Raw genomic sequence first — 71,398 nt, forward strand, 5'->3', positions numbered from 1 at the left:
GGTGTACAAGCAGAAAATAAGAGAGGAGGGCTGGTCTCGCCTTTCATCTGCCGGGGAACATTTATTGCTGCCTGAAAGAACCTCCTGAGGGCGAGGTACATGTAAAACCAGCGGGCAGTATGCATGATAGTCCTACTGGGTCTTAGTAACATGATGTATGTCTCTAACCTTGAAATTCTTTAGAGCAAAATTCAGAAAGCTTCTTAAAAAGGTATCCTAGGGGTGCCTGGGTAGCTCAGTCGTTAAGTGTCTGCCTTCGGCTCAGGTCATGATCCCAGGGTCCTGGGATCGAACCCTGCACCAGGCTCCCTGCTCAGCAAGAAGCCTGCTTCTCCCTCTCCCACTCCCCCCGCTTGTGTTCCCTCTCTCACTGTGTCTCTGTCAGACAAATAAATAAAATCTTTAAAAAAATAAATAAATAAAAAGGTATCCTATTTTTGGCTCCAGGATAGATAGATAGATGATAGATAGCCAGATAGATAGATAGATAGATAGATAGATAGATAGATAGATAGATAGATAGATAGATATAGATACATTCTACTATCTTTAACAGAAACCACTCTATTTAGCTTAAACAATGTGCTTGGATGTTAACTTCTGGCCATTAGCAGAAGGCTGCTTCTTCCTACAAGGTGACCGGAAGGACTAAAAGAGCAGCCTCTAGTCTGACTTCCAGGTGTGACACTCAGACCACCAGCACAAAACTGGCTGTCCAGAAGAGCTCCTATCTCTGCTGACCGCACGGAAGCTGGGAAATCATGAAGACACTGCCTGGTTGTTAGTTCTGGAGACACAGCATCTTCGCCACAACCCCCACCAGCAAAACGGCTGCCCCACATCCTGCTGCACCACACCCTGGGACCTCTGCTATTGCTATTCCAGAAAAATCAAATGCTCCACAATCATTGGCAGAAATAATGGTTTCCATCTCATCTGGGTCTTCTTAATCTCAAGCGGGCACATCTGCTTGGAGGAAGCCAGGTCACATTTGGAATTCAAGCTGTAAGGGAGGTCGGGAAATGTAAAGATTTTGGTTCCCTGGACCCATCAGTGAGCCCCAGCACACCCACGTGCCACAAATGGGTTAAAAGTGTCAGGAGATCTCTACCGCCTAAGCTTTTTGGGTAGCCACAAAGGGCTGGGCAGCCAAAGCAACTTTTGGCCGGTAACCTCCTCACCTAGCGCTCCCTAGAAGGGGTAGCCTAGATAGAGTGGGGCCTGATGGCTCACCCCTTGGTTCCTACAGATAAAGAAGATGAGAAGCACTGGATTTCCCTGCTGTGCTGTGATGTGTGGTGTGAAGCCAAGAATGTGTCCCGCTACCCGGACAGCTACTTAAGAAGCCTGTTGCTGGCTGAGCTGCTGACTATCATGGACAAGGGACACTCCAGCTGCTGGACAGTTCCAATGGTGAGGTGCAGACAGTTGGCTTTGGGGGAGGCCAGCTCCTCATAAGTACAGCTCCAGGTAGATGCCCCACATCTCTTCTGTTGACTTATATCTATTTGCTTAGAGATGTCCAAACTAGTTGCAGGGTGACTGTTCTAACAACACACACACACACAATCAGAACTTCATTATTTAGAAATACTTGATATGAAAAAATTCAATTGCATTTCAAACCCATTCGTATTATCACACACAAAAAAAATCAACACTGCATTTGTCAATGACAGAACAAGAAGAGCTGTTAGGCCCTAAATAGAATTTTCAATTTTTGAATGGTTTTAAAAATGGTTTAAAATTGTTTCATCAGCTATAAGGTATTTGCGAAACAAGACACTGGATCACAGGGGAAGGGAGGAAAAAATGAAACAAGATGAAACCAGAGAGGGAGACAAACCATAAGAGACTCTTAATCTCAGGAAACAAACTGAGGGTTGCTGGAGTGGTGGGGGGTGGGAGGGATGGGGGTGGCTGGGTGATAGACATTGGGGAGGGTATGTGCTATGGGGAGCACCATGAATTGTGTAAGACTGATGAATCACAGACCTGTACCTCTGAAACAAATAATACATTATATGTTTAAAAAAAAAAAAGAAGATTGTAGGAAGGGAAAAATGAAGGGTGGGAAATTGGAGGGGGAAACGAACCATGAGAGACTATGGACTCTGAGAAACAAACTGAGGGTTTTAGAGGGGAGGGGTGTGGGAGGATGGGTCAGCCTGGAGATGGGTATTAAGGAGGGCACATATTGCATGGAACACTGGGTGTCATAAGCAAACAATGATTCATGGAACACTACATCAAAAACTAACGATGTACACTGTATGATGACTAACATAATAAAATCTTAAAAAAACAAAACAAAAACAAAAAAAATTGTTTCATCAGCTACTTATGTAAACAAAGTTTCTTGTCAATGGTGACAACCAAGAATTTGAAGACCTACTAAAATATCTTAACTGAGAACTGGATATAGCCATATCAAGCATGCAACTTGATATTTACCAGTTCTGTCTAGAAAGCAAGATCAAGTTTCTCATTAAGGTGTTTTAAAAATGTGTCTGGGAATTTTACACAAAATCAGTATTTAAAATCTTCTCTAATACTTGGGTTTTACTGATTTTCGTTATAGCATATGAAGAAAATATAATATTTTGTTCTACTGATCGCCAAATAAACACTCAAAATACTCTTCAACTTAGTGCTATGAAAACACTTCATTTTCTATGTGCACCATGATGTAAAAAAGGTCGGGCTTGGAATGGAGTAGAATGAGCCACATTATCACATAGAGAACAAGATTTCACAGTATTTATTTACTACATTAACACTCTTGGCTCCTTTCCCTTTTAAAATTTAGATTTTAATCTAAAATTTATCACATATACCACCACCACTACTGTTCCATCTCATAAAAAACCTGCAAGAAATGTTCAGATTATATATGGTCTCCCTTTGTATGTTACCAAATCTTACTCATTATCCTCTGTACAGCCAGCTCTAAAAACCCAACCCCATGACCCTTTCCCCTCAGAATTCCTCTTCCCTCTGCTTTGAGCCTTTTCACATATCAGGTTATCTTTTGACAAACAATAATGGCGTCTTATCTCATAAGCAACTTGAGAGGACCCCTGTCTTAACTTCTTCATGTCCCCCATGATTCTGAGAATACATTAAGTAAGCTCTTCATGGTTATCACTAATTACTACAATGCTGCTTGGAGAATCAAACGTTAGGAATGAATTGAGATCAACTAATGATTTGTTTTCTTTGTAATACAGATTCGTTTTTTGAAAATATGAAAAATATGGATAAAAATCACAATTCTATTCAGAAATATCCATCTTTATCCCTTTTCTTCCTGTCTTTTTCTGCACATGCATGCATTATATAAGCTGCATTTTTAAAAAATAAAATTTGAATTCGAGTATATGGAGTTGGTGTTTGCTTTTCCATTTAATATAATTGTAGGGTTTTCGCCATGCCAAGTATATTATGGCACATCCAGATATTTTACAAATAATAAAATGATGTCTTAGAACAGTGCTTCTCAAATTTTAATGAGCATATAAATCACCTGGGATTGTTACAATACAGATTCTGGTTCAATAGGTCTTGAGATGGATCCCAAGATTCTGTATTTCTAACAACCTCCCAGATGATGCCGACACTGCTGGTCTGTGGACCACACTTTGAGTAGCAAGGGCTTAGAAAATACTATATATTCCAGGGATGATGAACACACATAATTTTCAATGTCTGGCTCATATGCAGTGAAATACCGTATCAATGGAGTGATAAGAATCCTTACACACAACGCAGGAGTAATACAAATATTTATCAAGTGTGTACTATGTACGCATATAGGCACAAAGATCATTAAAAACCTAATTACTGGTCAATGTCAATAGATATCAATCCTTCCAAGACTCTGGATGCATATAGTCAAAGGACATTCCCTAGTGACAAAAAGCAGGCCAGTGGTTTCCAGGGAACAAAGGGCAAGGCAAAGAAGGAGGAAACTTTAGGGGTGGTGGGTATGTTCATTATCTTGATTGTGGGGATATTTTCATGGATATTTTATATGTAAAATCTGTTAGAATGTATCAAATTGTACACTTTAAATATATGCAGTTCACTGTCAATTACACGGTAAAGTTATTTTTTTTAAATACAGGGGGAGGGGAGGAGCCACAGAATCTGTTCCAGAAAGGTCTTTACATTCTACCAGCTGCATCTGCAAGCGCCTACCTCATCACACCTTCTTCGGCAGTACTGCAATTCTTGAAAAAACAAAACTGCTAATTTAAGAGGCAAACATATCTCATTTTTTTGAATGTGCATGGTTTTGATTAGTAGTAGACTGAAATTTTTTTGTGTTGATCAGTTCTTTGCTCATTTTTGTTACACGAGTGTTTCTGATCAACTTATAGGGGCTCTTTAGATATTTGTCAAAAATATATCATCTATTTTTCCCCCTCAGCTTGATGTTTACCTTTTTGTATACTTGGCATAACTGTAATTTATGTAGACATTTTAAAGAAGTTCAAGACTAAAAAAATAAATAACAATAATAATCTTAACACAGCTCCAAATACACACAAGACTCAAAGTTTAGAACACCGAATTAGACATAAATGAAATTAAAGTCTTTTCCAAACACCTAATTTCTTTCACAAGATGGCTGACTTATCACCACAGAAGCAAGCCATGTATATAAACACATCAACTTCTACCTTTCACATTCACTCTTTTGGTTGGTTGATACAGTAAAACAGGTTAGTTTCATCATTTCTACAGTGTGGAGACAGTGGTACCGATATAAAATATTTTGTGACTTGATTAAGAGTAGTCATAATTTGGATTTATAAACTCCCTAGTGATCCCCCCTCTCACTGTATGAGAAATGGGTCTATGAAATCAAACTGGGGCTGTGTGGTTTGGGTTTTTTTGTTTTTTGTTTTTTGAGTCAGTTGAATGAATACCAGAAAAGGAGAATATCTAAATATTCTCCTAGAGGAATAAATCTTTCTATCCTGAGACTTATATATTATTAAATTGTTTCCCTTTGCTGTACGTGGAGTCTCACAAGACTTTTTTAGACTACAAACTAATAAAGAATGCCGATACTAGTAATACTAGTATAAAAAAGGAATGCCTTTTTAATCTGCCATGACAACCAGTACAAATGCAAAGAAACTACTTCCTCAAAAGGTAGTTACAAGTATTCATAAAATTGTCCAGTCCTTTGAACATGAGCCATAATTAGCCACTAGAAGCAACAGATATACACATAACATTTAAAGAATGAATTTTAGTTTCTTTAATAAAATATTTTCAACTCTCATTCTGAAGCTTCTAAGGGTTAAATCGTTGGGCCAAGGACACAAAGCTAAGTGCTGTACAATCTGGAACCAGAATCCAGATTTCCTGAGACCCAAGCCAAAGGGCAGTAGAGGATGGAATGATGTGGGCATCAGTGACGGGGCTGAGACTCAGGAAAATCAAGTTCTTTGAGCTCTAACTTCCTCAACCATAAAATGAGGGAGGTGGGTTAAATGATTGCCAAATTTCCTTTCAGCCCTAACCTTACCCAAATGCAGGCCGGATAAGCGGATAAAATCTCTGACAGTTGAGCAGTCCTATGCTGGAGCTTTTTTATGGCCGCCCCAGGGTTCAACTCTCTTAAGCCTGGGGAGTCAGCTCAGGCTCACACTCCAGCCCTGCCCTATTACCTGCATAGTCGTGGCAAACAATTTATCTTCACATTAGAGATAAGGAAATGAGGGCCCCCAAGAGGATCCTAATAGAGCTGTACCTCTAAGAGTTAAGATAATGAAAAGAGAGCATAGGTGTGAGAAGTTAGCTGGGTCTGGCAGAGAGCAAGATGTCCAGAAATTGCAGGTCTGTGTATTTGGGGTACCTTAGTTCATCCGGGCTGATGTTAACAGAATGCCATCAACTTGGTGGCTTATCAACAACAATTTATTTCTCACAGTTCTGGAGGCTAGGAAGTCCAAGATCAAGGCTCTGGTGGACTCAGTGTCTGGTGGGGGCCTCTTCCCTGCTCACAGGGGGTCATCTCCTCACCATGCCCTCACATAGCAGAAGCAACAAGGGAGCTGTCTGGGGCCTCTTTTATAAGAGTACTAATACAGTTCATGAGGGCTCCACCTTTGTGGACTAACCACCCCTCAATGCTCTACCTCAAATACCATCACATTGGGGGTTAGGTTTCAACATAGGAATTCGGAGGGGGCAACATAAACATCCAGTCTCTTGCATGGAGGTAAAATCATTCCAACTTAACATGGCATCAAGATTCATAAGTGAAAGTCCCTGTGTCCACAGTGAGTCAAACACTAGGCAGACAGCTATACCGCAGATTTGAACAAATATTTCAATAAAAGAATGAACAAATGTAATTGAAAAGCAGTCCTCAGGTCTGACTCACAACATAGTTCAGCTACATATTTAATCTAAATGACTTCACAAAATGGTGGCAGGGAGAGAGCGAAAGGAAGGACCTCAGCAATGGCAAAAGTAACGTGAGCAGCCCACAGCCTACCAGGTTTAATAAATTTGGACTCCTTGCCATCTCTGCACGGTCTCATCTGTGCATCTTTCCATGGGACCCACGAACCACTCCCACCTCGAATGCCTGTTACGAATGCAGACGCCCCATCCGCAGCCATCCCACACCCATGCTATTTCATTATTTCTTACCCACGCTGCAATCCGAGCACCCGGCTACCATGTGGTCAAACTGAAAAACGTGGTCAATGCCTGAGTCCCGGACAGCTTACCGAGAGAGTGCAGATGCGCAGATTTTGAACACAGGGACTGCCCAAGCCACCTCAGCCGCAGCCCATCCCAACTAAGGAACCAGTGTTCAATGCATCAAAGCTAACGAGCAAAAGTAAAACCTACAGCCCATGAATCTGTCAAATATCTGGGCCCTGGAGGGAATAGGTATGGTTGGAAAAGTGACCCTTCTGGAGTCACCTTCTGAAATGCCAAAAACATTTCTTCCACTCTTAAAATTAATTTTAACAGTGAACTGAAGTGACACTTTGTTATGGTGAGCAGTAAGGTGAATTCCACTGACAACTGAATTGTAGTCTTTATTAAAGTTCTTTTACAAACTTCTGTCCGCTAATACGAAAAGGCTGCTTTGACTTTAACACGTGCTTTGCAGATTTACATCAGCAGTAAGAAAGGCTTCAGCTGAGTAGAGTTTGGTCTTCAAAAGTGTGACTACATCCTGCATCTCCAGCCTTTCCACCTCCCAATTACGGACCTTACCAAAGAAGGGGGAAAATCATCAGTTTGCAAGAAGACGATGACAGTAAAATAAAAACTAGTTTCGAGATCCAAGCATATCAAAGTAACATCAAGCCAACTGGTTTTTAAAAACAAGTGTTATCTTATAATTACTCATATTTTAAAGGTTTAGTAAGACTATGTGCTAGAGCTGAAGAAAGCTCTACCAGTGAAAATTCTAAAAACTTTAAAGGCCCTCTAAAGTGTGCAAAGACTCCCTTCTTGGGATAACCTTCCTGAGAATTCATATAATATCCATTATGGAGGGGAAAAAAGTCTTAAATAGTAGCCCATTAAGAAAAACGTGCCATCTTAACCTCAGTAATCTGCACGTAATCTGTATTTAGATATAAAAGGTACCATAATGAAGATGAGTATGTTCACACTTCACATTATGTGCAGGACCAAATGAGTGGCATTTAGATAGATCCCAACATTAACATATATAATTTCATTCATAAGGTTCTTGCTCCATACAGAGACATCTGGAGAGCCTAGCCAAGCAAAGCTGTGGAGCTTGGAATCAAAATGAGGTGTGAGAGGGAAGAACTCTCCTCTCATGCCCATCTAGCTTTTCCCGGCAACAAACATCCTACAACAGCCTCACACGAGCCCATGAAAACAAAGCTTTAATTCACATCTTTTCTTCTCTTGTTCAAGAAACTCTGGAAACTGAATATCATGTCACGGGTCTTAAATTAAATAAGAAAACTAATTATTTACATTTCTCCTCTTAACAAAAAGGAATAAAATTGACCAAACGTAGCACTTTTAAAACTCCTGGTAAATAATAGTTATCAGCTGACTAGAAACCACATCACGAACAGAAATTTTCTTTTCCAAAGAAAAAATAACTAAGGTACTTATTCCAACACTGCCGACAATTCCTCTAGAGTCCTCGTAACCAAGCTCAATCACAACATCCCCGGCAGAATGGGTATCAGTAACTGAAAAGTATTTCGTTTGCGTTTTTTTCTTACCAAGATTACGTGAAAACCCATTACTTTCAAATGTCGCATTTTCATAGCAAGGAATCCTCTGGGGTGGGCTAAATCCAAACAGTAAGCAGATCTAGGAACACACAGTACAGCTACTCTGAAAATGAAAATGCACAAAAGAAGACCCATTACTAATGAGATTACATCTACAATCGTGCTGCATTCCTGTTCTTTGGAGATTTCAAAGTCGAGTTCTCTGCTGACCACAACTGTCACCATTCCCTCCTGCCCTGACTGTCCTCCACGTTGTTAGTTGGCCTCTGCAAATACTCCAGTGTATGAAGGCTACAGACACCAAAAGCTTAAAATAACGCTTTACATCATTATCCCTCAACCATCTTTAAGGATGGCTATGTTCTTGATGAGGAAATTCATCTCCAGATAGGAAAGCATTTTAAGGCCTTCCTGTGCAGTGTTAATCTCTGATCTAAATATAATTACTTATGCTACTAGAAGTATTGATGTAGATAAACCAAATGACAAATGCTCTCGTTGTACATATTGTCTCCCAGAGAGAGAAGCATTTAAAAACCAGAACGGAGAGAGCAAATACAAAGAAGAAAACACTACGAGAAAGGCCAGACTGTTAAAAAGATAAAATCTGTATGTGTAACAAAACATGGAAGGTGTAATTTGTTTTTTCATTGTTCTTGGCCTTTTGGAAAGATTAAGTTGGTTGGGGGAAAAACAAGACCTCTGTATCCTTCCTGTCTTCTGTTATACTTTGGCTGTTATCTGAGATAACATAAGAGAAATTTTATTTTTTAAAGGAATACTCATATTCCTTACTTCTCAGTACTTTAGGCTGAGAGTTGCTATATTATGTGGAGTACCTGAAAATGAAAAATTATCTTTCACAGAGGTCAAAGAGAAAGCCTTTCTTTCAGGGGAGATGGGCAATGTGTATAGGCAAGGTCACAGTGAAAAAGATGGCCGAGGACCAAGCTAGATGGATTCAGAAAGGGGTCAAGTTTACAGAGTTGGAGGAGAATGGAAAGGCATGAGCAGACAGAGTGTGAAGCCCCACAGATTTCTGTTCTCTACTGTAATTATGTGCATGTCCTATGAAGCAACGGGGACAGAAGTTCCTTGGGGTCACAACCCGTGTCTGACTCATCTTTGTCTGCCCCGCAGGGCCTTTCCACAAAGACTGACTGAAGCAACACGACCTGAAGCATCTGCATGGATAATTTCAATTATGTCAACGTTGTTCTATTGTAGTACTCTGCTTTAAAACCTAATTTGTAAAAATTGCCTATTTCATTACATGGCTCAACTCCAGTCCATTGTCTTTAAGGAATGTCTGCATTTACACCTAAGCGGTAGATTAATGGATGATAAGTCTCTTGGTATATTACAAGCTCTGCACAAATAGGTCTTAATATTGTTACTGCTGCTTAATATGAAGTCTTTGAGAATTAAATTCAGAAAGCTCGGCAAATGAATATACGTCAGCAACCTTTGAGTATCTGCAGCGGAAGTTACCACGTCGGAAAATGGAAGCACTTGACTCCTGTTAATATCCATTCTTACTTCAAAATCTGAAAGAAAATAATTAATTTTTCAAACACTGCTCAAAGTGATACTCTGTTTCCAAATGTATACTAACCCTACCAATAATGATAATGGCATCAGAGGCAACATATGATGAGCGCACCATGTGCCAGACTCCAGTCTGGGGTTTACACGCATCACCTCATTTATTCACCACAGGAGCCCAAATGAGGCGGGCACTCCATCTACTGCCACTTTACGGGCGAGGGGACGGAGCAAGCGCCTCACGAACACAGCACCAGCACATACAGAGCAAGACTCCGAACCGGCAGTCCAGCTCCGGAGCCAACGCTCCACCAACCTGCCGTGGAAAACTCCTCATCTTCGCCCAAAATAAAGGAAAATAAATAAAATACAATAGAGGAAAACCAAAGAAAGCCCCATACCGATATGGTAATTGTGTGGCAACTGTCTGTTTTTTGAGAAGTATCCTTCTCCCAGAAGGCTACTTAGCGCATCTGCCACCTTCACATTTGGATACAACGCCGTGGACGGCAGCGGTGGTGGGGCCAAATCTACCGCGTTGTGACAAGAAATATCCAGTTTTAGGCAAGCAGCCAAAATACGAAGCTTGTGAGCATTCCTCTCGTCAGCTAAAAAAAGGAGAAAAAAAATATACAGTAGAGAAGAAGTATTAATGCCACGCTTAAGACACTGTATTAATGTACCTATATTTCTAATGATCTGTTTCTTATCAGGAGGAATCTCTCTGTGTCTCCCTAGTTTCCAGTGCCTACACTGGTGCCCGGTATTTGATTATGCTTTAAAGTTTAAAAGATCTTTCTGGGTGATTTAGTCTAAACTCTTCACTGAATGATGAGCAATGCCCAGGAAGGTTCAAATGCCTCATGATTTACCAAAGGTCAAGCTGGGACTCAAATCCATGTTTCCTGGGTTTAAGGCTGTTTCCCCCACTGTCACTGCTTAAAACAATCAGCACGTGCTGTTCCTTCTTCACAGTCTGACTTTGGAATTTCCCAACATTGTTTTTAAAAGAATTTAAACTTCTCTATTCTCAGACACATTACTGAATTTTGTACATCTAGCCGGATATTGCTTTTCTTTATTTAATATTAAAGACCAAAGTCAACAATTAATTTCATTCCAAGAGTAATTAAGTTCACTACTTTGGGAACTATCTGACTGCTTGATCTAAGAGCCTGTTCTTCATTATAGGCCAGGAGTGACAAAGTGATTCAGGCTGCAAAAGCTGACTGAACTCAGCTCCAAAGGCGACATTAAGGATTAGGAAGTACAAACACCTCTGATCAAGACACAAAGAACACTGTGAACATGCAGCCTTCATACAGGTGCAGGCGGTATAAATAAAAGGAACAATGACAGTGTGTTTCTGATCCTTGCCTTCTGTACATAAGAGTCTCTCATTAAAGGAGGCTGCATAGCTTTGCTGGCTTGAAGCACTGACCTCTGACTTCACCATTTTGGGTCCTTTCCTCAGTAGCATCTGCTCTGCACATTTTAACCAACTCTGCTCCAACGATGACCCCATTCAGTATCACAAGGTAGTTAGCTAGTGGGACTGCCTTATATCAGTCACCACTGTATGCTGACACCATACCTGACATCAGCAGTTCATTGATGATGTCCTTTTGGAGAAGTGGATTAATAAGGGCCATGGGAAAATGGTTCATCAAGCAAAATGAACACACAGCATTCAACAGATTTTCCGAAGAGATGTGGCGGAGATAACCAGTCAGAGAAGTAGCCATAACTTCTTGGAACCTTCAGGGGAACAAAGAACAGTCAGCTTTCAAATATAAATAGAAGACAAGGTCGTGGTAGGGAGAGTAGGGTGCTAGAGAACCAAAGGAGTCCAAAGAAAGGAAGTAAGAAAATCAGACTGGCATTATGTCTTTCAGGTCGGGTGGCTATCTCAAAATAAATACATATTCTCCATAAATGGTAGTTAGCTACTGCTACATGTCTCGTGCAGAGTAAATATTTCATAGGCTATGACTCATTTAATTACTATTAAAACTTTATGGAGCAGGTATTGTTCTTCTTCTCATGATAAAGATGAGTGAACAGGTTCAGAGAGGTTGAGGAACTTGTCTAAGAACAAACAGCTGGGAAGTAGCAGAGACAGTGCTGGAATTCAAGTTGTCAGGCTCCAGAGCCTTTTAACCGTTCTCCTGCATTTTTACCATGAATGTGTCTGTAAGGTCTGGAACACCACCATAGTTTCACAACCAATTAAAATTCTCTAGCTATCAATATTCTGAGTTAAAAGAACTGCAAGCCTAATCCTACCACGCAGAACTAATGTTCTACAGTATGACAAAGCAGTTAAGCATGGACGAAGAGAGCAAAGATCAAATTAGGTGGGGCCCCTTGCCCAGGGTGACATGGTAATAAATGGCACAGACAGGTTCTGAACCCAGGTCAGGCTTAGGACATAAGCTATCTATTGTTCTATAAGAAAAAAATGAATGACACGCAAAGTATGGTGACAGCGCACAGGAAAGGAAGTAGACAGAGCAGCTTTGGGGATAAGGAGAATTTCAGTAAGTGGAAAAGATGGGAAAAGGGAAGATCGTGGGGAACCGAGCAAAGAAACGGAGGCCTGCAAGCGCACACTATCTGCTTGCTGGTGAGGCGAAGGCAAGCCCACCCTGGAGCGAGCCCTCACAATGAGGCTGTCCAGGAAAAGGCCTCAGATCAGCTGGGAGGTCCCACTGGCAGCAGCAGATGGCTGAGGGATGGAGTAGGTAGCTGTGGCAGGCTAAGCAGGACTGCGGGAGTTACTATGGGGTGGGAAAGAGCAGTGAGGCCAGAAAGGGTGGGCTGCAGATGACCGCATTTGGAGCCTGGGTGGTAATCACCTACCCGATCTCGTCCGACACCTGTACCTCCTGCTTTAGTAACACCCAACTTCGTGTCCTTCCCTGCGATGCTCTGCTGTTTCTTTCCTCCCTGACTTGAACATGGTGTCCCTTCTGTTCAGAATCTTCTTTCCTGCTCATCTTCCTATGGTTACCTCCTAACTCCCCACCTTTGAAGATCTGCTTAGGTACCACCTCCTCCAGGCAGCACCGCCTGGCATTCATCCTGAAGCTCCACGTCACCAGGCTAGTGTTCTGGTGCATCCTTCCCCTACTGTCCTAAGTTCTGCATCAAATCTATCACTCCAATTTTCATGCTGTCTTTAATTGTCAAACTCTATGTGTCTACCTCACCCATTACACAGAATCCTGGCAAAAAGGATTGTGTCATGGGGGCCTGGCTGGCTCGGTTGGTGTGGCATGTGACTCTTGATCTCAGGGTTGTGAGTTCAAGTTCCATGTTGGGTGCAGAGATTACTTAATAATAAAAATCTTAAAAAAAAAAAAAAAGGATTGTGTCTTACTCATCTTTGTCCTGAGTACCCAAGTGCTTGGTACAGGTTTTCCGGCTAAATAAACAAATTTAGATGAGGAAGACACAAAGAAGAGAATGTTAGTAGAAAAAGATGAATCAAGAATAATTATGTACACCAAGGGCGCCTGGGTGGCTCAGATGGTTAAGCATCTGCCTTCGGCTCAGGTCATGATCCCAGGGTCCTGGGATCGAGTCCCGCATCGGGCTCCCTGCTCCTTGGGAGCCTGCTTCTCCCTCTCTCTCTCTCTCCTTCTCTCTCTCTCCTCCTCTGTCTCTCATGAATAAATAAATAAAATCTTTAAAAAAAAATTATGTACACCAAGTTGTGTACATTAAACATGTACAGCTTTTTACATGTTCATCATACCTCAATAAGGTGGTTTAAAAAATCATCTCACATAGGTTTCAGTAAATAACTGATGGAGGAGGAGGAGAGGAAAGAGAAGCAGCAGGAAGAGGAGGAAGAGGAGGAAGAAGATCTGTGGTGACCACAAGCAAGCCACAGATTTTCTCGAGCTCAGGAGCACACGGAGCACCAGAGATGCAAATCTGGGATCACCTAGGGGGTGGTAAGTACAGATCAAGAAGAAACCAGGGGACTGAAACGAAAGTTGAAATGCTAAATGTTTTCTTTCCTGGGTTCCAAACCCCGGAACATACTCTGGATTTAATACACCCTCTCCCCTAGAAGCCACCACATAAATAAAATGATTAACGTACCACATGTGGATATACAATGTGCTAAGCCAAATTTTCTGCCACTCTTTGCTAATCAGCTTCCCAAATACTCTGCGTTAGCCTGCTTCTATAAATCTGCCACTGCAGCTGAAGACACCATCATCCTTTCTGTCTTCCCTAAAGCGTTCATTTGTTACCTCCATTTACTGCCTTCCTCTGGAAGTCCCAGACTTGCCTCCTTAAATAGACTGGAAGAACAGGGAACACGATGTAACAGTGTGGACCAAGTTGTCTCTTGGGATGCCCACAATGAGCTGAAAAACTCCCTAACCATCCAGTGTTCGTTCTCCTAATACCATGGAATCCGTGCGGCTGTTTCTGGAGTTTGAATTACCACTCAGCTTGACAGTGTTTGTCAAGAAAGTGCTGGAGGTACATGGGAGACAGCCTCAGAAGAAAACCAATCCAGGGGAGCAGAGGAAGATGGAATTTGGGGGATACTTGTACACCTTCATTAGATGCCTATTCTGTGCCAGGTCTTGTGCTAAGTTCAGAATAACAAGAAGCTGGGTCTGACTCTGGAGAGCGTTCCAACTGAGAAGCAGACACAGGCTTACGGACATATAATTATAGCTCTGTGTCAAGGCTCGACCAGAGATTCATAGAAGATGTGACAAGCACTGGGGCTCTGACGGCAAGCCGGGGAGGCACAGGAAACGCAGCACGAATAGAGTTTTTCAGTACAGCGGAGGCTACGACAGGCAGCTGCTGTTCAGCGGGCCTAGCACCACTTCTTGGGTTACGTGCTCCAAAGGGAGGGCGTGTGACCCAAACTCAATCGGATCTCCTCTTTTGGAAATCTGAATCCTGAGGGAAACCACAAGGACAGAAAGCAGCTGAAGTCAAGTCACTCACCTGATAGCAAAGAGATGGTCTGTGACTCTTGCCACTGAGACCCTCAGAACTGGCCTAGTTTGTTCCTGCCACCCTGTGACTACACTGTAATTCTTTTACACAGCTTAACCCACTTAATCCCTGAAAGACTCAATGTGATTAGGAATAACTCTTATTTCTTCTTGTTTTAACAGATAAAGAAACTGAAGCACAGATTAGCAACTTGCCAAAAGTTAAGTAGCTGATGAATGGCAGGGCTGGGATTCAAACCTAAGCAATACGTCTCCAGAGTCTGTGCTTCTAAAAAAACGACATTTTATATACATTTTTGTTTTTAGTGAACTCAAACTGATCTAGAGAGAAAAGATGTTCTGGGTGGAAAGAGAGGTATGAAAGGGCCCAGAATGTCTGAGGAACTGCTGTATTTAATAGTAGAAATGCATGGTTGTGGTTAAAAATGACAATTATAGAAAGCAGTAATTTGGGACCAAATGAATAGGCAGGGTCAAAACTGAACTATGAACTCAGGAGCTGAGGGAATAAGCTAGGGGAGTTTGAAATGAAGACTCCTATGCTGAATTAACAAATAACATCATAAAGAACAAAGAAACAAGGAAGACAAAAAACCCCAACAAAAATAACTTCACAAATAAAGAATACTACACCTTATTTCTTGATATAGATGACGCCCATGGATGTGTTCACTTGTAATAATGCATTAAGCTTATGATAATACGTAACTTTTTCTTGAAGTATGTTATGTGGCAATAAAAAAAAAACAAGTACATACTCTGAGGTTTGGCATTTGTAGAAGTGATTGAGAGAAGAATACACATGAAGAATACGGATAATGCTTTTCATGTTTAGAGAAGCAGGATCAGCTATCACTTTCTTCATGAACAAGTCCATCAAATCAGTATGTCGAAAGCCAAGGTTTTCAAATAAAATGAGGAGAAAGAGAACCTTTAAAAAAAGAATGAATTGAGGGAAAACATTTTAATTATAGAATGCTACCAGTAATTTTTGAGATCTCAAAAAATTAAAACAGCAATAGAACTGTCCAGATGAAGAGAATATTCCCGAAAAAGAAACAATTCTCTTTCCCTCACAAAATCTGTTCCAGCAATTCCTGAATCAGATGTTAATAAACAACCTCTTTTTATAAACTGAGAACCAGAGCATACAATGGTTTCCATACTTCCATTTCATTTAAAAATAAATCCTTTCTTACATGCTTTTCATACATCAGACCTAAAAACTACCTTAAATATACCTTTTCTGAGGTTTTTCAAAATGACCGACTCAATTTTGAACTATTCCCTCTTCCAAACCTAGACACCTTCTCCATTCAAAACATCTAAGAGGTAACTCAAAAATTTCTATATTCAATACTGAGTTGTACAAATGAGAACAGAGATGAAATATACTGTGATTAAATTAAAATTTCCAGTTCACTTCTCATCTCCCTCTTGGAACTTCTCACTATTAGTATTTCTCTTTCCAAAACCAATTTCCATGGCAAACTCAATATGCACCTTACTCTCCAAAGTAAAGTGAACCTAGTGACTGAACACAATTACCGCTGCTTCATTACAAAAAGAAGTTTTTACCAGCTGCTTCATTAGATGTTTCTATTACTAATACAGCCCCCAAATTTAAAGGTTCTTATTCTGGAAGAAATAAAACAACCTTCCATAAATAGAAGATATACATGATCATTAAGTAATGACATTTTATTCTTCAAAACGCATAAGCCTGTCACATCACCTGTTTTTACTATTCTAAGTCTAAAAAAGAAAAACAGAAAGACAGAAATAATCCTAATTATCCAAAGTACCACACTATCTTTTAAAAAACAAATAGAAGAACAAACTTCGGACAACATAATTTTTCTTTGAGAAAGATGGTCAAAAGATTAAATAGTATATTAACAGGTAACTCCTAGACAGAAATGATAAAAAGCTATTTTTTTCAAAAGTCATTTCAACATTGGAATATTTTAGTCTCTTAACTACTATAAAGCTGATAGAGAAATACCCAGAATGTTAAATGAATTGAAAACTTCTGAGGCTTATTCCAAACTGTTAACAAACTTACTTGCTTTAACTTCCAGATGTCAATAGTTGTAGCCACATAATCTGCTATTCCCTTAAAAAGATCTAAATTATGGTACCGGAGGTCTCTGCAAGACTGCAATATGTTGATCAATACTTTAAAAGGACACCCATGGATATTACCTTTAAGAATGAGTTAAATAAACAAACAAAAATTACCAGATGGCTTTGAATTTAAAATCCAAGATACTCTACACTCAATATGTTTGTTTCTTTAGAAAAATACAGCACTGTATTTTGTAAAAGACAAAAACAAAAAAACTATAGGCAAAAGTAAAACTCAGGTCTAATCATATCATCAGTTATTATTTGTATAACAGTAAAGTTTTTAAAACTAACAACTATAGTCCAGAACAGTAGGTCAGATGCTAAAAATCATGATAGAAAAATTCCCCTTACCTGTGACCATCTTACTGCATTCATCCAGAAGTATAATAGAGCGGTAATTCATGGCAGCTAGTGCCTCAAACATGTGCTGGCTATTCAAATCAGAAAATCTGTCTAATTCTCTCAAGGCTTTCATCTAAAGAAAAACAAACTTTAATTTATAATTCATGGCAAAGTAAATTAAACTTTTATTTTTAAGTAAAAAGGATAAAGTTTCAGCAAAATGACTCAAACAGATATACAGGTCAAATATACAGATTTGTATGTACAGGGGCGCCTGGCTAGCTCAGTGGGTTAAGTATCCGATCTTGGTTTCAGCTCAGGTCATGATCTCATGGGTCGTGAGACTGAGCCTGGTGTCGGGGCCCCGCACTCAGTGGGGAGTGTGCTTGAAGATTCTCTCCCTCTGCCCCACCTTTCACTTGCATGTGCACGTTCTCTCTCTCCCTCTCTCTCTCTCAAATAAATAAATCTTTAAATATATATATATATTTATATACACAAATAAATATAAATCAACTTCTATTACTTCACTTTAGCAAAACTGAACCTAAAAGCACAACGATGTCCTCCTAAAAAACTGACTTTAGGAACCGATAGCAGGTCATAAGAAATTTTTTTTTTCAGGGCGCCTGGGTGGCTCAGTCGGTTAAGCGACTGACTTCGGCTCAGGTCATGATCCTGGAGTCCCGGGATCGAGTCCCGCATCGGGCTCCCTGCTCAGCGAGGAGCCTGCTTCTCCCTCTAACCCTCCCCCTCTCATGTACTCTCTCTCTCTCTCTCATTCTCACTCTCTCAAAATAAATAAATAAATTTTAAAAAAAAAGAAATTTTTTTTTCAAATCTTACCCACTAGAGAAAATTCAAAATGTGTTTACCTCCAGTTTCCTTTTAAGAGCAATCGGTGCATCTTTTCCAACACATCTTATCACAGCTTGTAATGTAAAGACACGCTCTATTTTCCAGACTTGCTGATCAACTAGTATCCTGTAATTAGACACAATAAGTACCACATTCCTAGAATCTGAAAACCAGAAGAATTATTTTAAAAGTCACTTGGTCCAGCTCCTACTTCTAGGCAAGGAAGATGAAGCCTACAGAAACAATCTATCTGCCCAAGGGAGTATAAGTAGTTAAAGATAGAGGACCAATCTAGCACTATTTCCTCTCACATTATTCTGTTACCATGAACAAACAAATCACCTCAGGAGATTACAGTAAGATATCCCAATGCATAGTCAATGAAAAAGGAAATTAAGTATTATTCTCACTGACCTATGACATTAGATCAGTTTCATCAATTTTATAAATTATAAAACTCAAGCTCTTTCTTGGGCCAGGTCAGCATCATGTGAAACTCCACACAGTGCCCAAAAAACCGTTATGAGCTGAGTACATGTCAGTTCACTCCCAGCCCACATCAGTACTAGGTTTATAAGATCAATTTAGAATTCAATGTTACCCAGACAGTTTTTATAATGGACCCTAAGAGAAGCATTATTTCTAGCTTTACTTGATCCAGAATCAGGATTTTAAGTTTAATAAGGTACTAAAGACTGTAACTACCAACAAAGTCTCTCCCCACCCAAATAAGACAAGTCAGTTTTCATTTTGGTTTTTGATTCGGGATATAAATGGAATAGAGAATGCCACATGAAGAGAGTACTTGCCGTAACCCTGCTCGAAGAACATCCACATTCTTGCATGGTTCCATTGCCTCTAAAACAGTTGACAAAACTGAAAGACATTTCTCATCGCACTCATTGATACGTTCCTATTCAAATAATTACAAAAACACTGCAGATGATAAGCCCATAGTAGACTACCTCACCTAAGCAAAAGCACTGAAGCTTTCAATTAAATGATTAAGCATCAAACCAATAATTCATAACCCACAATAAACATCTTTGAGAAATAAAATGTCACATGTAATGAATTTTCCAAATAACCAATACACACCTTTATATATCAACACTTTTTTTACATTCACCATTACCATTGAAAACACATTTGGTATTGATTGTATTCCTCTGCTTCTGAAATAACTTTTATCAAACATTATTTTTACTTCTTCTTAGGACTCAAGTTCAGCATGAAGACAAATGTAGTAATATAAGAGCTACAGAGGTATATGGGGCAGTTTGTCCATCCCTAAGGAACCTTAGACAGCTGTCCTCTTGTAATCTCTCTACATCCTTTCCTGGTATCAAACTATAACTTCAGTTGTGAGTTTTCTGATCCACATCTGCTATCCCATTTTACCACCACTATCTGGGTCTCAAAGGGAGCCCCAGGCCTCAGATCCTTCTTTCAGATCTCCCGGGTTAAGGCACTAACCTAGATTCTAGAAATGGTAGTGGGCATAATTCAGAAAGTTAAGACAAACAACACAGCTTACTTAGGGCTCTACAGTTTAATCACAACCAATTCATACACCTCACAAGAGTAGTTGTCATCACAGGTGGAAAAACTTAGGCTGAAAGAGGTATGCTTTTCTGCTAAAATGGCATGACAAACAAGGCATGAAGTCTCAGGTCAGAACACCAGGTACTAAGAAGAAATGGATAAGGCTGAAAGAAAAAGAAAGGTCTCATTCCCATGGGAGGGTTTCCATAGCGATTTACACCATTCCATCAATATCTGCTGTGAAAGGAAAGACCATTTGGCTGAAGGGCAAATTCACTAATGACATACTGACCTTTCATCTCTAGCTAAAATGTCTTTACAATTTTCCAACAGGTCAGGGAGACACAATCATACATACATAGTTTCTGACTCCAAATATCCACTGCTCATACCTCACCAACGCAGATGCCATGCTGCTGTGGATACCTGTCCAAAATCTAGTAAAAGTATTACTAACTAGGTAGTGACTTATCATAATCACTTTTAAATAACTATATAGGGAATACAGTCTACCAAATAAACATGGATATATGAGTGGCTTAAACACACATACACACAAGTAAAAATTCATTCTTAATGAAGGACATATGGAAATCACAGTAACATAAAAAGTTAAAAACTCATATGCTTAGTAAGTTAATTCTATAATAGGATTATATGTGAGATCATCCTCGAAATTTAAAAATTATTTAATTCTGATCACTGAGTTTAGAAGTCTGAGATGTCCACCCTTAAAAGGTAAATAATTACGTCAATGGGCTATCATTTCATCATATCTGGTGCTTCAGTGAGATAAAACAGGACACTGACTCCCTTGTCTTGAAACTAAAAGTGGCTCTTCTACCCAATTTCACTCTTCCTCCAGTCCATTTTCCACTCATACAGTGATCTAAAATATAAAGGTGAACATGTCGACACTTTGCTTAAACTACTTCAGTGGATCCCCAATGCCTATACGATAACTCCAAAATCCTTACAGAGGCATAAAAGGCTCTTTATAATTTAATACCCACCCTCCCACTTCCAGACTCAGATCTCGCCCCTACACCCATAACCCCTCCTCCCCGGCCACAATTACATAATTTCCTCCCTACTCCCTCAAACACACAACCCCAGCAGTCTATACTTCAGCACCACTGAACTACTTTAGCTCCCCAAACTTGCTAAACTTCTCTTCTGAACAGGCAATCCTCCTCTTCAAATACTATACCCTTCACTATTGATCTCTCACTCACAAACTACTGCTCATTCCTTGGATTCAACTTAGATATCATCCCCTACTGAGCTTGAATCCTTGTTCTACCATGAACTAGGTGTTTGTTAATTCATCCAGCAAATCAAGACCTACAGTGATGTTAACAGAAAGGTAATCTTGGGCAGGTTATTTAACCTAAGCCTGAATTTCCTAATCATTAGTAAGATGAAAGGAGTATCTGTTTTAAAAGGCTACACTGACGATTACGTGAGGCAATTCGATTTTCAAACTACATACATGTATCTCCACCTCAAACACCAATCCTGTACCCTCCTCCCCTGTCTCCTCTTCCCATGATGAAGGCCTTCTCCTAAGTTAGAAGTCTGTTATACACTCTGACAAGAACAAATTTTTCTTTCACTGCACTGAAAGCTCTCTGGGGCCATTATTTTGTTCATAATTATATTCCCTTGGGCTCAGCTCAGTGCCTATAATGTAGTAAATGTATGACTTATTAAATGAATGTTGGTTACTTTTGCAACTGCCTACAGTATCTGTCTTCCCCTTTACATTATAAGGACAAGAATCACATCTCCTAAATCTCTCTAGTGACAAGTGTAGTAACTGATACATAACTGACACTAAATAAATGTTTACAGTACGAATAAATGAACCCACTAGCTGTTTGACTTTAGCCAAGTTGTTTAACATCACTAAATCTGTTTCCTCATCTTACAGGGCTAATGAGAGGATTAAATAAGTAAAAAGTGTAGGTACTCAATAAATACTAGTTCTCCCCTCTTCCCATCTCTTACCTTCAACTAACCAACCTTTCCTTGTATATTTTATCTCTCTCCCCATTTTAGTTTATTACTCACTATTAGTCATCTCTGGCAAAGAAAAATGGTGCAAGCTTTCATAAATTCCCACAGCAAAAGGAAGGAAAGACCTGGTAAGCTTAAGGTCTCTAAATCATGTATATGCAGAAATGAATATAAACTACCTATTCCACTGATAATCTCTTCCAAGGAGGATACATCTCTATTTCCCCTCATTCTTTCAAGATGTGCCAAACTGTGTAAAATGATATTTAAGTCTCCTTTTGATTTTACCTGGACCACCCTCAGCAAAGTCTGTACCAGCAGAGTGTTCTGAGGAATTCCAAGCTTCACCATAGCATGAAGACTGAACAGCAGGTGGTCATAGTGCATGATCTTGGATTCTCTCATCACTTGTTCACACAGCTGGTTAAATGCAGGGTGGTTAAACATCAGTTGTTTTTCAACATACTTCTGGTCATCAGACATCCTTTTGGCAATTATCCACATTGCTGAAAAATAGTTACTACTGGGAAATACAGGTCCTTCTGAAAATGTATCTAACACATCACTCAGAGAACTACACTCCTGAGACAGTTTTTTATAGTTGACAGGGGTTGGTTTTGTTTCCTTGGTGAGCACATCTTCATTGGAGGCCTTCTGATGAAATGTTATCTTCTTCAATCCATCATCAGGGTCAAGAGAGTGTTTTGAATCAAAGGACAGTCTTCTAGGACAAAGCAGTCTGTCGACTGTAAGGACTGTTTCAGTGCCTATGCCCTTTGTTTGAAAATTATCTCCTGATTTAAAAATTAAGGCATCCTGAAATAGATATCTAATAGATGACTGCACTCCATTACCAAAGTCACTTAAGAGAAGGTTTCTTGGGTTCCAGTTTGAATAAACAATTTTCAGTCTGGAAAATCCCAAAGGATACAGCCTCATAGTTCTGCTTGTTGGAACTAAAGTACTGAATTGTCTGAAGTTCCATAAAAACAAACCGGCTCTGCTATTCATTGTGCTATCCACTCAAACGCTTTCAAATCGCTTTAAATTAGTCTACATAATACAATGCCACTTCAGGGAGTGAAAGAGAAGACAAGCCGTTGTTTAAAGAGAAGACATGCCGTTGGTTTCCTGTAGGGGAAGGAATTATAAAAGAAATAAAAATTAAAGCAAAACTTTTATTTAAATAAAGGAAATGAATTTAATAGACACCAAAGTGGGAACCTATGGAGACATTAAAGATGAAAACGGTAAAACTACTTTACCAAATGGGCTTCCTCCACTTCTTCCACAATGTGTAAACTGTCTTACAGAAGCCAGGTTACTTTGGAAGTAGTCGTTGTATAAATGAGTTTAAAAAATAAATAAATAAAGTGAAATTTCAGGTGAAAAGTGTTCCCACAAAGTATCCTCTTAAGAAAGGGATTTTATGTTACCATTGCTTTGGAGAGGTCTTCAATGAAAAAACTTTAACGTTGACGGATACTTTTTTAACATGAAGATTTAGCAACGGCCGAACCCAGACTTTAAGCATAGGGACTGGGACAAGTAGAACCGCTGAGGAGAGGAAGCAACAAACCAAAGTGACGCTTGCATGCGGCCTGAGCTTGGGAGGGTGATAAATCAGCCAGTATCACCAGATCTCATCAAGTGTTATGAGCTCATCTTTCCCAAGCTGGGCCACCCAGTATTAACCTACCTCCCTAAAGGTAAGGCCCAAGCAACTCCTAAGACCTTCCTCCAAAAGACAAGAAGTCTACGGTGTAGCACTGCCAAATGCTCCGCCTATATTCGTTGGCCACTCACCTGAGGTCAGAACCCCGTGGTTCTATACAGGCGCAGCCATGACAGCTTTCCCGCGAGCTGGCAGTATCGCGAGATTTTACGGATCCTTCATAGGTCAAAAAGCTTACGTTCGCGGTAGTCGGAGAAGTTTGCTCAGTGAAAAGGCAACTTACCGAAGAGAACGACTAGTTTCCTTAGGTTCAGGGATAGGGACAGAGGAAAGCACAAAGCTTTTAAAGACAGTGTATGATCGTCTGCCCCAACACCTAACCCCTCTGGCAGGGCCCCAGACCCCGCGCTCAACTTCAGAGTGCGCCTGCTCCTGCGCCAAGCCGTGGTTGCCAGGAGACCGCCGAGCCGCGGTTCCTGCCCCTGGGTCGAGGCTTTTAACATGGCCAAATTCGTGCTTGCGGGTGAGTGATCCCCACGTCCGCCCGTAGATCGCTCAAAACACCGACAACTACTCACTCCCTCTGGTCGCTGAGCAGTGATTTTCTTAACTGCTTTTTGTTCTAGCAATTCCGACCTCTATACGGACCACCCCAGGCTTCTTATGCATTCATTCAAAGATGTTTATTGGGCAGGGTCCTCTGCAAAGCACTCCCGGACACTGGGGACACGGTGGGGGAAAAGATATACCTGGGCCTTCGAGGAACTTTCAGTCTCACGGAGTACAGAAGCATGTAAACAAGTAATTTTGATCCACTGTAATTAATGAAATGAGGGAAATGTGCACAGGGCTCTGGGAGGTGTTGCAGCAGCTGATTTTGTGAAGGTTTGGAATAGGGAGGCCATTCCAGATAAAGGCGCACAGCTAGAAGTCTCATGGCCTAATGGAGAAACTAGATATGGAGGAAGTGACTGGACCTGGGGCTAGAATGGAAGCCGCAGCCGGATCCTGGCACCTAAAGTGCCCCAAACAAAGGTGTTTGAACTGTATCTTGAAAGCAATGAGTCTTAAAAATTTTTTAAGCAGGAGTATCCTCAGTGGGTTTGCATTTTAGGGAGCCCACCTTTGTCAGCAAATGGAGGAAAAGGATGGAAAATGTCACTGGCATCCGGAAAACCACTAAAGGGTCTTAGTAAAAACAACAGGCGATTATACCTGCCTCCCTCCCTTCTCAGCAAGTTTCCTGAAAAAGTAGACTGCTTTTGTATCTTCAGCTACTTCTTCCATTCAGTCTGGCTTCTACTTCTGCCTCCTTTCAGAAATGGCCTTCATCAGTCACCAGTGACTTTTACAGAAGCTGTCCAGTCTTTATTGGAACTTTCTGATGCATTAACACAATTGACATCTCCCATCTGCCTGGAAATCTATTTCCTTTGCTTCTTTATTCATTCAGAAGAACATTTTTGAGCACTGACTGACTATATGCTGGGAAGGCAGTGATAGAGACACTTACAAAGAATGTTACATGTGGGCTAGTGACAGGGCCAGTTCTATAGGAGCAGTGGCAGGAGCCTTTAGTCAGGCAAAGGCTTCCCAGAGGGAGTGGTTTTTCAAGCAGAGATCCTTAAGCAGAGTTACCTAGCAGAAGGAGGTAGGGAAGAAGAGAGTGATTAACGCACCCGTGGCAGGTGCTGGGGTTGGAATGAGGAAAGCTAGAAAATGGAAATAGATTTAGTAGGATTGTAGCAAAGGGTACAAGAAAGAGAGTGTCGTAGGCTGAGGCCAGAATTAGATATAGATTCTTGTGAGCCATGTTCAGTATTTCAAACGTTATCTAAAGTATACAGAAGGCTTTTGGAAGAAGAGGACATAATCAAATTTGCATTTTATTTGAATGGTATTCTCTATGGTAAGAGAAAGATTAGATGCCAAGACCCCAGTTAGTTGCAATAGTCCAGGAGGAAGATAGTGGTGGCCTGGCCTAGTATGGTGGGCAGTGGAAATGGAAGGAATTGAATGGACTAGAGCGATATGAGGGAGGCAGAATTCATAGAACTAAATGTCTCATTGGGTGGAGGAAGGCAAGGGAGAAGAAAGAGTTAAAATTATTTCCAACCAGTGGTTTGGAAAAATGGGTAGATGAGTCATGGAAAAAAAAAAAGTGGAAAAGTAGGCTTAATACTCTGGATACTCTTAATTCTCTTAAATAACTGAACATAAGAGAAGAGCAAATTCGGTGGGGGAGTTTTGGCAAAATCTGTACTAGACATGCTGAGGGCCTATGAGACATTCAGAGGGAAATGGAAAAATACAGGAAAGTATAAACATCTAGATAAGGTGATAGTTCTGAACTGGAAGTGCAGATTGCTGCTTGAACCCAGGGAGTGGAGGAGATCCACCAGAAAGAATGCATAGAGTGTGAAGATGCCTTGAAGAATGCTAACCTTTTAATGGATCAATAAAGGAATAAGAACCTACAACGTATAGTGAGAATGACCAGAGAAGTAGGATGAAAACCTGAAGAATGACCACCACCATAGTGGGTGTTTCAGAAGGATAGAAGAAGGCAAATGCCAACAAGAAAATGATCAAAATGTATCCATTGGATGTAGTGACATGGAGGTCCTTGATACCCCTCTAGAGAACTGTGGTTAAAGCCAGATTGCAAGGGGATGGGAAGCAAATGGAAGTGAAGAACTGGGGATGGTTAAGTGTAGAGAACTCTCTCAAGAAGTTTTAATAGAAGAAGACAGGTAGAACGCAATAGCTAGAGTGGGACATAGGCTTTTTGTTTCTTAAGACAGGAGAAACTTAAATGTAACCTGACTGTATTTAAATAGGATGGAAAAGGACCATTAAGAATAGGGATAAGATGCTAAAAGAGAGGTTAACCAATTAAGCAGAGTTGGTGGCAGTTCCGAAGGAGGAAGAGGGTGGTGTTCAGAGCCTAAGTAGTGAGGTTAGAGCTGAACAGGAGGTAGGAGCCATCTTCCATGAATAGGAGAAAGAAGGAAAGGATGAGTCCAGATGCAGACAGGCTTGTAGGTATGATGGCAGGAGGTTAGGGGATTTCCCAAATGACAACATTTTTGTATGATTTGGTTTTGTTTTTAGATCACTCTTTTTTTTCTTAAAGATTTTTATTTATTTATTATGTCAGAGAGAGAGGGAGGGAGAGAGCACAAGCAGGGAGAGTGGCAGGCAGAGGGAGAAGCAGGCTCCCCACTGAGCAAGGAGCCCAATACAGGGCTTGATCCCAGGACCCTGGGATCAAGACCTGAGCTGAAGGCAGACACTTAATCAACTGAGCCACCCAGGTGCCCTTGATTTGGTTTTGGTTTTGTAAAGTAGAAAGGCAAGGTTATCTCTTCTGACAGTGTGGGAAAATGGAGAGAAGGAAGAAGTTTGCAAGAAGTGGGCCACGTTTGGAAGGGAAATTGTGAAGAACAGAAGAGAGTGCTGATAAGGAAAATAGAAGAATCTCCAGGCAGGGTTGAAGGCCAGTTGAGGCCAGCGACCATGAATTTATAATGGCGCCTCTCTGCTTGCTTCTCCCATGTTTCTCCAGGGGTGCCTAGCAGCAGATGGAACCCAGAAACAGAAAAGGCAGGTAACTGCGTTCATCCAGGGTGAAAGGCTTTTACCAGGCTGATTTGCCAGAAACATAGTGGGGCAAGATAATTTAAAACATGAGCTAGAGTGTGGTTTGAATTCATGAACCATGGATTTGAACTAAACAGGGAGGCTAACAGGGAGTGGTTGAGAGGGTTGATGATTTAGAAGTCACCATGAAGTGGAGGAAGTCATGATGGGGAGTAACTGGGGAAGATTGTTGCAGAGGGGGTTCTGCACTGGGCCCCTGCCCCTCCAACTCCCATCAGACACCCACCCAATCCATCTACTCTGGTGGCTCTAACTTCCTGTGTGTTGATGGCTGCAAAATCTGTCTCTTAAGCCCTTACATGGGGCCTGCACTTCAGACTTACAGGTACAGCTACCTCCTGGGCTTATCCACTTAGATAAACTGCACATACCTCCAACTGCATTTATCTACAATTAAACGTCTTACCTGTGGTTTCTGTTCAGTAAGTACAGGATCATCTACCCAAGCCAGAAACTAGGAGTTATCCCAGACTTTTCTCTGCTTCTCCTCCCCGCCTAGTGCCACTCCCTGCAACACATATTAAATCTACCTGTGATTTTACCACCACTCCTCACTTTACACTTTGCCTTTTGGAGGCTACTAATGACTAGCTCATTATTGATAGTTCATGCTTAGTAGCATGGCAACCCCTTTGAGAATGTGAAGTCTGGCACACTCCTGGAGGAGAGTAAATAGCCAATCGCCTTTTCTTCTTCCCACGTTTTATTACTTAAGATTCTGACCTCCTGTGAGATAATTTTATTTTTACTACTGTTATAAAAATCAGAAGTTTATATGGTGGCAGTTTAATACTATAATTCTATGTTATAAAATATATCGTAACTATATGATTAATTCTGTAATTATATGCCAAATACAACTACATGATAGTTTCTGTGTGATATAAGAAAATGTTGAAAATTTGAACTCTTTTAGGTAGAGCAGATTGCCCATATTATGCTAAAGCAGAACTCCTAGCAGACTACTTACAAAAGAATCTTCCTGATTTTCGGGTACATAAAATTACACAACATCCTCATGTTTGGGAGGTAAGAAACCTTTATTGTTTGTTAAACTCACACACTCACAGAAATGTGTTCTGATTTAATGAAATATTAGCCAGTGTTATCAGATGGGCTTCCAATAATGAATGTTCATGTACTACTGATATATTAACACCAATAGAATTAATTCCTACTTAGCAGTCTCAGAACATTATATGCTTTCTCCTTTGTACCTAGTAAAACAAATGAGGCCCTAACCAATCAGTAGAATAAATTTAGCTGTTTTTTTCTCCCAAGAATCCAGGTAACCTGTATTAACCTTTTTAACTTTTCATTCTCCTTCATTTGATTTCTAACGACAGAGGCACTTGCTTATTTGAAATACCCTTCTTTGGGACTGTGTTTCCCCACAAACAGAGATTTGGGGGAAGGAGTTTCCTCTACCAGGGGGCGCTCTTGCGAATAATGCTCTGGGAAGGAATGAGGACAGCAGTGTTGTGCAACAGGAGAGGTTGAACCACCGTGCCGCTGCAACAGAGGGCTCAGCCAGCCCTGACCTCTGAAGCTGGGGTGGCCCTTCAGAGATACCCCAAATACAGGTCAGGGGGCTGGGCTTTTGTACTGACACAACTAACAGTCCTTGGATGCAGGCTGCTCTTGGGCGGGGACTTAACTCTAGGCAAGGGAACCTCTCTGAGGTCAGTTCCTAGAGAGAGACTCAGCACTGAGCCATCAGCAGTAAGTACACCTGGTGACCCAGGGAATGAGTGTCTTGGTCGTGAAGGGGGAATCTGGATGACATAGGACAGAATCTGCTACAGCTCACCAGTTGTTGTGCCTTTCGGATCTACATGCTCCATATAATAAATTCATACCATCTGCGAGCAGCTCTTCTGGGGTTCTGGTTGGCATCTTTCCCTGGGGAAACTTGACAAGAGGATGGTCAGTGAAAGGAACCACGGTCTCCACTGCATATCATTTTAGGGCTGTAACTGACACTCATCACCGTTCTTGTCTATGATCCAATGTCAGTCCCCCTCACCCTCTGCTGGTCTAGTTGACTTCTGAGGTGTGATGACCTAGACCTGTATTCTCGGAGGTCTGAGTCCTGGTCTCCCGGGATGTAACTGGATGTGAGTGCGGCACACGTATGCTTGCTGGCAAAATTGAGCAAGGCAGTACCAAGGATGCCCTAGCGGGTCACCTAGATGCCAGATACTCTTTCCTGCCCACATGCCCCTGATCAGCAGGGCCAGGTACTGCTTCCAGGATGGTAACTCCTTTCCTTGACTGCTGTCTTGGCACAGGAGCTCAAAGTGACCAAGCAGCAACCATAGCTTAACGTTTAATGGAATGCTTCCTGATAGAAACACCCTGGCACCTCTGGAATTTAGAACCTCCAGACCCATAGAATCTAGAGTTAAGTGGGCTTGGGGAAGCACGAATTCTCCAAGTGGGTCACTGGGTCACTCTTAATTCCATCCCTCGGTTCCTGGATTCATGTATTTCACCTAATGGGGAAAGCACTATATTGATTCATGGTGTATTTGCATCCTGAAAGACAGTGCTTTATCCTTACAAGGTAGCAACCTCTAAGCACCTTCAGTGAACTGTTCTATCCCTCTATCAGATGATGTGATACATAATAGGGCCAGTGCATCCCATGGTTACGTGCCCAATCCCACCAAAGTGGTACAAAGTGATGTTATGCAGAATCCCATGTTGCTAGGTTGAACATTTTCTAAGCTCTTGGGCAGGGTGCTGGCCAAAGCCCTATGAGCAGAAAAGGCAGCTCTTTGCCCAGAATATATGTTGATTCCAGTCAAGATGAATCACTGCCCTTTCTAGGGTAGAAGGGGTAAAATGTAATCAACTTGCCACCGAGAGGCTGGTTAGGATCTTTGAGGGATAATGCCATTATCAGGGGGTCAGTGTTGGTCTCTGTTGCCAGCACATTGGACATTTAGCAGCAACAATGGCTCGATCAACTTTGGTGAGTGGTGGCTTGTTCCCTAGGGCTGTAGCATAACCTCTGTCTCTTTTGTGAGCCCATTGTGCCTTCAGCTAAGTGACCTTATCTGCTGGGCTGTTCCATGCTTTTATCACAGTCGATGTTCTCTGGTGGGCACTGCCCCTGGCCTCTTTTTATTTCAGGACTCTATCAGGGAGTCCAGCTCTATAACAGCATGCCCTTTGATAGCCCTGGCCTAGGATGGACAGCCACACCAGGCTTCTCCATGATGCTGAGAACCTATCACCAGTACAGTTGTTATCATTTTGATGAATGTAGTGTCCTCCAGGCCCTTCTGGAGAGCATAATGGACGAGTAGGTTTCCCGCCTTCCATAGTAGCATATCCACTCCAGCATGCCTATTTTTCTAAGCTTTTTGATTCCTTCTTCCATTGTCTTCTGTGGATGTTCTGGCATTTCTGTTTCATTTCACGTGAACCATCACTTTCTCCAAGCTTTGGAGAGCCATCCTAGCAACGTGTTGCCACTGTCTTCTGAGGTGCTTGCCAGGATATGTACCCTTGAGTTGCAGAAGAGTGATTTATATTGATAAATTCTCCCTTGCCCAACTTTATATTCCACTCTTGATCCTGCACCCTCAGGGTCCAGTCCTATACATATTCCCCCAGTCCTACCAAGACATCAACATGCCCCCCTTAGTGCTGAAGGTCCTTTGGGGCAGAGTCCCTTTCCTTCAGAGGCCCGGCACTTAACTGGCTAGGCTATGCAATGACTAGGGGAACCATGATGGAATCTTCACAGCAGCATTGTTTGCTTTAAGGGAAGATAGAGAGATCTTCAACATCATCGAGAGAAATTAGTTTCTAAGATTTTATGTGTAAGGTAGCCTCATTACACATGCCTCCAATGGCAAGAATGTTGTCATGTACTTTACTCACAAGAATGTTGCTCTCTGTCTCTACTCAGCTCTTGTCATTAGAAGGCCTGGTCTACACAAACCAGATGATGATGATTTAAACTTTCTCTAATGATTACTATTAGAAATCCACAGATAACTTTTAGCTCATTAATTCGGTCCGGATGACAAATTATACCCACATATTTGGACAGCAATATCAAATTTAGGTGGCCCTAAGACTGGAAGTATCTCACATAGAAGAGCAAGGTAAGAACCAGTTGAATTTTTTTGAAATCAGCTAAGTTGGAAGACTTGGCTTCTCTTTTAAGCTAACCACTTGCATTCTCCGTCTCCTCGACAAAGAGAGCAACTTTCGGTACCTTTATTTGGTCAGCAAATTTGAAGAATAGTCTTTCGTATTTGATTAATTTGTTACTTCACTCACCACTATTTTCTCTATTTACATTTTACAATGTAAAGATATCTAAATTTTATTATGTATACTCAGTGGTAGTAAAAAAAAAAAAAAACAAGCTAGTTCGTGTTTGAATTCTGAAGTATGGAACTGAATTCTGAGACAGATTCAATGGATGACTTCTCTTGGAGTATCATTCAATAGGAGTGGTTAAAAGACCTGTGTGAGAAGAATAAGTGGAGTCACAAAAAGTCCCCCATCATATGGAGAGAGCTGTTGGATCGTGGAGGAGAGGGCTTGCTTTTGGGAGGATATAACGAGTTCCTGGAATACGCCCAGGTATATGGATTAAGTTGGTTTGTCTGCTCAAAACATTTCCATTCTCTCACGTTGTTCTCCAAATGTCTTGCTTTCCAAAGTATTATCTCCGCTTTCTTTATTCTATTCTGGCTTTAAAAACAGGAACTTTCCATTATAATCATTGTCAGTGTTGACTTTTTCTTCCTAATATTTAGCTTTACTACGGTGTCACCTCTAGCATGACTACTGAGCTGATGAAGATAATTGCTCAAGAGAACCTGGAGACACATATAGAAAAAGAACTGGAGGAAGAAACCAAGAAAGATCTCATCCACCCTTTGCAGGTCTGGATCACCAGGTGGGACAGTCAAACTCCACGATTCATGAGATTGGGTGTTATATTTAGAAAGGACGATAAGGTGGGATTAAGTCCATGATGGAAGAACCTCTGAATGTCAAGTTTGAGATTCGTATGTATAGATATGTACATGTACAGATATGTGAATATATATATACCTATGTATCCCCCAATATAGCTCCGTATTTAAGTTTTAGATTATAGGTGTATGTATGCACACACACGTATGAAATCTAAGAGCAAATGTATAGCAAAGATCGTTAGTTTGACAACCCTATCTCCAGCTCTTGTCTCCTTACTCTGTGTCTCTCATGCTGTCTGCTGCTTGCCTTCTTGCTCTTTGCCTTGCTGCCCTTCCTTCCCATTCCCTTGCTTTCCTTCTCCTCTCCCCACTCCAGTCTCACTGCCTGCTGCCCTGCCTTTCTTTCCCACTTGCTAGTGCTGACCTCGTGTTGTGTGCCCGCCTCAGTAACCAATATTGTGGCTGGACCAGCCTGTGGTTCTTACTACATTGGCAAGACCCCCTCAGCAATAACCATCAGGAAACGTGGGGAGAAGGGGTTTTGTTACTTACACATCCTGGAAATGACATGGCACCCCTGGAGCCACACAGTGAAGTCACCGGTGGGGAGAGAGAGAGAGAGAGAGAGAACGTGTGAGCACACAAGGCCCTGGGGCTCTGCTTTTATTGCGGTTGAGAGTGGGGGACTTAGGTTTTGTGGGCTCACTCTGTACTGCCGAATTTAAAACCTAGGAGTAGAAATTTAAAGCTTGGGAAGAGAAAAAACAAGCGGCCCGGCTGGCCGGTTATTGACATCAGAGATCTCTAAAACCGAGCCGCCCCTGGCTCCTTAGCGGTGTGGCTGGCAGCGTGTTTGCTGCAGACAGCCATCTTTAAAGTGGATACCTCCTCGGCAACCAAAACCTATAAAAAGCAGAAAACAAACCTGCCAGGGTTTATACTACACCTGAGTTTTGTTCCTTCTTCCTTTTTTTCCTCTCTTGCTCCTCACCGCGTTCAGTCGTGGGTACAAGCAGTCTTCACTAGCACCTTTTGTCTCTGCACTCCATCTCTCTCTCGGTGTCTCTTGCTGTCCTTGCTCTCCCTCTCCCTCCCCACCCCTCACTCTGTCTCTCACGCTGTCCTTCTTTCTTACTACACCTGCATGTATCCTAACAGTCATGTTCCTTTGGAAAATTATTCGTTATGAAATAGTTCAATACAGGAAAGAATTAAGAATGATGTAATAAGCATAAACATGAACCTCACACCCAGATTTAATAAATACTACAAAGCCTTTAGATATTTTTAAAGGATTAAAATGGTACAGATACTGTTGAAACCTTCATTGAACCCCTCCCTAAACCCATTGTGAAAATCAAAAATGCCCAGGTGCATTTCCAAACCCCTGTCAGGGTCATTATACCTGTCGATTGGTAGCCAAGCTATTGAGTACCCAGATCCTTGCCGGATTGTGGGTACAGATACATGATGCCTAGCCTATGCTGATCCGAGGCTTCTTTGCAAGGATTTAGAAAAGATAGTCCTTTCCAAAAAAAAAAAAAAAAAAAAAAAGTCATTACTTTGTAGACGAGGGTATAAAGTAGAAAAGAGCCATGGTTAAATAAAACTTGTTATTTCTTTTCCTTTTTGAAAGAAAATGTCAACATGTAATTAGAGTACTATGACACCATTCTTTTTAAATTTTGCTTTCTGCATATTCTATTTTATTTGACAATCTCTTAAACAGGTACATTTCTCATTTGGGGTTTGTTTTCAGATGGCCAGAGCAAGGGATTAGTGGTAAGAATATTTTTGCTCAACTTTTGCTTCCTCACCTTAAAAAGTCTTATGTGGTTGTGTACACCTATTTAAGATATTAAACCACCCTATTAATGCACCTGCAGAAATATCTATTAAGAGTAAAAGCTTAACAGGAGCAAAAGATTTAACCATTCATAATCCGGCTTTGCATTTTTATTAGCGCATCTGTCCCTGCCTGCTACAACCTAATTCCCATCTTGACAAGTGGCGAAGTGTTTGGAATGCACACGGAAATTAGCCTGAATCTATTTGACAATAAGCAGGCAGAAGAAAATCTCCATGTTATCGTGGCCGAAACTCGGGACCTGGTGGCCCCCTTGCTCCGAAGCATCTCCATCTGTACCCGAGTGGAGGACGCCTTCCTCCAGGCCCATGTGATCATCATCCTGGATGAGAACACTGACCAGGAGGTATACACTCTAGAAGACTACATCCGAAGCAGGCTTCCTCTGTGTAGGCTCTATGGATACCTGATCGAGAAAAATGCTCACGATTCTGTCAGAGTTATTGTGGGAGGAAAAACATTTGTGAATCTTAAAACCGTTTTGCTTATGAGATACGCCCCAAACGTGGCCCACAACATCATTGCCGTGGCACTGGGTGTGGAAGGCCAAGCTAGAGCTGCGCTGGCCAGAAAACTGAGAACAACCTCCTCATGTGAGTGAGCTTCTGTGTCTGTTTCTGTTTTTCAACAATGTGATTTGAAAGCCACTAGGAAGAACACCGTACCCCTTTAGGATTATTCTGGATGTCTGGAATAGAAAGTAGGAAGCAGATAAAAAGAACTCCCTACTGTGTGATTTGACTACGGTGTGAACGTTTTTTTCTTACTATTTTTCATGACAGGCTGTCTTTGTCCATCATTTAAAAAGTTAAACCAATGTTTAATATAAGATTTCTGTTTTTCTAGTTATAATTTGAAACCTAATATTTCAATTTTCCATAATAGTCAACCAAGGTAATCAGTGTTTTTTATTTTTTTTTAAAGATTTTTATTTATTTATTTGACAGAGAGAGACACAGTGAAAGAGGGAACACAAGCAGGGGGAGTGGGAGAGGAGAAGCAGGCTTCCCACCGAGCAGGGAGCCCAATGCGGGGCACGATCCCAAGACCCTGAGATCATGACCTGAGCCAAAGGCAGACGCTTAACAACTGAGCCACCCAGCTGCCCCTAATCAGTGTTCTTAAAAAAAAAATCATCAGGGATGTGTGTAAGTGGCTCCACCCCACTTCCCACTGATGTGATGGTAAACATGTGCAAGGGCATTAAACTTGTCCGCAGGATTCTGCTGTCTAATCGGTTTCTGCCCCCAATTAGTCTTGGAACTGGTAGACATCAGAACCACGAGAGGATGAGACTGGATCAGAAAATGGATTGTTGTATTTAAAAGGGGAGTGCTGTATTTGAGAACATTGATCATCTTTAACAAATTTTAGATGTCCGTGCCTTTAGTTGGAGCAGGCGCAACAAAGCCCATGAAAATGCAGGGAGGTGCGAGGCGTTCCCTCAAGACAATAGGGAGATGATGAAATGTGAGCCCCACGTGCTCTAAATCGGGGCCATAAAGGGCTTCAGGAAGCCCCTACATTATAGCAAGAGCTGTATCACCCACTGCTTTACAGGGAGGCCCTAGAACCATCACTTCTGGTATTCTCACACACAGATCTTCAGTGCCTCACCCCCAGGTTCAGTGATTACCTTAGCCAAATTGCTATAAAATTATTCAGTAGGAAAGAAAAACATTTTCTAATCACTTTATCTCTGTGCCAACCTTATATACAGATATGTAGACACTGCTTTATCACAAAAGATTTTTTTTAAGATTTTATTTATTTGAGAGAGAGAGAAAGCACATGAGATGGGGGGAGGGTCAGAGGGAGAAGCAGACTCCCTGCCGAGCAGGGAGCCCGATGCGGGACTCAATCCAGGGACTCCAGGATCATGACCTGAGCCGCAGGCAGTCACTTAACCAACTGAGCCACCCAGGTGCCCTCACAAAAGATTTCTGATAACGCTGATCAAAGTGCTAAGATGAGGCAGTGTTATAAAATTTAAAACAAGGTGGGGGCTTTCAACCAGAAAGCTGCTCTCCTGTGGGTCTGGTGGTGCCATAAATTGTAAGCTCTCCTGGACCCAAAGCCAATAAGCATATGAGAAGCAGAAGAAAGAGAAATGGAGAAACATTGGGTAAAGGAAAGAGAGACTTTGGAGGGACAGAGGTCAATGGGAATGGTCCGCAAAGCAGCAACGAGAGACTCTGCACCAACAAAGCCAGTTTCCTGAAATCAGAAAACCATCAAGGAGAGTCATTCAGTGAAGAGTCCAGATGCCAAGAGGGTGGCAGATCTTTCCAGGATGTCCCTTGAGTTCAGTTCACACATAACCCTGTTTCTCAGGCCATGTGCATTGGCTTGGTTGGAACTCTTGCTGCTGCAAGTGACAGCAAGTCCACTCAAAGCGACGGTAGACTGTAGACAGAGAGAGCTTTTTTTCAGACATAAATGGATGCTGGGGCTCCAACAATGATGTCAGGACTGGCTTGCACTCTCTCTTGACCTATCGCTCGGCCCCGCTTTCCTCAGCATTGGTTTGCTTCCCATGCAGGCTCTCTGTACAGAGTGGCGAAGTGACCACTGGTGTCTCCAGGCTCATACATTCATAACTTAGCTCACCCCAGGAGAAAGAGGGCTTGCTCTCTCAAATGTACAAAATGAGCAGGATAATATCTCATTGGCCAGGCTTGGGCCATTTGCCCATCTCCAAATCAATCGTCATCGCCAGGAGTCTGGAATCTGGGACTCCTGCCTATTGATAGACCTGAGGGGTGAGGACAGCCCCACCCAAACCATATGGACTGAAATTGAGAAAAGGTAATTATTTAAAGGAAAACCGGGATGCTGTTAAAGAAAAACAGTAGGAAGAAATGTTAGGAGGAAAAACAGCAGATGTCCACTATGGTTTTCTCTGGCAGAGTTATATGGAGCCCTACGTCTGATAAGAAAAATTCTCCTCCCTACTGCCTGCCTTTGAACACAACCATGTGAGAGTGTGATACTTAAAGCTGCTACAGCCGTTTTAGGACCATGACAGGCAGGCCAAAAGAATAGCATCTTTGAGCTGCTGAGCAACACCAGTGTTACTGCCTACCTCAACTTGTTATTGCCTGAGAAAAGTGAGCTCCTCCTAGTTAAGCCAAGTCAGAAGGATATTCTGTTACTTGAAACCTACACATCAAACTTAACTCATGCACAACAGTAGAGAATTTAATCACAGTAGGAAGTGGTATGACTTTGAAAGATAATTAACTCTTTAAACAAATAAGTTAATAAATCAATAAAATTACTTATTTTCACTTCAGATACAACATTCCTAGAAGAGCCACAGTTTTAGAATCATATTAAATTTTAACCCCTATTTCTCTCTAACCACTGTCCTCTTATTTTCCTTCACAGGGCGAATCACTTTGTATAGTAGTTGCTTTCTTACCCACTCCCCTCCACCCCCAGAATGTTGCAAGGATTTGGGCTGATGTGTTTCCTCCTAAACCTTCCACCTAAAAGTACCTTACACATAGAAGCAAATTCAATTACTTGTTGATTAGGTTGTTCCTGAGGTCCTCTTATTATAACACCCTCCTTCTGCAGGAAATGAAACCCATCCGGGGGTTAAGTGATTAGCCCAAATTTCTATTCCAGTCTAGAATCAAGAACCTTTGTCAGAACCAAAGCAGATAAAAAGTTCTCCTAATGGCAAGCAGAGTGGTTAAGTTAGGACCACACCAGTGGTATAATTTTCAGTAGCAAGGTCTTTCAGGGAGCACTTCAGTATTTCTTGAATTCACTCATACGGCCTATGTATGAACATGATTAGGAATTGCTGAACCCTGATGATTCAGTAAGTCATCCATGTCATTTGTACATTCGGGGGAAGCATAAACTTAGATCCTTTTATAGCAAAAAGATCAATCCTAAAACAACACACAGACAAAAAATAGACTACAGGCAATTTTTTGTATTAATGCTCATTCTTATGTTAATTTTAAATTTCTTTCTCTTCATAGGTATCAAAAATGTGATAGTTTGGGGTAATATTAGTGGAAATAACTACATTGATCTGAGAAAAGCCAAGGTTTACAGATATGAGAGTGCTATTTGGGGACCTCCTAACTACTCACGGCCTGTTTTGAGCTTGATTTTTGATAGGTATGGTATATTTTTAAGTCAAGTATACTAGCAATGTTGGATACATGTATAATAGTTGTTATAATCCTTTAAATCATCTTAGAAATCTTTGAACCAAAATGACTTGGCATTGGCATTGTTCACACTTACCTTTGTTTATGCACTCTATTGAAAATACAGAAAATCCCGCAGAATCCCAACTGGTCAATCCCCACGCCCAATTTATTTGACTTTGCAGTTATGAATTTTTTTTATTTTTTATTGTTATGTTAATCACCATACATTACATCATTCATTTTTGATGGAGTGTTCCGTGAAGAAGATAGCAGGAGTCGATTGACTTTTTGCAGGATTCAAGAAGCTTGAAGAAGGAAGGTACACAGGAAGGCATATTTCTCTTTTATGGAGATGATTTCTTATACTGAGATCCATTGACCCAAAGAACATTCTTTTATTCCCATTCTTCCCTCCATTGTAAAATCGTTTCTTTCTCTCCTTATAGTGACTGGGTAAACAGACAATATGTGGAAACTCTTAAAAAGCTGACGGCCACAGGAAAACAATTTGGAGCCATCTTATCTGCACACAGTATAGCCACTACATTGAAATACTGGTACCATGGCTCACCGCCTGGGGAGATCGTGTCTTTAGGAGTACTAAGTGAAGGTCAATCTGGGTTTTTTGTTTTTTGGGGGTTTTTTTGTATTACTTTCAAACCTGCCTGTATGCCTCATACCCCTGCTTCTGTGTCCCTGCCTTCTGCCTTACCTGGTCTGTAAGCTGTCTGGACTTCCACAGTTCCATACTCACTTATCATTCATGCACTCACTCAGCCATTCAGAAATTCTGCAATGTTTTGTGTGAATGTGCAGGGAACACACACACAGCTGCTGCCTTCAGACCTAGGGCAGAGGGAAGAAGAGCCAGCTACAAAAACTCCAGAGTTCCACTAAGCTGTTCTCACTGTATCCCAGGTGAGGAAGGGAAGGCAAGGTTGGTTTTAGGCAGATGGCCGGAAGAATCAGGATGGACTTCAATAAGGAGGTGACCCCCCAGGAAGCCTTCAAGTCTGAGTAGTGTTTACCTGGCAGACTAGTGTGGATAGAACATCCCCCAGGAGCCACGGTGGCGAAGATCCAGGGTCAGGATATGAAGGATACATCAGGATGCAGATCTTCGGGCACCCGTGGGAATGTGGAAAGCTTGCTCTCCCGCTGCAAATACCGTATATGCATTTTTACAACCTTACCGCTGTCATCTGCTAAAAACTACTTCAGAGGACTTCTACATTTTTGAAGAGTAGGAAAGAGAGAAGAGTTGTTCTGTGTTGTCTGGGTTCTATCTAAAGCATCTCTTCCCTTTGTGTTTTACTTTCTCCCTGTGCAAACTCATTCGCTGCTAAAGCTTCCCGCCTCCGCCTCTCTGCTGAGCAGTAGCCTATGAAACACTGTCCCCTGGACCATGCTGTCACCTCAGGCTGACATACACCAAACTGAACTCATGGTCATCCTCTCCAATTTGATCTACCTCTTGTGTTCCTTATGTTATTAGTGGAACCACCATCCTCCCTGTTATTCCAGTGACCATCGTGCAGCTCAAGGAAATCTCCCAAATCCCCCAAGTCAGAAATCATCTGTCTCTCCTCTGTATGTGAACAGCATTTTGGCCCTCTGTCAGGGAGTGCATTCCAGCCTGTCCTTGTTGGTGGCGTGGTTAATTTCGTTAAGTCCCCTGTGTCCGAGCGCATATACCCTGAGGGCAGGGCTTTGGCTGAGTCTTCCTGCTTCTACTTCAGGGTTAGACACTCAGGGAATCTTGTTTCAATCGCAGTAAGGCGCGTGAGCACGCTTTTAATGCATACGGTGAATCAAATCAGTATGTTACCTTTTTAGTGTAATAGGCACTTAAAACCTTATCTTTATTTGTTAACAGTTTAATCTCTGTAGGAGTTCACCAATAAACAATGCAATATTGGAGGTGAAGAGCAGGTCATCACTGTCTTCCTGAAACCATGTAGGTAGACTCTTGTATGTTGTCCACCCATCAGGCTGGCTCTTTGCAGATTAAAAAAAAAAGAGAGTGAACAGAGAACCTCAGATGCCCTCTAAGGAAAGGCCTTTTAGATCCTGGTTTCTTGACTATCCTCACATTTTTGTTCTACTGACAGCATTTTTGATGACTAGAATGGCAAGAATTATTTTCTCATTTGATTGAGGCACAAAAGGCAGGGGGACAATTCTATCTGAATATTGCATAGTTAGTAGTAGTAAGTGTTGTCCATCTTTTAATTTGGAACACATCCAAACTGGGCCCTGGGAGCTGCCGGGAAATCATCAACTTCCCCAGCCCCTCCCTCTCCCACCCCAGGCCTCACACCGCAGCTATGGGACCACCACAGCAGGCTAGAAGAGGGTAGGCCAGGTGAACAAATGTCTTGAGGTCTTGGGCCAGTGAGGGGGAAGGAAAGGCCACAGGGGGCAGAAAAAAGGAGTCTAGACAAAATGGAGGAGAAAGACATGAGCCCCCGAGGCTCAGGCACGGGGTCTGAACCAAGCCTGAGCAGACAGGAGGGGTAACAGGAGGGAGTAGTGGTTCTTCTTTCAGAGAGAAACACAGAAGAGAGAGTTGTCAGAACTTGGAGAGATGCTAAGTCAATACTTCTAGAGTAGGTGTTTCAATCCTCCCAGGAGGGGAATTCTCAGAAATTTAGTTCACTGTTACCATTAAAAATCACATACGATCTCTGTCCTTTTCTACAATGCTTTATATGAAGGGTGTATTGTTCTGAGTGCTTTTGTTTTGCTTTGCTTTCTATTTGCTCACTACAGGCCAGTTTGGTATTCCTGAAGGGATCGTCTTTTCTATGCCTGTAAAATTTGAGAATGGAACTTGGGTAGTTCTTACAGATCTCAAAGATACTGAAATCAGTGAACAAATAATGACCAGAATGACAAGTGATCTCATTCAGGTAATGTCTGAATAGATATAAGAACACTGACTTTGATAATGACTATAAACTGATTCCTCTGGGCCAAGGAACCCACACCGATTTTCTGTGGGTTCAATTTGCATCCGCTTCCTAAAAACAATCAGGAGGCAATAAGACTTTGAAGAAATCAACAGAAGAACACTACTCATTACGTTACATAATATCTGGCATGTTAAAAATATTTGTTGTTAATCAAGACCCGAAGTGTTTTTCTATTGAAGATTGATTGATTAAGCTAGCAACTGTGGTCACTTACTTCTCTGATTATGAAATTTTTCAACAGGAGAAACTTGTTGCACTTGGAGATTTGATCAGTTTTCAGCCCTATCAATCAGGTAATCTTTTCAATGTGATGTTTTATTGAGCTGCTACTAAAAGACTATTAAAATATTTGGTGGGGCACCTGGGTGGCTCAGTCATTTAAGCATCTGCCTTCGGCTCAGGTCATGACCCCGGGGTCGTGAGATGGAGTCCCTATCAGGCTCCCTGCTCAGCAGGAAGCCTGCTTCTCACTCTCCCTCTGCCCTTCCCCCTACTCGTGCTCTCAATCTCTCTCTCATGCTCTCTGTCTCTCTCAAATAAGTAAATAAAATCTTGAAAAAAAATTGTAAAATATTTGTTAAAACTGAATCGCTATTGAATATTGATAACTATAATCCACACTTTATCACTTTTAAATGAAATTATCGACAAAAGAAACTGCCAAGTTCAGTGTGTCTTTCGAAATAAAACATCTCATAAGAATGCTAAAGAAATCACATCTTAAAAACACAATGACCTTATAAATGTTGTGTGTAACATATGTATTCATGTCCCAGGCCTGCCGTAATGAATGACCACAAACTGGGTGGCTTCAACAACAGAAACTTACTCTCTAGTGAATAAGTGAGACCAGCAGATCTAAATCAAAGTGTTGGTAGGGCCATGGTCCTTCGGAAAGCTCTAGGGACACACCCTTCTCTGCCTCTTCTGGGCTACAGCTGCATCACTCCAATCTCTGCCTCTGTCTTCATGTGCCGGTCTTCTCTCCGTGTGTGTCTTGTTTCTTCTCCTTAAAAGGACACCAGTCATTGCAACCCAGTACGACCCCGTCTTAACTTGATTAAATCTGCTAAAACCCTATTTCCAAATAAGGTCACATTCACAGGTATCAGGGATTGGGACTCCAATGTGGGAACACAATCCAACCCACAACATTCCATTTACTTTTAGATCGCTAAAAAAAAAAAAAAACAATACATTTAACAAGCCTATTTTTCTCACTGGCAGTTTCTCTAATACTAAACTCACAAGGAAGTGCTATCAAATTTTTTGATCTCTAAATATTGAAAATATTTAACAACTAGTATGGTACAGATTCCACCCAATCAAAACAGTTGCTGCCTCTTACAATGAATTAACTGGTAAAAAAGAACCTGGCAGGGACAGAAGACTGTCCTTGGTCCAGACCAGACAGGGTTTAGTGAGGTCAAAGTATGGCAGTGTGGAAAGGGCAGAGAGACCAGGCCTCGAGGAAAAGAGGTTCTGGGCAGAAGTTGGGCTTTGGGAATTCAGATCTGGTTCCAGGAATGGGCAAAAGCAAATAAAGTCCAAAGGCAGCATGGATTCCAAGGGCATAGACACAGAAGTCCGAAGAGCAGTTGGTTTTCACTGGAACAGTTTTATTCCCAGAGTTTAGAAGTTCTCTGTGTGGCTTTCTGCTTTTGCAGAGTAGAGCTGCAAATTCCTTTTCTGAGAATGGGCTATAAAGAAGTCATTCTAAATTTGGCTCCTTTGGTAGTTAGTCCTAAATTTTCCGTAATACTTGCATTATAGCGGGTTTGGTGAAAGAGAATAACCTAATTTTATGCTGTTTTCATTAACAAAGGTCAAGGCATAGATAGATGATAGAGAGATAGATAGATAGATAGATAGATAGATAGATTAGATAGATATATAGATATAGATCTTGATTCTGTCAACTTCAGACCTTGCCCAAAACACTGTTCCAGAGATTCCAAGATCAGGGCATTGAAAATAATCAGAATTTTGCACAGTTTGGAGGTCTCTGCTTATTAGCATATCAATGAGGTGATTCATGCATGAGGTTTGTTTAATCTTTTTGATTAATTTAATACTTAATTCCCTGACTTTTAGAGACTGACATAGCCAAAAGCGATGAAAAGACCAGCTTACCTACCACATACAACAACCAGGAAAATCAAAGAGTCTCAGATGGTAGGTATATCAATTGAAAAAAAAAATGTCCTTTTTATCTAAGACTTAACACTAAATTTTGAAGGAAGGAATTTGATCATCTGTTAGCCACAAGGTGAAAATTAAATCTTTTATCACCTTCATCCTATATTCAAAAATCAGATCATATTTAAAATCTATTAAAATTTTGAAGGAAATTAACAGATATTCATTGAGCACCTTCTGTATACTGGTCACTGTGAGAGACACTGGAGACACAGTGACAGAGTTATAGCCACACAGATATGTCTGGGGAAAGGAGCCCTGAGAATATGAAGAAGTAAATGCCAAGACGCACAATGAGTTAAAAATCTCAATAAAACAAAGCAATACAGGTCAAAAGGAAAGAGAGTATATAATAAATAATCTAGAAAAGAGAATTCCTTGTAATATATGAAGAAGACTTTGTCGTATCTTCAAATCTAGTTGGGACTTAAGATGGCTAAAGATAATGAAATGATCATTTATTCAGAAACTCTGCTGGTTCTGTCACACAAGGTGAAAATATTCGAGATCTATTGTACAATAATGTATACATAGTTAATACTGTACTGTACACTGAAAAACATGTTTAAAAGGTAGATTTCATGTTATATGTTTTTAGCGCAATAAAAGAAGAAAGAAAGAAACCACACTAGGTCCTAGGGACATGAACATAAATCAAATATTGTTCTTGCTCTCAAAGTGCTCACCGTCTAGCATGGGAAACAGCAAAGCCAATCAAAAACTACCCTGTTGAGGGGGGCCTGGTGGCTCGGGGTCAGTTAAGTGTCTGCCTTTGGCTCAGGTCATGATCCTGAGGTCCTGGGATCGAGCCTCATGTCCTCCCTGCTCAGCGGGGAGTCTGCTTCTTCCTCTGCCCCTCCCCCTCCCCCTGCTTGTGTATTCTCTCTCTCTCTCTCTCTCTCAAATAAATAAATACAATCTTAAAAAAAAAAAACAACCTACCCTGTTGAGAAGTAAGTGGTATGTAGAGAGAGGCCAGGTATAATGGAACCACACTGGGGGTCTCCTGATAGGGACAGCAATGTTAGGAAAGGTTTTCAAGTAGAAGTGACATGGGACCTGAGTCTGGAAGGATGAGTAGAAATTTCTCATGTCACGTAGTGAAAAAGAAGCCTGCAGGTGGAGGAGTCAGAGAAGCTGTGAAAGGTGTCCCACCAGAAGAAGACACATGGGCAGAGGAAGCATTTCAGGTGGCCAAGGCGTGACCAGAAGTGTGAACCCAAGGCAGTCTAAAGTTGTATTCAGAAGACAATAAACAGAGTAGCTGGGCTAGAGCAGAGGATCCCAAAATGATGAGTAGAACTGGAAGAGGCGCATGGAGGTCATCTCTAGTTTGGTTGGTTGAGAGCTCAGCCAAATGGCTGGTGGGTGGCGAGACAAGCATGAAATGGCTGCTATTAGGCTTAAGGAACTAACCTGGCTTTCTCGTTGGCCCCCTAGAAGATGATGGAGCCACCCAAATCACTGTCCAGAGGACTGTGGTGAGCTCAGTCTCAGACAGAATAGATATTTATATAGTATCTCTAGGATGGGTGCAGCACTGTTGTTCCAGTTGGCCCAGCTGGTATTGAGCAATACTCAAGAAAATGACCGAGGGCTCCAAGGCCCTTGTGAGAGAACTGAGAAAAAACTGTCAGATCTGTCATGAGCAAGGTGACTGGCAGCTTTCCAGCATGATTGAAAAAAAGTCAAGTTGTAGAGAATGTATTCCAGAGTTTAGGCATCAGAACGATCCAAGTTGTTAATTAAACTGTTAGATTCTTAGACCCTCTACTAAGTCATAATCTTACACGGACTAAAGAAGGTTAGTGGTGATAAAGTAGAGAAAATGGGGCTGATTTCAGGTTGTTTGAGGGGCTATGTGTTGAATGAGCTTTAGAATCAAGTATCACTTGATAGTGCTTTCCACAGTGTGGGCTCAGTGGGTCGTAAAAAAATTTTGTGGGGGGTGGCTGGTGGCTCAGTCAGTTAAGTGTCTGACTCTTGATCTCAGCTCAGGTCTTGATCTCAGGGTCATGAATTCAAGCCCCATTTGGGCTCTATGCTGGGTGTGAAGCCTACTAAAAAAAGAAAAAAAATCGTGGGTGATGAAATCAATTTAAGAACTGGCATTTTTTTCCTTAAACTGGAATAAAAATGATAAGAAAAGAGTAAGTGAGAAGAACAGATTTCTTTCCCAATGCACTAGAATAGAAAAGAAAAACAAAGATGAGTAAAAAAGATAAGAAAAGGGTAAGTCCTATTTCATGTAACTTTTTTCTGTTTTATTGTAAGCACACAAGTACACATACTAAACTATAATGTAAAATGCATTTTTTACTGTGAGTCATGGTCAACCAACTTTGAAAAACACTGACCTAGACCATTTCATAGTTGTTAGTTATATTCTAAATCCAATATGTTTTATCTAATTTTGGTTTCAGAATATAAAGATAGAATGTGTTCTGATCTAATCCAAGATGAGGAAAAAAACCTGGTTATGTCAGACACTAAGTCCACTGAGTCACATACCATCTCTGCTAATGGTCATGACTCACGTTGTCGGGTCTTAGGGAATGACGCTGTGGTCAGGAGAATGTAGTCCAGTTCTCAAGACTCCATATAAAAGTGATCGGGCATCTTGCAGCTTCCCAAGAACAAGGCATTCAGAGAAACTTGGAGTGGAAGCAACAGGGCGGGAGAAAATTAGACTAACTTCAAAAATCCGTGTGCTTTAGATACTAAAATCTCTGTTCTGCCCATTCTCTGTTTACACCAGTGGATCTTTTAGATCTGATTCCTCAACCCATCTCTGAAAAGCCATACAGTCAAGAAGCCATAAATGGTAGGTGGGGAAACAAAACATTAACTAGTCTTTTCTTATTCAATTAATAGAATTGGGTAGAAGAGATCAAGTGTCCCCCAGATATAATTCTTTTCAAACCCTCCCCCCGTCACATCCCCAGCTTTGTTTGCTGACACTTTTGGAACCTCCCTTCCTACATTTATAACCAGGGCTATGTCAATGGCAACTGAATCCTTCCTTCAGAATGAATAAGTAAGGAAATGGACACAGATATATCGGCAAGTCCAGATTTTCAAAGTCTATAGCATAGTTGTCATGGTATTTTTTAAAAACCAGGCTGATAGAGACTTCTTCGGGGTTGACCAGTCAGGATATTCACCCACGCCTCCACATTCTTATTTGAATGTCCAATAAAATGAACAAATCCATGGTACCTTCCATTCTGAAAATGTATAGGATGGTGGGCTTTGTAGTGGGGCTAACTAGGGGGAATTAGAATTGGTACATAGACGAGAAGCAGGGCCAAGAGAAGAAATGGAACTGACCATGTAGCAGCAAAATTCAGAATGGGAAGTAAAGGAACCAAGCAACACTGCGAGTAGAAATAGATTAAGGTCAGGAGGGAGGCCAGAGTTTAGTTTTGCTGTATGTAAAAGATCTAATGATGGTCTTGTGGTTTGATGTCCCTCATAGATAGAATCCCTCTCACACATACTCCCTCAGTTGAATCAGATTGAATACAGGAATCCAGGAAACAGAAGAAAGAGGAGAGCAGACAAAAAGCTAATAAAAACATAGGTTACTAATGGATTTTTAAATAGTTACACCTTTTCATTCTCCCCCTTTTACAGATTCTGAAGACAAAAGTGTGGAAGAGCAACAGATAAATTAGACCAACTATAAAGATATTTGGTGGTGTAATAAATATGAAAAGACCCATGAATGCGTGTATTTAGGGAAGACACCCCTCCACCTGGTCTGGGGGCAAGCATGGGACCCAGTTTTGTACAGTGATACATAAGAAGATTTCTGGAGATGTATGGGGGGCAGATGGGGTTGGAGATAGTTTGCAAGATTGACTTCCATCTTAGATAACATTATGCTAGACAATAACGTGACTGCACACACACAAAAAGATTGAGTTCAATCATTTTGTGTTACCTGAATTCACTCATAGGTTTGCTTATTGTCCCATTTTCTCATATAGTTTGGTGTCAATTGCTGTTTTTTTTAAACTACATTAAAATACAATGGTCAGTCATTGCATCCTTGCCTGTACATGCTTCTAAGAGGGACTGCTTCCCCCCACAGGCCATACCTAAGGCATGGACATGAGTGGCCATGTTTGCTCGGCTGTTCTTACCTCCTTGGCTTCAACTGATTGGACTAAAATAAACACACCTTACTCAAGGGGAACCAATTAGATTTTCTCTCACAGTGTCAAAAAACTTGCACTGAGAAAAATGGCTGAGTAAGTTGGTGTCTGGATCATGGTAAAGGCAGTGACTTAGAGAGAGCCACACAGTTCTGCTGTGAGGTCTTCAGAGCGAGTCAGGTTCACCAGCTTCATAAGATCTGGCTGTATATTCTTTCTCCTTGCATTTGCTTGGGATAATTATCTTTACAATAAATCACACTTTTACTTTAGCTCAGATGGAATAGGTTTCTGTTTCTTGACACCAGATATGGCCTGAATAAATGGAATTTTGAAAGGAAAGCATAATATTTTTACCATATACTTACATGGTTTAAGTAAAAATTACAGTCTTTATTAAAGCAGTAGTAGTCAAACCAATATGCTCATATATTTTCAAGCTAATAGAACCCTTTACAAATGCCAATTAAGAACTTTTGAGAGCCCAGGAGTCACTTTAAAAACTGCTGATCTCTGTGCTTTCTCTGTAGTTTAAATAGCTTTTACAGTACAAATTACTTTCTGGGAAAATTCAAGAAAATTTCAGGTGCTCCTTCATTGCTTCTGCACCATTATGATTCAAAACTGTGACTAACTTTTGCTTGTTTCCAAAGTCATCACCTCATTTGATGTTATTGTAAAGAAAACTTAATGTCTGTCAGTGTTAAGGACTTTGGGTAAGGTTTGGTGCCCTAATTCTACCATTTCCCCTGCCTCGGCTTGTGGTATCCTCAAGGGAGTATGACCACAAAGAACACTAACTGGGTGGGAAGTCATATGGTGCTCCCCACATCACTGGGCAGGTGGCGGGCATTCATCCACGTACAGGGCTTCTTCCTGGTAAAACTGAGCTAGATTGGAAAATGTGACTCGGGCCAAGAAACTCAAGCAAAGCTTCCTGTTCCTTCCCCCTTGAATTGGGCATGCCGGTCACGTATCAGCAGAAACCAGATGGCAAAGCTGGAATAGAGACTATAACTATGAAGATCCATCACCTTTCGAGGCAGGGCCCTGCCCCTTAGTGATATACTTTCCAGTGGGTGAAGCCCTAACCATTCAGATAGTCAGCAGCTTCTTTAGGTGGACATCTAGAAGCGGCTGGAAAAAGACAGGGGCAGAGTTTCTCCTTTGTAGAGACACTGTAGGAAACATTCAGCCCCATCTCCAGCAGGCTGTTCTTTCCAGCATGAATATGAGCTATTGTATGTTTGAACCACTATAGGGTGACCAGGATACTCTAGGATAGACTCCCATAGGAGCACACAACAAATTGATATTAATCATTATACATAGTATCACGCATTTGTCCCAAATCAATATAAAATATAGAATTACATCAAAGAAAAGTATTAGTGTTTGCTATTTGCTTAAGAATAATGCTGGTACCATTTCAAAAACATCTCTCAGAGAGTTTTGTTTCAGCTAATGCACTAGCTGTCATGGTAGCCTGATGTGAATAATAGGCCAACTTGGGAAATCTCAAGTCTGGTCTTCCCATTAGAAATAACTTTAATATGAGATTATTAAAAATAATTTCTCTCTATTATTAAAACTGTCATGATAAAGACATGAGGGAGAAATATTCAGTAGTTAGATTACTCAGACAGAGGCAGTATGTGAAAAAAGTAATTACCGGTCACAGAAATATAGGTTAAGTGTATATGTCCTTATAACTATAGCAAGCACTGTTACTTGCTCTCCCTACAGCCCTGCCCCATTACCTTGACTAAGAGAACTCTGATTTTATTAGGATGTACAATAGGCCCAAACCCAGGGCATGGATCTTGCTGTATCTAATCTAGTCCCATGTGCCAGTGACTGGTCTGGGGGCAAGCTTGGGATCCAGTTTTGTACAGTGATACATAAGAAGTCTTCTGGAGGTGTATGGGGGGGGCAGATGGGGTTGGAGATGAATGAATGGCATAGGAAAAGATAGCACTCTGGCTTCCACCAACTTCCTTCCTGTGTAAAATGCTCTTCTACCAGAATATAATGCTTGCAGCTTGGGCAGCCATTTTGTGGCTATGAGGAGACACATCAACAGTACAGTGCTACCAGGAGGGTGGCAGTGTGGAAAGAGGAAAAGCCTGGCATCTGGGACTGAGACCTTGATGAATTAAAAGAGCCTCTCGACCGACTTCAGAATTTCTGTCAAATAAACAATAAACAACTTATGGTTTAGACCCCTGTTAGTTGTCAGCCAGTGGAGATATATATACATATATATGTATGACTGTATACACTTACAGCCAACAGCTATATAACTTGAAAGAGAAATATTTTTCAATTTGTTACTATTATTTGTTTCAGAGGAACGAATAAGAAATATATTTAGAAAATCTGAACAATTGACTTCACCCACTCAGCCAGGCTCAAAACCTTTATTGACTTCTATATTTATAATATTTATAATATTCTCCCCAATTCCAGTTAGTAAATGCCAGTTCAGTCCTAGACCAGTGTTTTTCAACATTAGCATGAATCAGAATCACCTGTTAAAACAGATTGCTGGGCCCACCTCCAGAATTTCTAGCTCAGTAGGTCTCAGGTAAAGCCTGAGAATTTGCATTTTTAACAGTTCTCAGCTGATGGTGATGCTGCTGATCTGGGGACCATACTTTGACCAGCACTGCCTAACCTATGGCAGTCACACCCTAAGTCAGCCACACCCCCTTTGTCTTCTACTCAAACCTACACCCCAGATAATTTAGTCTGAATTTCACTTTCTGACCACAGGATTCCTCTTCATACTTACCAGTAAATTGTTTTAGGCCTCCTTAATGTTACCCAAACTGGTCTACCACAAACCTAAAGCCTTAGGTTTGCAGCCTGCCTTGCTTTTACACACACCATCTGCCCTGCCTAGTGTGTCCCCAAACCTTATCTCATTGAAGCCCCTTTAGGTCTGACACAGTGGGTGGCCTTCTCTTGATCAAATCATTATTTCTTTTTATCTCAGAGAAATGAAAATCATGGGACCCAACATATAGAAATAGGTTAATGAGCCTTTTTCCTCCCTCTACTCCCTACCAGGTACAAGTGGGGGATGATGTCCTATATAATTGTCATTTGCTCCTTTGCTGGCCTTAACATAAATATCTTTAACTCTAAAAACAAAACATCTTTAACTCTAAAATTGCCTTGTACCACAGCTGAATGCTCACTCATTCTGCAGAGGACACAGAAAGGTTACCCAAGCTTATAGCTGAGCTGCTAGAAGCAAAACTAATAACCCTCCCAAGAGTGAGCAGCTGCTCCGTCCTTCACATTAATTTCTTTTGGGCAGAAATTATGAGCCCACAGAGACATCTAATCACAACTTTCTCACTTCATTGGTACAAAGAAGGATGATTTCTATACAAAGGGGCCAGAAGCAGAGGTTTTGCAGAATACACAGGCTCCTCCCTTTTCATAGGTATGTTACTTGTCTCTGGGACAGTGGTCACAAACTGGAATGTGTCTTGCTCAAGAACAACATGCAATGGTCACACTCAAGTAAGGCCACCAAGCAAGCTTTCATCTTCATTCCCCAAGAACTACCTCAGTGTTTGAAAAATCCCAGTATGAGCTCTCTGTCCCCATGCTAACTTGACCTCCCATCAGTGTTTGACATGATTGATCATTTACTCTCTCTGATACACTTCACTTGCCTTCCAGGGCATGACACTCTCATGCTTTTCTTCCTATTAAATGTGCATGAAGTGCCCCCATTCCTTCTCAGTATCCCTTGCTAGTTCTTCCTCTTCTCCCCCTCATAATGTTGGCGAGACCCCAAGGGTCTGTCCTTGGTTATCTTCTCTATTTACACTCAACTATTCACGATCCCAACTTGTCCCATGACTTTACATGCCATCTATATGTAAGTAACTCCCAAATTTGTATCATCAGGCAGTCATCTATTCCAAACCTCAGACTCATCTATGCTGCTTAATATTTCCAGTCAAATGGCTAATAGGCAAAGAAATTAACAAATCCCAAATTTGTCTTTTAACTCCAACATCTCCCACCCCAAACCTGCTCTCCCCACAGAATCCCATTAAAGGGAAACTTTATCCTTGCACTTGCTCAAACCAAACCCCTTGGAATCATCCTTGACTTCTCTTTCTCTCACATTCTTCACTGAGTCTCTTAGAAAATTCTGTCAGCTCTACCTTCAAAATATCCTGGATTTGCTAGAAGCCAATCTCCATCATTACCACCCCTTCTATCTTTGACCTCCTACAAACTGTTCTCAGGATGGGAGCCAAAGTGATGCTTTCTTTTAAAATGTGAATCATATTGTACCTCCTCTGTGTTAAAAGCCTGTTGAGGCTCTCCATCTACTTTAGAGTAAAAGCCAAAGTCCTTACAATGGCCCCAAAGGCCCTATGAAATGTTTCCACCCCCACCTTTGCGTCTCTCTACTATAGCTCTCCCCCAATCTCATCCCACTCTGCTCTGGCCCCATTAGCCTCTTGGCCGTATCTTACATCTGCCAGACACCCCTCCACCTGGGAGCCTCTACTTGGAACCCTATTTCCCCAAGTGTTATTTAACCAGCACCTTCACTTCTTTCAAGGCTTTGCTCAAATTATGCTTTCTTAATGAAGCCTACATGTACCATGCTATTTAACACTGTAATCAGCCCTTCTTAGCAATCTCAAGCTTATATTTGTTTTATTCCATAGCACTTAGTCTAAAATTATATTGTTTGTTCATATGTTATACTTATATTGTCCATTTCTCACACTAGAATGAAGGAATCTTCATCTGTTCTGATGTTTTCTAAGCACCTACAACAATGCTGGACACACAACTCTGATCAATATATGTTTTTATCCCTCTCTTCTAAATTCTGACAATATCCATTATTATTTTTTGAAGTATAAAAGAAAAGGAAAACCAGTGAGTCTCTCAAGGAAGTGGAAAGGTTACTACTAGGGTGACACTACTTGGTAGAATCCACCACCAAAGCCTGTTCTTCATCCTTGCAGGATTAGGAGTATAGTTTGCAGGCACCATTAGTGATCTTCACACAGCCAAGACAACAACAAGACTAATGATGGAACAATGCCATTTTATAAATCCGAGATTTAAAATAGAACTACTGAGGATACCAGATGTCCACAGAACTAACAGTGAATTCACTTCCTGTGCAAGCTAGATGGAGACAAAATTATCATCAGAAGTCTTAGAGTCAGAACAAGGAAAAGTATTTAGATGATTTGGGAATCTGATGGCCTCAGACTCTAATTTTCATCTCCATAATAAAGCCATATACAATATAGACTGGTTGAGATGGGCAGGGCACTCTCTTCCTGCCAATCAGTCTCTCTTGATTCATTTTTTTCAACATATTTCTTGAGTGCTTATGACAGGTCATGTAGTGTGGAAAATAAGCATAATTCTGCTCCCAATTCTGAGATGTGGGGTTTCCTCACCACCAAGCAAGACTCCAATACCATCTGGGTGTACTATAGTTCAACTCAATTCTGACACTATCTACCCATAAATAAGATCAGATCCCACAGGTTAACAGCTCAGTCCTACAAGACTGCCCCCCACCACCCCACTTTAGATACCAGTCAAAAGTCCAAGTTGTCACCTGTGCTTCGGACCCACCCGCTTACAGATCAAAGGTCACAACAACTCTTTCCTTGGATTCAATTAATTTGCTAGAGGGGCTCACAGAATTCAGAGAAACATTTTACCTACTAGATTACCAGTTTATTACAAGTGGATATAACTCAGGAGCCAGGTGCATGAGGTAGGGTATGGGGAAAGGGCACAAAGCTTCTATACCCTCTCCAGAGCACCACTCAACCCAAATCTCCACATGTTCACCAATCCAGAAACTCTCTGAACCCCACCATTCTCGGTTGTTATGGAAGCTCCATTGCATAGGAATGAATGATTAAGTCACTGGCCATTGATGATTGATTTAACCTCTAGCTCCTCTCTCCTCCCTGGAAATCAGGGGTAAGACTTAAAAGTTTCAATCTTCTAATCATGGGGTTGGTTCCCCTGACAATCAGCCCCATTCCTCAGATGGGGCCAAAAGTTGCCTCGTTTGCATAACAAAAGATATGTTAACCCTCCCATCACTTAGGAAATTCCAAGGGTTATTTATTTATTTGAGGGAGAGAGAGTGCAAGCAGGGGGAGAGGCAGAGGGAGAAGGAGAGGGAGAATCTCAAGCAGACTCCATACTAAGGGCAGAGCCCAATGTGGGGCTCAATCTCATGACCCTGAGATCATGACCTGAGCCAAAATCACGAGTTGGGCACTTAACTGACTGAGCCACCCAGGTGCCCCAGGAAATTCCAAGGGTTTTAAGAGCTCTGTGCCAGAAAGACAAAGACCAAATATATATTACTTATTATAAATCACAATGTCACACAGGGACAAACAAGAGAAAAGAGCTCTTGTTCCTGCCTTTGAGGAGCTTGCTTTCTAGTAGAGAAGAAAAATAATAAACAAATTAACATAAAAAAAACAAGATGACCACAGTTTGTGCTTACAGCTGTGAATAAAGTAATGTATTGAAGCTACTTCAGATAGGGTGGTCCGTGGAAGACCTCAGTGAAGCCTAAAGGATGAGTTTGTACCCTTTGATCAGTATCTCTCCCATTCCACCCTCTCCCCATCTCTGGTAAACACCATTCTGCTCTCTGTTACTATGAAGTCAACATTTCTTCTTTTTAAAAAAAGTCCATGTATAAGTGAGATTGTGTGATATTTGCCTCTGTGTCTGGCTTATTTCACTTAGCACAATATCCTCCAGGTTCATCCATATCATTGCAAATGGCAGGATTTCCTTCTTTTTTAAGGCTAAATAATACTCCATTGTATATACATACCACATATTCTTTTTTTTTTTAAGATTTTATTTATTTATTTGACAGAGAGAGACACAGCGAGAGAAGAAACACAAGCAGAGGGAGTGGGAGAGGGAGAAGCAGGCTTCTTGCTAAGCAGGGAGCCCAATGGAGGGCTCGATGCCAAGACCCTGAGATCATGACCTGAGCTGAAGGCAGACGCTAAACGACTGAGCCACCCAGGTGCCCCTATACCATGTATTCTTTATCCATTTACCCACTGATGAACACTTAGGTTGTTTCTATATTTTGGCTACTGTGAATAACGCTGCAGTGAACATACGAGTGCAGAGAGCTCTTTGAGTACTGATTTTGTTTCCATCGGATATACACCCAGAAGTAGAATTGCTGGATCATATAGTAGATCTATTTTTAATTTTTTGAGGGATCTCCACATTATTTTCCATAATGGCTGTACCAATTCACATTCCTACCAATGGTACACAAAAGTTCCCTTTCCTCTATTTTATCTTGAGTCAATTTTAGTAACTTAATTTTTCCTTGAAATTGTTCATACATATGTAAATATGTATATAAAATTATCCTGTAATTTATATAAGAGACTACCTACACATTTTAGGGTGCAATGTGTCAAGGCTCTTCTTTCTCTCTTGGGAGGTTGAGTCTTCAAAGGCATATGTAAAGAACTATCAGATAGAGGGCGAATAGAACACTGGCTTCCTCGAAAAACAGTACCCACGCACAGTAAGCAATGGTCACCCAGTTTCTGGTTGGTGTGGAGCCTGTTATGTCGAAATCAGGGCACATTGTGTAGGAAGTTTGAACCCTCTTCCTACCTGCTTCCTCAGGGCGGGGCCGCTCTGATTCAGAAGGTAAAGAGTGTCAATCACAAATCATGACTTATAGAACTTACTGCCATGTCAGCAAAAAAATGCCCCCCAGTTGGTTATCTACGATGTAGTAAAATTGCAGTTAACTGGTTTTGATTTATAACCCAAAACATTCTATGAAAGAGAAAAGTCTTAACGTGGCTAAGTCTACCTGAGCTTGAACCAGGAGGTACAACGGTAACTAATACTTTCCAGTTAACAGAAGTATGTGAAACCAAAGCAGTCATGGGAGATTTTATCTCAGCCTGTCTAAAAACAGCCAGACTGAGAGCTCAGACTATCAATTGCCCATTTGCTTAAATTACTTTCCAACAAACCTTAGTTCATTTGTATGTACTTAAATATTTGTCTAATTATGTCATTTTGGCTGGAACTTCAGACTTTTTTTTTTTTTTTTTTTTTGGTGCTAAGGTTCTTGAGCCACATAATTAATCAGCACCAGAGGGTTGCTCAGAACTCAACAAGGCAGCATTCAGTAAAACATCCCAACGCCCTCTATTGCCAAGATATAATAGAACATAAAACTTGTAAATATGATTTCAACTTTGAGTCTCCAGCACTCAAAAGACATAAATTTCATGTGAGATAAACTTACTCTCTTCCCACATGGTCTTATCTGTTCCCAGAAAATCAATATAATTTATATAGGAAAAGGTCAATGATGGGTTTTTTTCTCCCCTCCTCTTGCTGCTTTCTAACCCCATTATTAATCCATTTTTCATTCTTTAAAATGTCCCAAGTTTGTTTTTAAGAAACCAATAGTGTGATACTAATACTTCTCAAAAAGAAAGGAATACATTGGCTATCTTGGATATCATACTTACTTTTGAAAACTGATTTTTATTATGAAACATTCTGGAGTGGATTAGTGACCATCATAATTGTTTGAAGTGTTTCAGTTGGGACCATGGATTCCCAGACATTCTGACTCTCCAGGACACAGAGAAGTAATATACTCATGAAGTAATATACCCATGCTTTGGGTTCTAACCCTTTTGAAAGATGTTAAAATCAGCTCCTTATTTCCCCAGCAGTCTGAAAACACCAGTGGTAAAGTTCTAATACATTTGGTTCATGAGACATCTTTTTTTTATTGATAAAAACTTATTAGCATTCCAACTGGTTTATTTTTAATCTGAATTTCTCAAAAAATAAAGACATTTTCAGATGATACTAAAAACCTCAGAGGAAATGTGCACTTGTAACAAATTCTTACCATTTTGAACACTTGCCTTATATTTGGTGCCCTTTAAAAATGTGTAGCAGTACCTCTGAATTAATCAAATGAATTAGATTCCATTTCTAGGTCACTCTTAATCTGGGATGGTTAGTAAGGTGGCCATCACCTGGGATATGGAGCCCTTCTTATCGTATCCTAATCTCTATGGCAACCCCTGCTCTCCACAATACCCAGAAGATGCTTTACTTGCCTCTCCGACACGGGAAAGTAATACAGAAATAGCCCGTTGAAACAGAGATGTAGGAAGGGCTTTAAATTATTCAAGATCTTTATTACTAATGAATGCACTTTTGTGAGGCCTGAATGTCACTGCTTTGCATGAAATTGCTGGGCAGTCAGAATAAGACATCAACTCTCCATAGGAACACCACATCTGGAAATTTGTTATTACTCAGCTTTTCCCTCTTCCAAAACTGCTGAGTAACCTATACAGGCTGTTGGGCTAAGCTGCTTCCCAATAAAGTAAGAAAGGTAAGGAGCTGGCGAGGAGGCAGGTCGATTTCATCTCTAGCTGCACTGTTGATGGAGCGAGAGGCTGGACTCTTCTGCACCTACCTGGGGGCTTTAGGAAGAGCTCAGGGGAGCATTTCTGCACCAAAAAGAGTTCTGATCTGATTGCCCTTGCTATAACTTTTCAAAACAAATCTTACTTGAATATATTTGGAACCTTCCTAGTTTGAGGCAAGTCTGGGATTATCACTATTGCTATCATATTTTTAAATAACTAATGTAGTCAGTTTTTGTTTGTAAAACTGTTTGCCATTAATTCATTCCTTCATTAGAAGAGGAGGAAAGTATTATTGAAATTTAATTATCATGTGACTTTTAAAAACAGTTTTCAACTGCTTATGTTAAAATTTTTTTCTTAGAACTGTATAAGATTTCTTATAGCATAACCCATTAACCCATTCTTTTTGTCGTCAGTGAATGTGTGTGTGTGTGTGTGTGTGTGTAGTTTGAACCATAGTTGCAACGTGAAACAACAGTTGCCTAATTGACTACGTTTTTTTTAAAAAATTATTTATTTATTTATTTATTTGAGAGACAACAAGAACAGGGGGAGAGGGAGGGGCAGAGGGAGAGGGAGAAGCGGACTCCCCGCTGAGCAGGGAGCCCAACACAGGGCTGGCTGTATCCCAGGACCCCGGGATCATGACCTAAGCTGAAGACAGACATTTAACCGACTGAGCCACCCAGGCGCCCTTGACTACTCTTCTTAAAATAAAACACTGATTGAATTATATGTATACACACACATATATACATATATGTGATAAGGTGTTCAAAAGGATAGTATTTGTCAGAAATTTAATGCATAGATTATTTAGCATAGTACTGTTAGAAATTTGAGCATTGAGAGCTTCAAATTTTGTCCTTAAAAATTCAAGTTAGTTTACATTTTCTTGAAGTGAGATTAAAATTACAATGCCTCAAAAGTTCCAAGTATTTACCATATTAGTTTCAGGAGCTGTTCTCTGTTTCGGAGATACAGCTCCAAATCCCCACAAGGGTCTAAGTATAAAAAGCGCCTAGCCCAACATTCCTGATTTTTATCCTCCCAAGAGATTACACAGGCTCCCTGAACACTTTTCTTCATCATCTCACAGGTGAAATGACTTTGCCTAGTTGTCTTTTTGTTTTCCCATCCTTCCTCTTCCACTGCAAAACCTTCTGCTTAAAATATTGGTTTATTTCCAGTTACAGGGACCCCCCTACCATCTGCCATTCTAAGAAATTCCTGAAATGGACCCAGGTAAACAAGGTGAGTATTATTCTCAAGTTTCTGAGCACCGTTTGTAAACAAAAAAATGAGGCACAGATGTTGTATTTTCAGACTTCTGAGTTGCAGAAGAGTAGACATTTGACATCTGGCAGGAAAAGAAACTAGTGGGTGATTGAAAAGATTTTCTTTTTTTTCTAAACAGAAATTCACAATGTATGGAAGAGTGTTTGGTCTATTGTCCCCAAAGCACCAACAGTAATTTAACAAAAGACTTGTTTTCAATATAATTACACTTTAAATTGTTATTCAAATATACAAAAAGTGGCTTATTTTATTTTTGTATATTTTCATGGTTTACTATTAAAATGACATCACTGTAGATATTTTCATGTCGAGGGTAAGTTCACAGTACTATGTGGGCCCAAAGTTGGGCGAAAGTTCTCACAGCTAACACTGTATAAATATTTCATAAATGGGTATGAAGACACTAATTCCCCTTTCTACCAATACCTCTGAATGCCGGGGTAACCCCAGGAGTGTCTTGTGACTTTTTTTTTTAAAGATTTTATCTTTATCGCGCATTTGCGCGAGAGAGAACATGAACAGGGGGATGGAGAGGGAGAAGCAGACTCCCCTGCTGAGCAGGAAGCCCAACACGGGGCAGGTGGCAGAGGGTGCTCGAGCCCAGGACACTGGGATCATGGCCTGAGCCGAAGGCAGACCCTTAACTGAGCCACCGAGGTGCCCGAGAACATGCATTTTTAACAAGTTCCCAGGTGATGCTGACGCTGCTCACCTAGAACCACACTTTGAGGACCACCAGCCAAAAATATCTATTTCTGGATCATCCCCACTAGAGATGATGGACAGTTTATTACATTCTCAGAATCTGTAGGAAGTGACAAAATAAGAATCATTTAAAGCAAAACATGTTTCCCAAATTGCTTCCACGAACAAGACCATATGTAGCTTGTATTATTATTTCTTTAAGCATCTAAAACTACTTTCTTCATAGCTTTGGGCCTCATATATCAAACGACTTCTTCCTTTCTTGAGTTTTCTCCCACCAGCAGGAAAGGGAAAAAAAAAAAAGCCTTTAGGAAGCAGAGCTGGTAGTGAATCACCTAGGATGTTCATCCATTTTCCATGTTGTACTCTATCACAGCTTGCCATGTTATGCTGCATAACTTCATCAGATGACACTGCAAAACATAATTTGACAGGAGTGCCATGGGTCAGATGGTAGAGCAGCTACCGAATGGCTCTTCCACCAATGGCAACATCTGGGAAAACCTGCAGAGCCCCGAGTTTGCTGATTCTCTGGATTCATTTGGTGCATCTGAGAGGAACCAGGGCACAAAAACTGGCCAATTTCCGGAAGGAAAGAAAATGTTGGGCATTACAGCTTTGTAAACTATTTTCACACTATTCTGGCTACTCTCAATTTGTTTTCCTTCTCCAGATAGAGGGCAGAGGTGCTTCTGACTTCTCCATACTCTAATGCTGGACTCAGCTGAAAACTGAAAAAATTCTCAAAACATAGGGAAATATTAAATAACAAAAGATTTAGAGCAAATTGTAACTTCTTTGATATGGTTGCACCTGTTCAAAAAAAGGGAGGGGGATGTGGAGGGTTCTTAAGATCGCTTGTTTAATGATATTTTTAGGCACATTCACCTGAGGTAAGTGTCTTCCACTCATGATCATATATCAATCATTGAATTAGGGTATGTTCCAGGAGAAGCTTTTGGTGTGCTCTAACTCCCCAGGGGTGGATCTGACCTGGTTTGGCACCATAAGCCCCTCAGTGGGTTAGCACAGTGCCTGGCACTCAATACCCATGTGTGTAACAGCTAGGAATTTCCCCACAATACTCCAGGGCAAGAAATATTATTTTCTAAACCAAAACCAAGTCATTGTGGCTTGGTATGGAATTCTGACTCAGTTAAGCTTGGGAAGGAGCCATTCCTTAAAGACACGATATAAACCTTGAAGGTCCTTAGGGTGAACATCTGATCTGAAGTATTCAGGACTTCCTGTCCAGGCATCAACCCCCCTTCCCATTCAGGCAAGAGACAGCCATAGCTAGAGCAACCCTGAAGTCAAGATCGGTTCTCAAGGCAAGGGGAGTCCAGAATGTGTACACAAGGAGGTGGAGCTAGGAGAGGATTCGGAAAGTGGGGAATCCTGGTGGTATTTGAGGTAACGAACCTCTTCCTCTGGTCACCCAGCACCCATTTGGCTTTCTTCTGGTGGACCCGTGCCCCTGTTCTGCTTTGGAAGAACAACTTGCCCTTGATCTTGGTCCTTGAAATTCTATTAGTATTGAGTCAAACTCTCCCATTTCCATGAGTGGCTGGAGTTCTTTGATGGGCCTTTCATAAGAAGGCCTGGGTGGGCTGACTTCAAGGAGGCCCCCTAAACACAGAGAAGCTATTCAAACTTCAAAAGGAGTAAAAAGAGTTTAGACCTTGGAACACATACAGGAATGGACATGGAAAAATTGCCTCTTCATCCTCTAAATTCTCCCACTTCTGCAAGAATAAGAAAGAAACTAATGTCACCATAAAATCCTGCCACATAGGTTTGAATGGATGAAATCCACTGAGCAACCCCTGTTTTGTTTTGCTGTAGGGCCTGCTTAGCAGCAACTAAAGGGCTGCCTGTATTTCTAGTCACAAACATGTCTCCAGGACACATACCTATTTATCTGATGAAGAAAATGAAGATCAAATAGTAAACTAATTTCCCCAAAAGAAAAAGGAACTAGTTATGGCTCCAGAGCTTTCTCTTCTCCACCACACTGTGAAAGGGGCAAATGAGCACTCGGGGCCTGGTAAGGGCTCAGAAATGTTAGCCATTGTTGTAGTGTTGGTGGTGGTAACTCTCAAGAGAAGGGATACTAATAATTCTTTTCTGATTATAAAAATAACATATGCTCTCTAGAAACACATTGAGGTGATATCAACAAGTAGAATGAAAATAACTATACTAAGAATTCAAGCAACCAGAGATAGCCTCTATTAACAATTTGACAAATGCCCCTAGAAATTAAGCTCCACGTGGCAGGGATTTGTATCTGTTTTGTTAACTGCTATATTTCAAGGGCCTAGAATCATGCTGGGGCCATATAGCAAGTAACCATTTGCTGAAGGAATGAATGGATGGAGAGCTTTTGTGTCATTTTCATATATGCATAAATACATGTGGGTACCTCTGACTGGAATATATTAACAAAATTGAGTTTATATTCTACACAGAGCTTTTTTTAATCCTATTCGTTTCATAAGGCTGTTTCCTTTTCTAAAATATTTTATTTATTTATTTGAGAGAGAGAGCACACACACACGAGTGGGGAAGGGGAGGAAGGGGCAGAGGGAGAGAGAGAAACAGACTCCCCACTGAGCAGGGAGCCCTGACGCAGGGCCAGTCCCAGGACCCTGATATCATGACCAAAGCTGAAGGGAGATGTTTAACCAACTGAGCCACCCAGGCACCTCTAGGCTGTTTCCTTTTTATATAAAAAGTTTAGTAGACTCAGAGGATGTCCTATAGGGTCACTTGCAGCCTAGGACACTGAAACCATTATTTTTTTGTTCCCAGGTAGGAAAGAGAGCTCTAGGCTTTGATTTCCTCACCTGCAAAATAACTACAGGGCTACATGATCTCTAGGATTCCCTTCTCGGATGTGGGATTTATCTAATGAGACCGTCCTTTATCCATGATATTTCATTTTTCTTTCCAGATGCCCTTAACAGTATTGAGAATTCCATTTACAGAACAGCCTTCAAATTACGATCAGTGCAAACTCTGTGCCAGTGTAAGTACAGAATCTCTTTAAAAACTTGAAACAATCTGATACTGATGTGTGATGTAAAATTCACAGAGAAAACAAGAACTCCCCCATGGGAGTGACTGCTAGCTCCAGAAGGTTGGATCTACGCATTTACCCCATTAGTAACAGAGAAGATGGAGTAGGGAGGGTACACCCTGTTTGTGCTGCCCATGTGGAGCTTCGCAGCCTGACAAGAGAAAATAACTTGTGAACGAGGGTTTAAATTTTTTTTTTCATTTTTCCTACTTGGTTTCTGGATATTTTTTGTTTGTTTCCTTTTTAGGATACCAATGTGGACACAAAATAGAACTTTAAAATAAGTTAGTTTAGAATCTACACTTGTAGATTTAATCATGAAAATTAAAAAATCCTTTACCACATAAGATTTGCATTTTGAAATCGTACCCCTCTCTCTGAACATGCAAAAGTACGTTCAGATGAATCATCCTTGGGCCACAAATCTTAAAACTATCTCAAGAATTCTCTGAGAACTGCTTTTTTGGGGGATTAAATTTATATCTGATTGAATGCCATGATTTTCTTTTCCTATATTGTTATCATGGGTAAAATAAGTCCAAATATGGTAAAAATGTTTATTTAGTAAAAATCTTCCAAAATGAAATAAATTGGGTTCTATGTATGAAAAACAACAGGGATTCAACCTAGCTAAAGTTATTGATTTCTAATAAGTTCTAATAAGCATTTCACGTGAAGTGATTTATGACATTTATCAGATCAGACCTTAAAAAAGCTGTGTTATACATATGACATTTCTCCTGAAGTTTGGAATTTTTTTCATAGTTTGCCTTCTGCCTAATAAGTTATTTAGAGCAGTGGTTTTCAAATTGTGCTTCACAAAGTGTCTGGGGGTAGAAGTAGGGCAGGAAAGGAAGTAGAGGCAAGTGAGGGAAACCCAAAAGACCATTTCTTCAACCAATTCAACTCGTTTTCTCTATTTTCCCTACTGCATTCTGTAAAAGGGTCTTTGAAGAAGGGATTCTCAGCTTTAAAAAAAGATTTTTGACAAATTCACTTATAACTATTACTTATTATTCCGGGGATCAACAAAAGGCAGAGTATGTTCACCAAAAATTTACCCTAAGTTTTGCTATTTTCCGGGGGAATTTCTCCCATTAAAGAAAGTTAGCAGCAAACTTTCGTGTAAGCCTCCTTCATTAATGCCTGGGTGTGGACCAACGGTAGAATTTGAGGATGTACCTTTTTGAACGTGTTTCTCCCACCCCCCTGCATTAGAACCTGAATAATACTCATGGGGAATATTAACCATACACAAAACCAGTAGTTCAAAGTTCTCTCTAGAAAAGATAGCCAAACAATAATCTGAAAACAAAAAAGTCCCAAAGCCTGAGATAAAGCACACTGTGAGCTCAAGGCGGCAGGATCTCAGAGTACGACATAAATCTTGTGCAGGGACGCTCGCACACCACCATCATCTGTTTTGCTGTAATACAGAACTCGCCGCAGAAGACAAGAACGCCCTGTCTACAGCGTGCGGGCCAAGGTGATGAGTTTTGCGATTGAATCACGATAAAACAGTTTGCACCTTCCACCACCTGCAGCCAGGTTGTTATTAAAGTCACATGCGAAATCTACTCCTCACTTTTGTAGATTCTCCCCTTGAAAGCAAGATCAGAGAACACATAAAAAATTTTATTATACTTGCTAGATTTCTTATCTGTAAGGCTGATTTACGAAGTAGAGAAAAGCGCTGGGTTTTATCATTCCACAGACTGAAGCATTTTCAATACCAGCAGCTCTGGGCGCCCCCTGACATCCTCATCTCTCAGATGGTGCAAGTGGGTGTTTATTAATTTTGTCTGTTATCCTCTGTCTGCAAGAAACCATAAGGTTAGCTCTATTTCATTCTTCCTTGTACTCATTGCCTTGTAAAATTTTTAGGAGGTGGTAAAAAAAAACGTAAGAAATAAACCATTATTTTTTGTAAGCAACTTTGGCTTTAAGTGCCTCCCTTAGATAGTAATACCGATGGAACCAAGATCAACAGAAAGAAATATTGAGGCAAGGGCAGGACCTGAAGAGTCTGATAATCCAGCAACCACTCTTTTATAAAGATCACTGGGTTTTTTAACTTAGGCAAATGCATTTAACACAATATTCCTTCTGAAGCAAAGCTGCAGACAGGGGAAACTATATTTGAACACGAAAGGTAGATTTGCTCAATTCACTTAATAAGGAGCCTAAAAAATGTTTTCACCACTTCTCGGCACAGTGCCTTAACTTCCTTGGAAGGCTGTTTTTCAACTTTCTCACTTTCTTTCCCTTTCAACTTCATTCTATAAAGCAACATCCTAGAGGTTCCACTGGGAATAATGTTATAACTAGGCTTTACTAACAGATGCGCTTTTCCAAAATCAAATCTGCTGTTCGACTAATAAGGCCTGAATTCTACACAAGAGCTATGCATCCAAATAGTGGTCATATTCTAATTCCCTTTAAAGAAAATGGCTGCCATTAAAGAAGGCTTAATTAAACACTAGATGACATTTGCTTTATTTGAAGCCTTTGTTCCCATCAGAAAATAAGACAATTTCTACATCAAAAACTAATGATGTATTGTATGGTGACTAACATAACATAATAAAATAAAGTTTAAAAAAATAAGACAATTTCTTGTTTTCTTTCCACAGTGGACTTGATGGACAGCTCCCTGATTCAGCACGTCCTCCTACGTCACAGCCTCTGGGAAGCAAGAGAGAACCCCCTCCCTGTGCAGCAGCTCTTTCGGGCTCTTCAGGGGCTGTTTCAGAGAGTCAGGGTAGAAAAACCAGGACGGGTGCATCCCAGAGCTTCAGAACTCACTCTGAGCCTTCTCACAACGATGTATGACAGGTGAGGGTGTGAAGGTCATGCTGTGGTCTCAAGGACAGTGTTTAGTCAACATTGGTCATTGGCCACCTGGTGGTGTCTAAGGTTTGCTTTAAGTTTGTTACATAAGAAGGCTTCTTTGTTTTCCACAAGTGTAGTATTCATTCAGGAGGGGGACGAAGAAGTACATGTTTATCAGCCTCACTAATATAAATTACCTGTGTATTCACAGGTAAAGGGAAAATTCACAGCAAAAAGGGAAAAACAAATCCACATTACTTTTGTCTCATGCAAACTCATTTCCACTCTGGACGCACGCACACCTTTTGCTAGGGTGGTTCTCTAGCTATAGATACAAAAAACTACACTTTTATTTCTTTGCTCATTTCTTATTACCAATTATCAGTTTTTGTTTTGTTTCTCAGGTGTAGTAGTAAGGTTGATTAACCTATGCGTGAGTGGCTAACCTATTGTCTTAGTCTGTTTGGGATGCTACAACAAAAATACTGTAGACCAGGTGGCTTGAACAACAAACATTTATTTCTCACAGTTCCTGAGGCTAGGAAGTCCAAGGTCAAGGTGCCGGCCATTTCAGTGTTTGGTGAGGACCAGGATTCAGAGAGAACTATCTTCTTGCTGTGTCCTCATGTGGTAGAAGGGGTAAAGGAGTTCTCTGAGTTCTCTTTTATTTTATTTTTTAATTTTTATTCTCTGAGTTCTCTTTTACAAGAAGAGCACGAATCCAGTTCATGAGGGTTCCACTCTCATGACCTAATCATCCCCCAAAGTCCCACCTCCAAACTTCATCACATTGGAGGTGAGAATTTCGACATAGGAATTTCAGGGGAATTCAAACATTCAGTCCACTGCACCTGTAAGCCAATTTAGAGCATGTCAAAGGCTTGATTATGCATGCCACGGAGTAAATGATGTGTGTGTGTGTGTGTGTGTGTGTGCACGTGTGTGTGTGTTCCACTGGCTCTGGGGTCTACCATTCTTCTGTCCCACTTCATTCTGTTTACCTTATGTTGTCTTGACCAAGTAGGCCCCATCTTTTAGAATGGACTTTTAAAAATCATAGTAAATATAAAACATTTGGAAAGTGCGGAAAAGAGTACAGAAGAAATGTCACCCCAATCCTGGCTCTCAGAGGCAAGCACAGTTTAGCCATCTGGAAGATTCCTACAGTGTTTCCTTTTCTAGTTTATTATTTTTTATTGCACAAATAATACATAAACATGTTCTCAAGTTATTTTTTCATTATTTCAGACTCCTTAAGCCTTAAGCTTTTTTTTTTTAAGATTTTATTTATTTATTTATTTGTCAGAGAGAGAGAGAGAGAGAGAGCACAAGCAGGGGGAGTGGCAGGCAGAGGGAGAAGCAGGCTCCCTGTTGAGCAGGGAGCCCAACACAGGGCTGGCTGTATCCCAGGACGCTGAGATCATGACCTGAGCCTAAGGCAGACGCTTAGCTGACTGAGCCACCCAGGAGTCCCTAAGCATTAAGCTTTTGAGGGGGCACCTGGATGACTCAGTCAGTTAAGCGTCTGACTCTTGATTTCAGCTCAGGTCATGATCTCAGGATAGTAAGATCAAGCCCCACTTTGGGCTACACGCTGGGCTTGGAGCCTCTTAAGATTCTCTCTCTCGGGATGCCTGGGTGGCTCAGTCGTTAAGCGTCCTCCTTTGGCTCAGGTCATGATCCCAGGGTCCTGGGATGGAGCCCCGCATCGGGCTTCCTGCTCCGCGGGAAGCCTGCTTCTCCCTCTCCCACTCCCCCTGCTTGTGTTCCCTCTCTCGCTGTGTCTCTCTCTGTCAATAAATAAATAAAATCTTTAAAAAAAAAAAAAGATTCCCTCTCTCACTCTCCCTCTGCCCCTCCCCCATCAAAAAACTTTTTTTTTTGCAAAAAAAAGATCCTCCAACATTAAGCTTTTGACTATCATTTCTAATATCAATGCCTGCCTCTAACAATCCTCTTGCCTTTGAGACATTGTTTTGCAGGCTTGGATCTGCACAGCCAATGAGCAAAGGATGAGTAGGCTCTATGAGAGGGCCTGTGAGCTGGTGGATCTTTTATATACATGTCTGCTCCTTTTGCCTTCCTTTTGTGCTCGTATCTTTGTTTGGTTTCCAGGCATGTGCATCCTAAGGAACTGACACTGTCTGCTCTGTGAAGATAGGGTGCGTCCCTGTTTCCCCAGTACCCAGAGCAGTGCTTAGCACAGAGGAAGCACCCAATAAATATTTGGTGGGCACATGAATGAATGAATGAATGAATGATGAAATATTTTAATTCAATTTTTAACCTGTCAAAATCTAGATATAGAAAAACAGACCATGAAACAAACTTAAAGAAAATAAAGAAAAGAGAAGAAAAGCATGAACTTGGAAAACGATGTCAGAAGTCTCCATTAATAGTTATAGTTTTTATAAAGCATCCTTCACCCAGAATCACCTTGCCTTTCCCATTCTTGTCTCTGTGTTTTGTTGCCCTGTAGCACAGGAACGGGTTTGCTCAAGCTTGTACCTGCAGCTGCTGCCCTGATTGCTCTGTCCGGGGACAGCCCTCTTACAAAATACAGAGGTAACATACGTAGGAGTTTAAGTTTATCAAGTGCAGTGACCTCCAAACCTCCAACACACTAGCTTCTTCACTCATTCCTATTCCCCTGCCACATGGCTCCTGTTGAATATGTACTCAGCCTGATGGAAGTTTTCAAGATGTCGATCCATGCTTTCTAATTATTCATAATTTGGTTGTCCTTGCTATTTATTTGTGTGGGGATTTTTCAGACACACAAGTAGTTATTATTCCTTTCAAGACTGGGACTCTCCTCACAATGCCATTTACCAGCCTCGTGGTCTTCATCACTGATGTGCTGAATTATCAGGTTGAAATGTGAATTGGTTTTCATTAGTTATCATATTACCTCATTTGGGAAGCCTTCAAACTAGCAAGCAAAAAATCAAGAAATATAACTTTCCCTTCCTTTTCCCTTCATACCTACCAATAAACTGTTTAGAATTCAAGGCATATGTTCTTCCAAGACGTATTGCAAGTATTCCATTTAAAGATTTCTTTCCCCCTTTGTATGTCTAGCTCTTTTTCAGCTCTATGCAGAAAATACCAGGGGAGGTTATGATTCTGGGGCACGCATGACTCGAAGCATTTTGAGAAACCTATTAACAGATCTACAGCAGGTAAATCTCTAATACTTAAGAATTCTAAATTCATTCCAGTTATATTAGCCACCTTTGTTATTAAAGAATCTGATTTTTACAGTGTCAGTTCTCCCTTAATACAATTCTCCATGCCATTCCTCCCCTCTTCAGCCACTGCTGTTACCTGAGCATAGGTGTGATCTATTACAATCACTTCCTAACTCAAGCTTCTCCTCCCTCCAACACTGCCCCCACACTGCAGTCAGTGACTTTTCCAAAATGCAAATGTCACCCTCATGCCTATAATTCTTCACTGGCCATGCATGTCTATAGAACAAAGCCTAAATTCCTTAGCATCATATGAAAAGCTTTCATGATTTGACCCAATCCTTCTCTTTTCAAAAAGAGGTAAAATCATGATTTTTTTAAGGAATATAAAATGAACATGAGTCCAAAAATGTATTTAATTTATGAATTAAAAGAGAGTTTCAGTAAGATGTTACAACTAGTTGAAAGAAATAACCAAAGAATGGGCAAACTAGTAGATAAGGAATATTAAAATGAACTTGCAGGTGGTTGCAAGATTGACTTTTGGGGGAAGTTGGGGGTGGGTCCCCAACCAGGCTGGAATTTATTTGCATGTCTATAGATGAGAATTATTTGCATTTCAATCCATTTTCTGCAAGTTAACTTTCATTCTCTTGCAGAGTTGTAAAATAGCCTAGCCAAAGGCAATGATGCGTATCTCTATACTTCAGGTACCGCCATTGAAAAGATCACCAGTGGTTTCTGTTGCTTATTCCATAGTGTTTGATATTTCCTTGCATTTTGTATGCCTATTTCACTCCTATACATCAAAATCCTTACTCTGCCCAACATGCGCCAAGTTCTCCACGCCTGACTTGTGCAGCTCCATCTATCTGCAGCATCGCTGCCTATCACTTAGCAAATACTGTTCATCTTTCAAGTCACTCAGATTATTAGTCACCTCCTCACTAAAAGCTCTTTCACTCCCTGTGCATAACTTTGTTATAGCTCTTGTCAAATTTTGTTGCCATTATTACAGGATATATGCCTTCTACACTAGACTGCTTCTCAAGGGGAAGGATTGTATTGCATTCATGTTTATGTCTCCAATGGCTTAAAAAGTGCCTGGTAGTAAGGCCTTCGACCAAAGATTAATGAAAGCATAAATGAAATGCTGTGCTGAAGACTCAAATAGTTAAGATTTCCATCGTTTCCTGTGCTTTAAGAATGTAGAGATTTAATATTGTTTTTATTATTGCTAGTCAAGGGAATTTAATCCCCCTTAAAGTAAATACATTACTTAACTTTTAAAATGATATTAAATGATGCATCCAAGCAAAAACTTCTACAAACGGTGAAGCAGCCTCCAGATTGTCTTGTGCAGAGAGGTTACTGTCCCAGTGTACCTTTTATCCCTTCTTCAAGATGTCTCTGCTGTTCTTCCAGCTCTTGTAAAATCCCTACACTAGGTTTTCTGCACTGTGAAGCTATAAATAACTTCTGTCATTTTTCTCCTGGGTCTAGGTTATAAGAGAGGAAAAGAATAATCTTTGTAAGGGCTGGGGCCCTGTCAGTTAGACTGACAAAAGACAGATTAACAAAAGGAGAACAAATAGAAGTTTATTAACATGTATATGGCGCATACACATGGGAGTGCCCAGTGATGAGTAACTCTAAGGGATGACTAGAACTCAGGCTTACATACAATCTTAAGCTAAAAAAGGGAAAGGGGTTCTGGGCTTCCTGGTGGGGAAGGAAAGTGATGAGAAGGTGACCAGGAAAAGTATGGTGAACAAGGGTTGTTTAGTAAAGTTTGTTGGGAGGATTTAAGTTGGTACCTTCTCCACTGATAAGAGTTATTAAGAGCCCTCTTCGTCCTGGTAGGGAGAGGGAGACACCTTTGGCAAATGAAAATTTCCCTCATAAGTGTACATTTTCCTGACAAAGGAAAACTCGTGTTCTGCTTTTAAAGCCTTTCCTGCATCTGTTGGTTTTCATTGGCCTTCAGTTCAAAATAATCCATATGCCAAAGAGACACATTTGGGGGTGGCATATTCTGGTACTCTTCAGGACCAAGAATTCTTAACTGGGGATAGTCATGAAGGGGGTGGGTAAAGAGGAAGAATATCAGAACCTAGGACTGGGAGTATGGGTTAGAAAAACCTATCCAGGGGCATCTGGGTGGCTCAGTCTAAGCATTTGACTCTTAATTTCAGCTCAGGTCATCATCTCAGGGTTGTAAAATCGAGCCCCACATCAGGCTCTGTGCTCAGGGAAGAGTCTACTTGAGATTCTCTCTCTCTCCTTCTCCCTCTGTTCCTTCCCCCTGCACTTGCTCTCTCTCTCTCTCTCCAAATAAACAAATAAATAAGTCTTTAAAAAGAGAGAGAGAGAGAAAGAAAAACCTATCCAAAATTACCTGTGCTTTGATCTGGTCTTAATATCTTATGTTCATATTGATCATAATAGTTAATATTTAATTTATTCTAGAAATTCCCAATAATATTCAATATGTTTATATTTTTTAAATGGAGTGATGATTTTTTGAAAATTCAGAAAGTTAAACATCAGACATAGTTATTTCAGAGCTGTTCTGGTGGTGGTGGTGGTGGCACATAGATCCCATCGCCAGCTTTCTGCTGACACTCAGGCATATATGCCAGAGCAGAGGTACTACCCCAACAATCCTCACATTTCAGGACTCAAGCTTGTAGAGAGCCAGAGAGAGTGAAAAAGTCTGTCCATCCGTTTATGCAGTCAGACTTCAAAGACTAGAGGGCTTAAGTGAATATCATGAAAGTAGGTGTTCTGAGGGGCATTTTCCTTCTCCTGTAGAAATCCTTGTGCTCACTTTCTAACTACTGTAACCCCAGACTAGCACCCCATTCAACAAGCCCTAAAAATGTGCCCTTTTTCCAGGCTCAACTGAGGTCAATGCGCTGCTGAAATGGCAGGCCTAGCAGTGCTCTGTCTCCCACCCGTGTATTAGTACGCTCCTGAGAAAACTCTTAGGAAGGTGGAAATTTGCCTAGCAAATTATCCTCCCATTGACTTCCATTAAGAACTCCTAGATGGATTCCCATAGAAAATTCCAGGCCCCACTGTGTGATTCAAACCACTCCCCCAAGAATCCTAATTATCATTTCAGGTGGCATTCTGCCTGTGCTAGCGTGCCATCTAGCCACATGCAATCTTCCATAGCACACCTGTAAGAAATTAGTCAAATGGGCAATTAATCCACAGAATCTTCGTGCACGTACTTAAAGCCAAAACTGGAGGTTAAAACCCACTCCAGAAGTGAGCTTTCTTTTGACTGATGTCAGCATCACTGAGCTGGCAAGTCAACCCCATCTGATACCCTTCCCTTATTTGACATGAGGTTAACCCCCCTTCCCAAGGGCTCAGAAACACCCTCTAACTAAGTGTCCAGTTAGTTCATCAGCACTCACACGC

The 71,398-nt window shown here is 41.0% G+C and overlaps 3 protein-coding genes across 9 annotated transcripts in view; 2 read left to right on the plus strand and 1 right to left on the minus strand.

Annotated features, from left to right (window-relative positions):
* Positions 1-7,053: 7,053 nt before the first annotated feature.
* On the minus strand, positions 7,054-23,680 carry FASTKD2 (FAST kinase domains 2). 3 transcript variants are annotated; one of them, XM_073879502.1, is made up of 12 exons: positions 23,659-23,680; positions 21,989-22,831; positions 18,946-19,049; positions 18,154-18,262; positions 17,288-17,411; positions 16,872-17,011; positions 15,565-15,737; positions 11,404-11,567; positions 10,211-10,417; positions 9,730-9,811; positions 8,253-8,367; positions 7,054-7,249 (listed from the first exon to the last, which is right to left on the minus strand). In XM_073879502.1, the coding sequence occupies exons 2-12, from the start codon at positions 22,709-22,711 to the stop codon at positions 7,130-7,132; spliced, it is 2,061 nt and encodes a 686-aa protein (XP_073735603.1). In that variant the 5' UTR covers positions 22,712-22,831; positions 23,659-23,680; the 3' UTR covers positions 7,054-7,129. The 3 variants fall into 3 exon arrangements, with proteins under 3 accessions (XP_073735603.1, XP_025748460.1, XP_025748483.1); XM_025892675.2 differs by lacking the exon at positions 23,659-23,680 and adding an exon at positions 23,507-23,639; XM_025892698.2 differs by lacking the exon at positions 23,659-23,680 and adding an exon at positions 23,400-23,477.
* On the plus strand, positions 23,655-47,413 carry MDH1B (malate dehydrogenase 1B). 5 transcript variants are annotated; one of them, XM_025892706.2, is made up of 12 exons: positions 23,655-23,898; positions 27,955-28,067; positions 31,512-31,646; positions 31,823-31,965; positions 33,951-34,447; positions 37,853-37,994; positions 38,476-38,639; positions 40,802-40,941; positions 41,246-41,297; positions 43,099-43,179; positions 45,962-46,027; positions 46,840-47,412. In XM_025892706.2, exons 1-12 carry the CDS (start codon positions 23,877-23,879, stop codon positions 46,878-46,880), a joined length of 1,596 nt encoding a protein of 531 aa, XP_025748491.1. In that variant the 5' UTR covers positions 23,655-23,876; the 3' UTR covers positions 46,881-47,412. The 5 variants fall into 5 exon arrangements, with proteins under 5 accessions (XP_025748491.1, XP_025748500.1, XP_073735621.1 ...); XM_025892715.2 differs by lacking the exon at positions 45,962-46,027; XM_073879520.1 differs by lacking the exon at positions 27,955-28,067.
* A 10,679-nt stretch (positions 47,414-58,092) lies between these two features.
* The window catches only part of DYTN (dystrotelin), a 47,976-nt gene continuing 34,670 nt past the window's right edge, over positions 58,093-71,398 (plus strand). Inside the window, exons 1-5 of the mRNA XM_025887199.1 lie at positions 58,093-58,111; positions 61,818-61,892; positions 64,577-64,778; positions 67,255-67,340; positions 67,857-67,957. Of these exons, the coding sequence (XP_025742984.1) occupies positions 58,093-58,111; positions 61,818-61,892; positions 64,577-64,778; positions 67,255-67,340; positions 67,857-67,957 (483 nt within the window). The remainder of the gene's footprint in view (positions 58,112-61,817; positions 61,893-64,576; positions 64,779-67,254; positions 67,341-67,856; positions 67,958-71,398) is intronic.

Source organism: Callorhinus ursinus, unplaced genomic scaffold (genome assembly GCF_003265705.2).
Source record: "Callorhinus ursinus isolate GAN/ISIS: 27379988/994484 unplaced genomic scaffold, GSC_fseal_2.0 scaffold2, whole genome shotgun sequence".
Classification (NCBI taxonomy): domain Eukaryota; kingdom Metazoa; phylum Chordata; class Mammalia; order Carnivora; family Otariidae; genus Callorhinus; species Callorhinus ursinus.

What these genes read in the sequence shown, in the direction of transcription:
- FASTKD2 (XM_073879502.1), bottom strand. Translation starts at nt 22,711, where the DNA reads ATGAATAGCAGAGCCGGTTTGTTTTTATGGAACTTCAGACAATTCAGT. An exon ending in ACATCTGGAAGTTAAAGCAA is followed by an intron (nt 15,738 to 16,871) that starts GTAAGTTTGTTA and finishes CTTTTTTTAAAG; the next exon opens with GTTCTCTTTCTCCTCATTTT. An exon ending in TCCGCTGCAGATACTCAAAG is followed by an intron (nt 8,368 to 9,729) that starts GTTGCTGACGTA and finishes TTTCATTTTCAG; the next exon opens with AGTAGCTGTACTGTGTGTTC.
- MDH1B (XM_025892706.2), top strand. Translation starts at nt 23,877, where the DNA reads ATGGCCAAATTCGTGCTTGCGG. An exon ending in TTGCAGGTCTGGATCACCAG is followed by an intron (nt 31,966 to 33,950) that starts GTGGGACAGTCA and finishes CATTTTTATTAG; the next exon opens with CGCATCTGTCCCTGCCTGCT. An exon ending in ACTGAGAACAACCTCCTCAT is followed by an intron (nt 34,448 to 37,852) that starts GTGAGTGAGCTT and finishes TTCTCTTCATAG; the next exon opens with GTATCAAAAATGTGATAGTT.